Here is a 72,089-nt window from a genome sequence, read left to right on the forward strand (position 1 = left end):
CCTGATAGGCAAGTGGAGTTTCGTATAGACTTGTTACCAGGAACAACACCGATAGCAAAGGCACCTTACCGATTAGCACCGACGGAGATGAAGGAGCTCATGACACAACTTCAGGAGTTGTTGGACAGCGGATTCATTCGACCTAGTTCATCACCCTGGGGAGCTCCGGTGTTATTCGTGAAGAAGAAGGACGGAAGCATGAGGATGTGCATAGACTACCGAGAGCTGAATAAGGCAACGGTGAAGAACAAGTATCCATTGCCGAGGATTGATGACCTATTCGATCAGCTGCAAGGTTCGAGCTACTTCTCAAAGATCGATCTTAGGTCAGGATATCATCAGCTAAAGGTGAGAAAGCAGGATATTGAGAAGACTGCATTCAGAACGAGATATGGACACTACGAGTTCTTGGTTATGTCATTCGGGCTAACCAATGCTCCCGCAGCATTCATGGATTTGATGAATAGGGTTTGTAAACCATTCCTCGATAAATCCGTGATAGTGTTCATCGACGACATTTTCATCTACTCGAAAAGCCAAGAGGAGCATGGCAAGCATCTACGGGAAGTATTAGAAGTGTTGAAGAAGGAGAAGCTTTTTGCAAAGTTCTCCAAATGCGACTTTTGGATACGGGAAGTCCAATTCTTGGGTCATGTTGTTAACCAGGAGGGAATAATGGTTGACCCCGCAAAGATCGAGGCTGTAATGAAGTGGGAACGTCCAAAGAGTCCCATGGAGATTCGAAGCTTTCTAGGATTAGCCGGATATTATCGACGATTTATCCAAGGCTTTTCTTCGATAGCTGCTCCATTAACAGCTTTGACTCATAAAGGAGCTACGTATACGTGGAGTGAGAAACACGATGAGGCATTCGAGAAGCTAAAGAAGAAGTTATGTGAAGCACCGATACTTTCTCTACCCGATGGAGTCGAAGATTTCGCGGTTTATAGTGACGCTTCTGGAGTCGGGTTGGGTTGTGTTCTGACCCAAAGAGAAAAGGTGATAGCATACGCATCTCGACAATTGAAAGAGCACGAAAAGAACTACCCCACTCATGATCTAGAGTTGGCAGCGGTAGTTTTTGCCTTAAAGATATGGAGGCATTACCTCTACGGCACGAAGTGCAAGCTCTTCACTGATCATAAGAGTCTCCAGTATCTCTTTAATCAGAAGGAGTTGAACATGAGGCAACGACGCTGGCTAGAACTTCTCAAGGACTACGACTGTGAGATACTTTACCACCCAGGTAAAGCAAATATTGTTGCTGATGCTCTCAGTCGGAAAGTCAATCTGGAAAGGAAAAGGCCAAGAGCGTTAAGAATTGAAGTCGTCTCGATGATTGTTGAAAGTATCAGGAAAGCTCAAGAAGAAGCTTTAGAGAAAAATGACCGAAAGGAAGAACGTTTGGGAAGAACGTTAGTGTTTGGTACAAACAGTCAAGGACTGAAGGTATTCCAAGATCGAATTTGGGTACCTAAGACGGGAGGAATAAGAGATCTTCTGATGGAAGAAGCACACAAGACCATGTACTCGATTCATCCCGGTAGCACTAAAATGTATAGGGACCTAAAACCCTACTACTGGTGGCCGACGATGAAGCTCGATGTTGCGAAGTATGTGGCCGAGTGCGTAACATGTGCGAGGGTTAAGGCACAACATCAGAAACCGTATGGGAGTTTGGAACCTTTACCTGTACCCATGGGTAAATGGGAAGACATCACCATGGATTTTGTGACTAAACTGCCCAGGACGAAGAACGGTCACGACATGATTTGGGTAGTCGTGGATCGTTTCACCAAGAGTGCACACTTCATAGCAGCCAACGAGAAGTGGTCTATGGATAAGCTCGCAAATGCTTACGTGAAGGAAATTGTAAGACTTCACGGTGTCCCTCTTACGATTGTATCAGATCGTGATAGTCGTTTTACGTCAAGGTTTTGGAGGAGTCTACAAGAGGAGTTAGGTACAAAGTTGTGTTTGAGTACTGCTTATCATCCGCAAACTGATGGTCAGAGCGAAAGAACGATTCAGACGCTGGAAGATATGCTGAGAGCATGTACCCTCGAATTCCAAGGGAATTGGGACGAGCACTTACCTCTAGTTGAATTTTCCTACAACAATAGTTTTCACTCGAGCATCAAGATGGCTCCTTATCAAGCCTTGTATGGGCAGAAGTGTCGTACGCCGTCTTGTTGGCTTGAAGCCGGAGAGAAGCAGTTTATGGGCCCCGAGATAGTCCATGAGACTGCTGAGAAGTTGAAGGTGATTAGGGAAAGGATGTTAGCAGCCCAGGATCGTCAGAAGAGCTATGCTGACAAGAAAAGACGACCGATAACTTTCGAAGTTGGGGATTCCGTTTTGCTTAAAGTCTCACCGTGGAAGGGACTTATACGATTTGGGAAACGAGGAAAGTTGAGTCCAAGGTTTATTGGACCGTTCAAAGTTCTTCAGAAGATAGGGAACCAAGCTTACAAGCTGGAATTGCCCGAAGAACTCAATGGTATTCATAACACCTTCCATGTGTGTTATTTGAGGAAATTCACGGGAGATGTTCCCGACATAATTCCAATCTCAAAGTTAAGGATGGATGAAAATAAAAGGTTGATCGAAGAGCCTGAGGCAATTGTTGACCGTAAGACTAAGAAGTTACGACGCAAGATGGTCGACTTGGTGCTAGTCCGATGGAAACATTCGAATGGGCCGAATCTCACTTGGGAAACAGAGGATGACATGATGAGTCGCTATCCACATCTGTTTGCTGATGCATGATTCCGGGACGGAATCATCCTAAGGGGGAGAGAATTGTAACGCCCGGGTTTCAGGGCTAAGCATTTTTGTCAATGTAATAGTCTAGGTCAACTCTTGTAACTCTTTTTGAAGTAATAAAGATGAAATATTTGAGTATTATGTGAATTATATGTGTTTATTATTTAATTATAAATGTATAATTAATAAAGAATAAAAATGAGCGTCAAAATTAAAGTGTGAGATAATCCCGATATCTCTACATAAAGTTGTAGAATATGTCTCAAGGTTTCCGTGCATATAAGGAACGCCGAAATCCGAGTTATAACGAAGAAGTTATGACCTGTCGAAGTTTCACGACAGAACCGGCACGATACCGGGAAGCGTGAATAGTGAATTTACGATAGAGCGAGATTTAGCCTTAGTGATCTAAACGAAAGTCGTAGAATATGTTAAAATAAGAACATCGATAAAAAGAACGCTCAAATCTGATTTCGTATGAAGAAGTTATGAGATTTTAAACAGACCAATCCTGTCCCGGCTTGTTAAAAATATAACTTTAAAAATAAAGTCAAAATTAGCCGACGGAGTCTAAACGAAAGTTGTAGAGTACGTCTTCACCTACGCGTGGATATAAAGAACGTCAAAAACGGAGTTCGTATGAACGAGTTACAAATTATAATAGCATATTTACGTATTAAAATAAAGTATAAATCATGTATACGTACACATATATATACATATGTATATATCATTAGAAAGGTATCGACGATGCGGTCATTATAAGACTAATGTTGAGTTCTTTCGACATTATTTTAGTACAAATATCATTAAATCCATTTATAATAGTATTATAGAGGGGTGTTTAGTTGTTTATATAACTAAAAGGTCATTAAGTAATTATGGAGGGTAGTTTTTGAAAATTCAATTAGTATAAATAAGAGCCTTGGGCTCTCATATTTCTTGCACCATTCTCTTGATTCAAGAGTCTTTCTCTCCTTATCCCCCGAGCATTTCGGTCCCTCGTGATTCGACTTCTCTTTCTGTAGTTTAGTATAGTAAGGTGAGCGCTGAAGCGCTGCACGAATCTTTCTTAGAAAGATTCAGCGACGAAGTTCTGCCCCTGCAGAGCCCGACTCCTAGCTAAAACCCCCTTGTAAGTAAGTTATGCTTACCTTATTTTAATATAGCTTTTATTTAATTATAGTAACGTTATTAGGAACTTATAATAAATACTTGGGCTATTATTATGGGTTATATAAGTATTTTTTTGACGCTTATATAATAATAATAATAATAATAGCTAGACTATTAATTAGTCTCGACGAATAATAAACTAAACTCTAGTGGTAATAATACTAGGTTTCGTCGAAGAAAATTCTTTTTAAGAAGCGAAGCGCTGTCTGAGTTCGGAATCACCACCTTTTCAGGTGAGTGCATATTTACTTTCAACTTACACATAGATATGAAGTATTTTATATAAATTACGTGCTATGTGTGCATATTATCTGAATACTTGCTATCTATGCTGGATGAACGTTTTATACATGTTTTCAAAGATTTAAACTGTATATGTATTTTATATCTACAAAATGTGTTGGGTAAAACATGGGTAGATGTAATAGTTGCTGTGTGACAAAATAAAATAATGAGAGGCCTCGTTATAGATGTTATTGATGATCCAGTCATCTAGCGGAGTATAGATGACGACCACGGACTATTCTAGACAGTCCAGTGGAACACTAGCAGGCTCGCAACCTGTAGGTGTTTATTTGAACTGTGTGTTTATTTGAACTGTGTGCTCACCAGATGTACTCCATCCCCCACATGGTTGCCTATTAGGACATTTATTGCTGAGGAATCCCCTTAGTAGTAGTGTCCGTCCCGATGATGATCCTTAGGCTAGGTCCCTTATGATAGGTGTTTAGGGACGTAAAGTGAGGATAACGGGAACGGGTAATCGGGTTATTGTTGATTGATGAAATTAATAAACTATTTATTGTGGGTTGAAAACCCTATGTGCTCACCAGGCTCCCAAGCCTGACCCACTCAGTTTTATGTATTACAGGTAGTGGCGCTTGAGCATATATATGATGTTTGGACGAGGGATTACGGATATAGGCCTGTAGATATGAAATAATGTAGTAAGGCTTGTATTGTACTGTTTATGCTTTTGATCTGTACGAACATGACATCCCGAGTCTTTTAATGAAATACATTTCTATGGAAATGCTTTTGATAAATCTTTATCATATTATTGTTTTGGGACAAATTCCGCAACACTTTTATTTAAAATGTTACTCTGATTTTTAAACAAAGCATAAACAAACCGGTCTTTTCTGGCCGTGATTTTGGGGATGTCACACACACTCACCTCTATATATAGGGGGAGACCCCTTCTTTCATTCTTTTCCCTTTTTGGTTGCACTCTACTTTCTCTCTCTAGAATCTTCATCCAAGAACACCCCAAAGGCTTTAAAAACGTGAGTATTCTATCGTCTAGCTTGTTATACTTGAATGACCACTTGATCTAAGCCCTAATTAATCATGTTCTTCATCACTTGAAGGTTTACGGCCGCACACCTTCATAAGGTGGTCATACACACCTTCAAAAAGCTTCTCCAAAGTGAGAGTTTGGCCCCTATCTACTAGTCAGACTTGGTATTAGCCATGAAACACCTGGAAATCGACATTTTGGGCATAGATGAAGAGTGTACGGTCGCACACCCCTATGTACGGTCGCACACCCCTCTGTACGGCCGCACACTCCTATGTACGGCCGCACACTCCTATGTATGGCCGCACACACACTCTTATGGCCTTACACCAACTTTAATGCTCATATTTGGCCTTAAACTTGCAAAAACCACTCAGTATGGGACCTAGAACACTCCTTGGATGCTTGTAGAACCTTGGAAACACCTCAAAAGCACTCCCCATCAAGAGTGTACGACCGTACACTCATGGGTCGTACACCCATGGCCGTACACACCCTTAGGGTGGTCGTACACCTCCCTCTTTCGATCATTTATGGTTCTGACACTTAGTTCAAGCATTTCCAGGTCCTTAGGGTAGTTTCCCATCATGGTTAGTCATGGAATACTTTAATCTAATACATATATGTGTTACTATATGTTAATAGGATCCACTTTCATACGAAACATCAGTTGACACTCAGCACTCATACCGATTGTACACTCAAATCCTACGTTAAACAGTGAGTTCATACCCCTACACTTTTATAAGTTTTATAACGTATTCAAGGGGAATACAAGCCAAATATAAATGTTTTCACAAGTTAAAAACTGATGCAATTACAACAAGTTTTACATTAAACATTTAGATAATTTATCCCTTTTGTATTATGTGGAGCATGAGGGACGTTTTCTAACCATGATTGCATAGTTTTCAGAACAGCACATGAACTCAACTTACCATTCAAACTATAATAGGTATAGTTTGGGGAATTCATTATCGGATTTACAGATTCAAACTACGCACAAAGGAAAACGCATAAACTATGACATATTTGGTTTATCCATTATTACATATAGACAACAAGAGTATATTACTAAATAATTATTTTGCGTTATACTCTAGACCGTATACAACGATTTCGAAAACGAAAACAACAGAACAACACGTAAACTAGTTAATACAGGATTGTGAGACTTCTCATCTTCATGCCCTTCGGGGTACCAGTAAATCCTCACCTTTAGTATAACCAGAGTCTCCTGGAGGGAGAGCGTGAAATTTGTGAATAGATCTATTCGGGACCGACTATCCCACACCTGAACTATTAGCTATAGTTAGGCAGGCATGCTTGGGGTGACAAATTTTGTAAACGTATGACGCGTGAAGAAACGTCAAGGAGGTTCCCGTTCATATTAGCATGGTTATACGACTCATAATAAGTATAAACTAAACTTTGTTTATGGGATTTTCATTCTTCATTAGTTTTATTTTAATTAATAAAACTACTACGCAATACACTGGAGGGCACTCCAGGGATACATCACTTGGTTTTATTTTAAGTAATAAAACTACTATACATACTGGTGGTAGCTAGGGTTTTCAAAAAGAACATTCACTACATACTAGTGGTAGCCAGGGTTTTCAAACGGAACAGGTTATGCATACAGTAATCAACAAACATGTTAGAAAATATTGGATTTTCATGGAAAGCATGCATACATTTTTCAGAACTTGATAACAATGGTTTTCACTACAAATCAACATTATGAACTCACCATTGTTATGCTGATATTCTTTCAAACCGCTTATATTCTCAGGGAAACAATAGATAGGTACCTTGCCAGCTTTTGGAGAAGACGGAGCATTTTAGAGTCACGTCTTTTTCTTTTGTTATAGTATTGATGTATACAAACTATGTTTTCAAACAGATGTAAATAATTATATTGTAATGTAATGGATGTGTTTACTTTGATTGCTATGATATGATTTTTGTGATTCTACGCATGACGTCACCCGCCCCCGGACGTTTCCACCGTTGTATCTGACGGTTCGGGGGTGTGACAAGTTTAATGGATGTTTTGTTATATATTGTTCCATCATACTTTAACTATTTTGGCATGTAATATTTAAACAAAATACTCGATGTAAACAATGTGTGTTGTTATATTACATGTGTGATGATGATAATGTTATGTTTCAATTATATACTATGTGATGATACTACAAGGATGAAGTCACGCACAAGCCCCCGGACGTTTCCGCCATCTACTTCGAGGGTGTGACATATGCTTGGTTCTTCAACCAAAATTCCTATGCTGATTCCTGAATTCTACGATCAATGGGTTGATCATATGGAAGACTAGATGAATGGTATAGATGAAGAACTCTGGAACTGTATTCTCGATGATGTTCGTCCTCCTGCTGTTGTTCCGAACATTGGAAATTCTTCAACAAATCACAATGTCAATGAAAAATCTGAGAGATTGTTGAAGAACGAGAAGAAATTTATGCGTGAATTAAGAGGTGCTCTTCCTCTAGTTGTGTACAATTATGTACGTAGCTGTAAAAGTGCCAAAGAAATTTGGGATACTTTAAAAGAAAAGTATCAAGGTAGTGAGAAGACCAAAATCAATTCAGTGAAACATTGTCTGGTGGAATTAAGAGAGTTCAAACAGAAAGAAAGTGAATCCATTGAATTGTATTATGATCGTCTGAACGAGCTCATATACAAGTGCAATCGATATGGAATCACCAGGTCGACTATGGAGTTTAATCTCATATTCATTATGGGGCTTCGCAAAGAATGGATGAATGTTAGTCTGATGGTGAAGACTTAACAAGGTTTTGATTATTTCACCTTGAATGATCTTTACAATTTGTTGAAAACTCAAGAAGCCGAAGTGAATGAAATATCTAAAGAGTCGAAAATCAGTATTGGTGGTCCACTGGCTCTTGTATCGAAGATTTCAGGGAGAGAAGCTAAGAAAGAAAGTGTTGAGAAAGAGAATTCTGAGGATGAAGGTCTTATTGTCAATTCAGATGACGAAGCCATAGCCTTTTACTCTAACAATCGAGTAAAGAGGTTCTTTAAGAAGTCATTTAATGCAAAGTCAAAAACAACTGATGGAAAAGGAAACTTTGCTACGAAGACAGTGAGTGAAGAGAAGAAGATGGAAAAGAAGGAAGTTCGTATTGATGAGGAGAAGAAGGAGAAAAGGCTAAAAGGAGACTCAGGATTCGACTACCATTATTGTAATGGATCAAATCACATGGAGAATGACTGCATGCTGAGCAAGAGAGACGAGAAGAAAAGTAAGATCAAAGATGAGGCTTACGATGTCGAAAAACTGGAAGAGGTGCATGCTAAAGCGAAAGGTTTATCATTGGTGGCCAAAGGTATGGATGAAGACGAAGGTACATACCAGATTTCGTCATCTGGCTCAGATGATGAAGAAGCGCAAAATCCTACCCATGGAGCAATGTTCGCTATGCATGAGGATGAAGAGGAAGAGAAAATAAATGGGAAATGCTTTGTTTCGACATCTTATCACCAATGACTTCTCAGGTACGCTCTCTTTTACAATCTTTTAATATTTCCTCTAGTGCATATGATTCAATACTTTCTGAGTTTGATGCAGCCATTACTTACGTTACCGGTCTACTTATTTCTGCTAGTAATGATGCTAAGAAGTCAAACACACAACTTTTAGAAACCCAAAAGACATTGGATTTGAAGAAAATAAAAATAAAATACTTAGATATGCAGATAACTAATTTGATGTGTGATAGGGATAGACTGAATGCAAAAGTTAAAATGTTGTTAAAACAGCGAAACATATACTGTAACTTTGCCAAAAGATTGTATGGAAAATTAACAACATTACATCATTCTTCGGATATTAGCAAGGACCAACATAGGAAATTTTTTCCCTTTTTGGTATTTGAAAGGGAGAAAATTTAATCTATATCCTATGATTGTGAACAAACTATTGTTGAATTCGATAAAGTACCAGATAATAGATTAGCCTATGGTGTTGTTAAAATTGAAGAATGTCTGAGTGTTGATGAATTAGTAGATATTGTAAATGATACTTTGACAAAAAATGAACAAATAAAGATTTTGAAAAGAACTGAGAATTTGAAATCTGACTCTTAATCTAATTATGTTGATATCGAAGATGATTCTGATGATATTAGTGAAATTGAGGAGGAGGAAGTTATCGATTGTTCTCAGTTGTTTGTCATTAATGTCACATCAATGACTAAAGGCAAAGAAAAATGTGATAGATTGCAGACCCGATTAGGGCGTACTAGTCAGGCCGAAGGCCTGACGAGCGGTCTGGATAGGCTGAAGGCCCTGAGAGGCGGTCCAGATAGACTGATGGCCCTGCGAGGCGGTCCAATCAGGCTGATGGCTCATTATGCATGTTGTTTGCTATGATATGGTTATATTTTTATGGCGTTGGTATTTTGGGGGGGAACTTACTAAGCTTCGGGCTTACAGTTGTTGATTATGTTTCAGGTACTTCTAATGATCGCTGGAAGGCGAAGACGTGATCGTGCACCTCCTTATGTTTTTATGATTTGATTCCGATATAGTCTGACATGAAACCATTTTGAAAACAAATTTGTAATAATTATTGGTTTTTGAACGATTTAAAAAGTTATAAATTGGCTTGAATTTTATGGGTGTTACACAAGGATAATATGTGAACAGGTTCAATAAGTTGAATGGTAAAAAAAAGACTAAATGTTAACAAATTACTTTTGTAAGTCATTTTCCCTTTATTTTATGGAGCTTAAAAATGACCAAATCAGCAATTCTCAACAAAGTTCAGGGACGAAAACATAATTAAACCTAAATTTTTTGTCATATAAAGTTAAAAAAAGAATCATTAAATAGCATTTGTAAATCTACAATTAAAAATTACCATGCCCATAAATCATTTAAAGAAAAAGAATATAAAAAGAATGGTAAATTAGTAATTTCACAAGCACTTGATCCTTATTCTTTAATAATGTTATGTCACAGGAGATTCTTCTTGAAGTTTATAGAGAATTTTGGAAATACTAGAGTGATCAAGAATGCTTGATGTTGACTCTTGACAAATTTAGGACGCACTAGAAGACTTTGGAAGATTGTAGAACGTTCTGGAAGACTCTAGAAGGTTTTGAAACACGCTAGAAGAACGTCCCTGGAAGAGTATGAAACACTCTAGAATAAGTTGAAATACCGGAGAACGTCCTAAATTGTTTAGGATATTGACAAATAGTTTAGAATATTACGGAACTTTGTACATAGATATGGAGAAGATAAGAATACTGTAAAATAGTCATGTATATTGTGGATATCTAGAAACTTTCGACATGGGGAGTAAACCATCTATAAATAGGTGTGGAGCTCATTTGCTCCAAAAAATCAAAAAAGAAAAAAGTATCATGCAAAATAGTTTTGTAAAGATATCAAACTATCTTCTAGTAATAGAAGACTTCTTTGTTCCGATCTCTTGTTTTTGAAGTCTTTAGTATTATCCAAGGACCTTAGTTAGCTTGGCTTAGCAAGATATCAACTAAGTGGCATACAATATCGATAGGACAATAAAGTCTTCCCATGACAACTATAAAAACCCAATGTGCAAGTTTTTAAAACCGTAAGGATCGTTCATGTATAAAAAAAAAGTATGACTTGTAGTGGTATTTTTAGGGGTGAGCAGTGGAACTGTATGATTTTAGTTTCAGTTCATAAAATGGGGAACTAGGTTATCAGTTGGGTACTTGTTAGTTTCGGTGCCATATATATATATATATATATATATATATATATATATATATATATATATATATATATATATATATATATATAGTACCTGGAACCGAATTGTATATGGAACCAAAACCGATGGGTAACTGTTGCTTGTTAGTAAAATATATCTATCAGTTTTTGAGGTTCAAGAGCAATACATTAAACAGTAGGGGTGAGCATTATAACCGGGTATCCGCTTTCGGAACCAAACCGTCTCGGAACTGTCGATTTAAGAATCGGAACCGCCTTATGCGGTTCCGGTTCTTGAAGTTTAGGAACCACCTTAAGTGGTTCTGGTTCCTATTCCAACATTGAAGGAACCACAAGTTCCGGTTCCGATTCTTGCAAATTTAGTTAGCTACCCACCTATGCTCACTCCTATTAAACAGGTATTAGTTTGGTTTGTGTTTCTTATTTTGTTATTTAAAAAAATGATTTGTTGATTTACAAAACTATAAAACAGAACCACAGGAATGGTTATCCACATCATATAAGAACCATCAAGTGCATTTTCAAGTTTCACTTATTTTATTATTAATATTATCTTTTAAATAATACATTGGTTTGGATAAACGCATAAAAAACGCACGAACAATTAATGATCCATATTCTGATAGATACGAACATAAAGTGCACAACAAAATAATGCTCATGCATAATTTATCGATTGTATTTTTTTAAATGAAATGATTATTTTAAAATAAATAACAAAATAGGCTACCAGGTCCAGAGGTTACAGGATTGATTCTAAACAATTAAGAACCAATGTGACCAGTTCCGTTTCCACCATTGCAAGCACCATCGGCTCCGGTCAAATTAATCGGGTACCCGCGTATGTTCACTCCTAGTATTTTTTTCCCAACCACTAGAACCATTTATGTAATCTTGTCTATCTAGTATGAAAGCTCTTTTAATATAGTCTTAAAAAAACCCATGGAAGTCATATATAAAAACAAAAAAGAAAGTCATAGTTTTCATTAGCCCACCAATCAAAAATCAATAATAACCGTGTCTGGTCTATATCAAGAACAAGTCATTCAACTTTGGTAACTTTGATAATAGCTTTATCGTTCGACGCATAGGCCATTTTTTACAAGAAATTTGAGGATTTGAAGCAGCAATAACGGAGAAACTCTAGACTTTAAGGTATAAACAACAACAGAGCTTTCAGTAGCATCAAGCCGCAATCCTATGGTCTCAAATTCACCATAGCAACTAACAAACCACCATAACAGGATAGTATATCACCGTTACCTAAGTGGAGGAACATATAAGGTTGTGCTAATAGCCAACATTAATGTCCCTTGGCCTTTTTGGTCAACACTGATTGTTGAATAGACGATCAAACCGGTTTTGAAAACGATTGTGTTCTAAGAAATATTGGGCCTTCTTCATGAATTTTTTTAGCAGGATCTAACTTTGTTACCGTGCAACATAACATCCTCTAACAATTCTAATGAAAACGCGAAAACGACCGGTGATATGGAGTATTTGTATATTTACAACTCACATCCTGAAAAGAAAACAATATAAAAATGTCCAACAATAAGGGAAAACATCTCTATGAAGAAAATGCATTAATACCATTATAAAAATGTAACTTTTCTATCACCGAATAATTTACCACTCGTCTCCGTATCACAGGTCGTTTCTCATTTTCTTTAAAACCGTAAAGCAATGGCTAAAACATATCCTACTAAAGAAGTCATGAAGAGGGCCAATATTTCTTAGAACACTGTTTTAGGTTATAGGCTTGTTCATCAATAAATGTGGGAATATCTAAGTTGTTAAAACAATCAATGTTAGCCAAAAAGGCCAAGGGACATTAATGTTGGCAATTAACGGAACCTTATATGTGCCTCCACTTACGTATATGTAGATGTTGGTTGTTATGGTTGATCTGAGCAAAATCTTATATGTGCCTCCACTTACGTATATGTAGATGTTGGTTGTTATGGTCGATCTGAGCAAAATCATTGCAGACATTAGGTTGTAGCTTGATGCTACTTAAAGTTATGGTGTTTCTATCTCAAAGCCTAGAGTTTCTTCACTATTGCTGCTTCAAAGCTTTGATTTTTTTTTTTTTAAAAATGGCCTAGGCGTCTAATAATGAAGCTATTACTACAGCTGCCAAAGTTGAGTTACTTGGACTTGAAGCAAATTAGACACCGTTATTGCTATTACTAATTTTGATTGTTGCGCTAATAAAAACTAGAGTTATCTTTTTTGTTTTAAATATGGTGTTCATGGATTTTTAAAACTATATCAGAAGAGCTTTCATATTATATAGACAAAATTATATAAATTGTTATTGTGGTTGGTATAAATACTAGGGGTGAACATACGCAGTACCCGACTAATTTAATTGGAAACGATTGTACTTCGAGTGGTGGAATTGGAACTGTAACCGATCACGTTGGTTCTTATTTTTTTCAAAATTGATCCTGGAACCTCTAGGAGAGGTGTTGGTATTGGTACATGGTTTTGTTATTTATTTTAAAATAATTATTGCATAAAAAATACAATTTATTTTAAAATAATCATTTCATAAAAAAATTATAATCCATAAATTATGTATGAGCATTATTTACTTGTCCAGATTTATGTTTGTATCGATTTGATGGATCGCTAATTGTTTGAAAGATATATTAAGATATCAAACAGAATCAGTTTTATTTTTCACCAAGCACAAAAATTCAATTTAATTAATATTCTTCGAATATCTCACTCCGAAATTCAACATTCTACCATATCCAAATGCTAAACACATCTTAGTTGATAATCAACAAATCTCTCGTTTCCACCAATTACAACCACAACGAGAAATATTTACTAGAAAGCATATTATTTTAGTTCAAATATAGTTAAAAATACATTGAAAAAAACATTGATATTGATATTGTGGGTAATAGTTTTTATTCTTTACATTTACATTTATATAAAGACTAATGAAAAATATACTAAATCATAGTCAACAAGTCATAAATCGTAGTCAAAATGTATAAAATTGTAATAAAAGTACATAATTGTAGTCAAAATGACATGTTTTACTAGGACAGTTGAAGCACAAGAAAACTGTACGTGGCTCTTAGCCATTTGCAATTTCGTAGAAAAAATATCTGAAAATTGATGATTTTTTATACCTACTTATTATTGGGCCGATTTCATAGCCCACTAAAAGCTAAAATCACAGGTAACTTATACAAAATTGTTGACAACTTTAATCAGCTGCAATTTTAACAATTTTAATGACTATATTTTGAAAAAAAAAATTATTTTTTAGTTAAAAATAAGTAAAGATTTTTGGCTAGTTTAATAACTTAGAAAAGAAAAATCATTAAATATTATTTGTAGATCTATAATTAAAATTTACCATGCCCATAGATTTAGCATGATGTAGAAGAAACAGATCCACGGACATGTTTGTGTATATATAAATTCAACCCCAGAAGAAGTTGCAGGCTCTTGATTTCCATTACAACGCATCTCCGATTCCCCAAATCTGTCTGAAACCGACAAGGAAGGCGATCCTATAGGAGAGAGAAAGGAAGGAGAAAGGTAGAATGGAGGATGATGAACAGAAGAATAAGGTCCATAAAAAGACTATTTGGATGCTCGATCCTCCCACAGACAGACCCGTTCGTGTCTACGCTGATGGCATATACGATCTCTTCCACTTCGGTCATGCTCGTTCCCTTGAACAAGCCAAGAAATCGTAAGATTATCAGTTACCCTTTCATAATTGTCGATGAATTTGATTGCATGTTTTGTTTCTTAACGGAATCGTGTGATGGTTTTGATTTCATGCGATCCGGTGTTAGTTTTTCTTCAGGGGATTTCAATTGTTATTTTACTTCGATTATGGCCTTTCATTGGCGTTGTGTGGATATAGTGGCCCTAAATTGGGATAAATCGGGAAGTTTTCATCCATGGCTGATTCCGAACAAGTTAACACGAAACATGGGGATAGATAATCGTGAACTCAATTGAGTTGTTCAAAACACTGCTTGAGTCAAGTAGAACTAAATATAGGAGATCTCCATGTACATCACTAATGCATTCATAGGGTTAATGATCGATTGTTTAACTTCAATGTTTCTGTGATGTTCAAATCAGGTTTCCAAATACTTATCTGTTGGTTGGATGCTGTAATGATGAGGTCACCCACAGCCTAAAGGGCAAAACAGTCATGACTGACAAAGAGCGATATGAATCCCTTCGCCATTGCAAGTATGTTTGATCTAATCCTAATCTACTCACTAAAAATCTTGATTGTTTCTTAATTAACTTGGTTTGAACTTTGAATTTTGAACTTTGAAAGATGAAAGATCCTTTTTTTTATTGTATGCAGGTGGGTTGATGAAGTTATCCCAGATGCCCCTTGGGTTATGAATCAGGAATTTATAGATAAACATAAGATTGACTATGTGGCTCATGACTCTCTTCCGTAAGGTCAACTTACCCTAAACTTTTTATTCAGTTTGTTCTTCAAATCCCCATTGATGTTCTTTATCTTGAAGGGGTACATCATACATGATGAAAAAGTTCACAAAAATCTCTATTTCTCTATATACTAGTCATAAAATTGTGTTTGTAAATTAGATGTGATTCCTTAATCTCGAAACATTAGCATGTTATGCATGTGAAGAGAATTTTAAAGTACAATATAGGACATGTGATTCTTTAAACTTAAAACCTTAAAAATAGACATGTTATTCATGTGAATATGTTATGTCCACCTGTCAATTGCTTCTATGAAAGTACAATTGACCTTATGTTGTAAAACATATACTCAGGAAATTTGTTCCCTTTTATTGTTATGGGTGATTTTCAGTGACTTAGAAGTTAAAGGCAAGTTTATAGGAAGGAAATTGAAGTGGAAAAATATGAAAAACATGTGCCAATAATATTGAATCTTGTAATTGTTTTAAGAAAAATACCACAAAATGAGTTTAATTTGTTTTTATTTTTTTTATGTTTATGTGATGTGTTAATTGTTTTTGCTTTCATAAATTTTCAGTTACGCTGATGCAAGTGGAGCAGGAAACGATGTTTATGAATTTGTAAGTTCAAATTTTTAGATAAAATGACACAAAACAAGTGGAAAGGCTTAATCTTTATTTATAAACTGTTGGTTACATGTGGAATTTATTGATTATAAGTAAAAATAAAAATTGTTTTGTTTAGGTCAAATCAATTGGAAGATTTAAGGAAACAAAAAGAACAGAAGGAATTTCCACATCAGATATAATCATGAGAATTGTGAAAGATTATAATAATTATGTGATGAGAAATTTGGATAGAGGTTACTCAAGAAAAGACCTTGGTGTTAGTTATGTGAAGGTATTTTTTTTAATTCACACTTGAATATTTTATATATGTATTTTTTTTTATTGTTTTATGTTGATATATAAGTTTTAATGTGTAACAGGAAAAGAGGTTGAGAGTTAACATGAGTTTAAGGAAACTCCATGAAAAAGTAAAGAAGCAACAAGAAAAGGTGGAAGAGAAGGTGTGTTTTTGTTCTCTTGTTTTGAAATTTTTTAGATTTATTTATTTATTTATTATATCATTCTACTTTCATTTTTTTTCCTGTTACAACATTGTATTTTGAAAAATTGAAATACAACTTTCCATTTCTATAATTGAGTAGTTTTTTCCAAAGTATCATTAATAAGAAAATATTAAAAGTAGAATGCTGTAAATAAATTAAACAATTAAATGAAATTTAGATTGCTATTTATTTTTTTATGGATTAAACCTCAAACTTTATTTTTTTTCATAAAAAAGGCCTTGCATTTTTCTATTTATTCCGATTTGGCCCTTTTAGCAGATTACCTGTAATTTCCAGTTTTGGACAATTCCTTCGGGAAAAACCCTCAACTTTTTTTTTCCAAAAGAACCCCTCAGATTTTTACTTCTTTTACGAAAAAGCCCTCAACTTTTTTTAAAATGTCCTAAGATTTCTTTTTTTTTTTTTAACATACAGTGCTACAATTTCATAGATTTTTCAAAAGTACAATGTGGAAAATCATCGGAAGCACAATATTATAAATAGAAAAAAAAATTAAATATAATATAGAAATAAATGAAAGTAGGTTGCTATTTATTGCAGATCCACATAGTAGCAAAAACTGCAGGGATGAATCATAATCTGTGGGTGGAGAATGCTGATCGTTTGGTTGCTGGTTTTCTTGAAATGTTTGAAGAAGGTTGCCATAAAATGGTGAGATTTTTGTAAAAAAAAAAATCAAATCTTTTTTATTTATTTCTAATATAATTAAATAATAATAAAATATAGGGGACAGCAATAAGAGATCGGATTCAAGAACAGTTGAAAAACAAGGGAAATGCAGGGGAACTGACATATGAGAAAGATGAGGAAGATGAAGAAGATGAAGAGGAGTATTATTACGATTATAGCACTGAAGAAGAAGTCTATTCAGATGGAGGTGAAGTTGAAGTTGAAGGGGCAAAACAGTCAAGTTGATTTCTTATATGTAAAGTAGCTCATATCACATGGTGTTATTCACTATTCATGATGTAGGTTTTTTCTTTTTCTTTTTCTTAAAAAAAATATATATAAGTTTATGTAATAATGAAAAATATGAATATGAAGATTCTGTGTGGGACAGGTTTTGAATGTGTGTGAAACTGTTTTAAGGCCATCAACTATTGGCTTGTTTGTTTAGTTATATGTATACATGGTGAAATTGTATATATTTTGCTTTATTATTGTTTTACTAATACCTTATATTGTTAAAACTAGGGTGATATTGTGGTATAATCTATAATTTTCTATTAGATAGGGATTATTTTGTTTTTTTTTTTAAATATATGGACTGTTTCTATAAAAAAAAATGGCACATGTACCTTTTTTATAAATTATGTAAACTTTTTCTACATAGATATCCAACGTGCCAACATACGGAAGTTGTAAACACATGTATTATTTTTATAAAAAAAAATTATGCACGCGAACCTTTTCTATAAACTACAATAACAGTTTTTATAATTTATTTTCTACATATGAATAAAACCTACCAACATATAAAACTATTATGGTCAAAATCATAAACCTAAAAATATACTATTTGTTTCTCAATTGTAATTATAAACAAAATTAACAGTGCATAATAGTCTTTTTTGGTCAAACAAGGACCAAACGTATAACAAAAACAAATAGTAGGGATCTTCCGAGTTAAAAGAAAAATAGGGGCCAAAAGCATAAATTATCCCAAATCACAGGGACCATTAGTGTAAATTACTCTAGTATATATAATAATAAGGTTATTTGGCAAATTTGGGGTTTAGGGTTTTGTTGAATATTCTAATTTCATGTTTTTGAATCCAATAAACTTCCTAATTCCATGGCCGTTAATATTCTGATTCCGATTCCGATTGAGCCGGAATTGGTGATTCCGGAGGTGGTCCAGAAGTTTTCGGGTAGCCAAGCTGTCTGCCCTTCATAGGTTTCGCCAATTCCACCAATATTACTCTACCATCAAGATGCTGCAAAAACAAGTCAATTCATGAATGTTTTCATTATAATTTCACTCAAGAAAAAGGATTTTAAATTTAATTATCTTAAAAATTATGTTAAAGATAAATAATAATAATAATTCAAGATATGAGAAACTAGAAGTAAAGAAAAACCTTATCATCCATGGTTTCTAGGGCACTCATGGCATCTTCTTGATTCGTATATTGAACAAACGCATACCCTTTTGATTTCTTTGTATTTCCATCCTTAATAAGCTTAACTACACACAATTCAAGATCATACAAAAAAGAGTTTACTTTTGATTTTTAAAGATTCAAAACGAATTGCTTCAATCAGATACTACCATAAGCATATACCTTCAGCTATTTCCCCAAAATTTGAAAATTGTTCCTTTAAACAGCTTTCACTTGTAGAGTACGATAAATCTATGATTCAAATCGGAAAGTTAGAATATACATATATCTATCTGATTCACTTGCATAGAATGAATCCAAAATCTAATCTTAGATACGGTCATAGAATGAATTTCATGTTAACCTAATTTTTATTAATTTCTGGAACGATGGAGCTCTGAATTTGCAAATTTTCTGATGTAACAGTAGTTATTTTGAATAGCATCATTGTAAATTAAGAAGTTTATCGACGAATTGATCGTTAACATGTGAATTGTGAACATAGATTCAAATATCGATACACAATTGTACATATACTTGTAGAGATTGAGCAGATGCGACTTACTTCTTACAATGATTTTGCTAGCTAGTGGGTATTCGATGAAACAAGCACGTAGTTTGAAGGATTTGAGATTGAGCGAACGATTTGAAAATGGGGAAGATGATGTTGTTCCGATTGTGGGTCTGATGAAGCATCCGCTTGTTGACATAGTCACACCGAATTCAAGAATAGCCGGATTTTATCAAGAGACTGATGTCAACAGGATGAAAAAAAGGGTTTACAGACGAGCAGGATATGGTACAGTTCATTGAGTTCAAAGCAAAACTATTTGGAAGAATTGAAATCAAAAGACAAAATTGCAAAAATGGTCCGCTGTGGTTGAAAAAATTGTGGAGTTTTGGTCCAAAACGAAATATTGATGCACCGTTGGTTCACTTTTAGACACTTTGTGTGGTTTTGGTCACTATGGTTGTATTTTCTTGTGTTTTTGATCTACATCCCACCTAAAATGACTAATATGCCCTTAAATAATTATATTTTAATTTCTTTTATTTATTTTCTTATTCTTATAATAAAATGAAAAACAAAAACAAAATAAACCCACCACTCACACACACACACTCTCTCTCTCTCTCTCTCTCTCTCTCTCTCTCTCTCTCTCTCTCTCTCCACCATCACCGGACCACCCATTCCAATTAAGTCACACCCCACCACACCCTAAAATAAGACCACCATCACCACCACCCCGGCGACAACTCCGTTACCCTAGCTCCGGTGACTGCTTCCATTGCGAGATCCACAACAAAATACATGTATGACAACTCCGCTACCTTAGATCCGGCAGCGAGAAGAGGCCCAATGGTTTCATATCGTGGCATAAGGAGGTCGTTGATGGCGGATATCCGGTGTCAAAATGCAAATCTGGTGGTTCATGTGGAGGTAGAAACGACGTCGGAACCTTCCCCCTTCGTCACCACTTGAGTCTCCTGCCACCATCGGACGAACCTTCGCTTGTTTTGGTTCCTAGATTGACGGTCCAACATCGTCGCCGCCTTCCTTTTCATTTCCACTTGCATCGTTTGCCTCTGTCTGCGTTCTCCAGTGCCACCTCTGTTTGCTTTCTTCGTTGCCACATGCATCTGTATCCCCTCCGTTCCTAGATCGACGATACAATTCATCAAAGAAAGAGAGAGATGAGGTAGGTGGAATTCGCTTTTAATAGATCTGATTTCCGATGAAACTAGTTTTGTAGTGGTGGATTCGTAATGTGGTAGAGTTTATCAGAGCATCCATGTGAGGGAGATGAAGGGTTTATGTTTTTCGGTGAGAATTGTGGTCATCGGTGGTGGTTCCCGTCACCGGTGATGGAGGGTTGAAGTACTGATAAAGGGGCTTCTCTCCTCTATAAAGCTGAGAGGGGGGGGGGGGTTGGGTTATTTTTTTGTTTTAAGTTAATAAAAATAAATTAAATAAAATTATGTATTTCATCAATTAAATAAAATGGAAAAAATAAATTATAAGGGTATATTTGTCTTTTTAAGTGTAGAGGGAACAAAATCACTAAAAAGATCCAAAATTGGACTACTCATGTACCACCAAACATTTTTTTGACCAAAACCACAGATTTTTGACAACCACAGGGACCATTTTTGCAATTTTGTCAAATGAAAATTAAATAACTTTTATTAATGAATTATTTAAATTTTGTGTCCGAATATTTGGTTATTTTTTTTGCTAGTTATAAAAATTTCGGATTCTATTACTTATGTTTTTGTTAGGTCATAATTATGTGGTTTGGGCTAGGCATCTATCTTGTTTAGGTCTTGGTGGGATGTTAGAGTGTGTTGTGGTGGTTGTGGTTTGTTAGTGTACGTGTGTGTAGCTATGCTCGTGTGTGCGGCTGCACACGTGTGTGCGGCTGCACACTGGTGTGCTGCTGTGGGTAGTATAAAAGGGTTGTGTCAGTGTGTCAGTGATACGTACGTGAACAGTGACGTGTATGTGCGTGCTTTTCAAGGTGTACCTGACATTTATGAGTAATAGATTTGTGCATGCTTGATGTTATTCTTATTCTACTCCTTCTAACACTCTATTTGATTGCTGTTATCTCATTGATTACTAATTTGGATCCATAGTTTGGGACTTACAATTGGTATCCAAGCGAATTCGGTATCAATTTGAAGCATTTTAGAGTGTGTGGTTGAGAAATTTTGCTGTTTTTAAAAGTGCATTCATACTCTTTGATCAAGGAACTATTGCTAATCACTGTTTTTTTGATAGTTTGAAATCAAAATTCATTCAAAAATCTAGGATTTTTGGGTGTGCAGTTGGAACTTTGAAGGTGTGCGGCTGAGACTTTGAAGGTGTGCGGTTGGAACTTTGAAGGTGTGCGGTTGGAGTGTGCGGTTGGAGTGTGTGGTTGGTGTGTGCGGTTGAGAGTGCGGTTGGAGTGTGCGGTTGAGTATGTGGTTGTGATCTGGTACACGGCCGTACACCCGTGTACAACCGTAATCAAGTGTACGGCCATAATCCCTTGTGCGGTCGTAAACCCTCTCAGTTGTTGGTCAACCCAGGCTTGTAATGACCTGGGTTCCCAAACCTAAATAATCCCACTCATTGTGCAGGAACAGCTGCGGAGGAATGTCATTAGACCTTGGTACGTCAACAACGGTTGTTCCAGTCACATTGACAGGAGACATCTCCCAACTGCATGCCATTCAGACTTTTAATGGGGGCTATGTTTCCTTCACGGGAGGAGATGGAGGGAAGATCACTAAAAAGGAATAGTTATAAATGGAGTACTGAGTTTTGAGAACATCATCTACGCTCCTGAGTTAAAGTGTAGCTTGTTGAGTGTCTCACAAATCAGTTTTGGACTACGGATAATGAGATAAGGTTAAGCAGTGAAGACCTCGATGCTTTCTTTGACATTGTCCATGATGTTGTGCAACCTAGACAGAAGGAGTTAGTGGTGTTCTCAAAGTGACGTCTCCAACTTTTGATCAGATGGCCGACACCTTTCAACCGATATGGATACAACTTCAAGGATTCCTCCCCTTGATTCTGCTATGCCTACATCTGTGCCATCCACAAGTGATTTGACATCGACACAAATCTCCCTGCCTTCTGTAAAAAGAAGTCGACTCGATATGAGGCATGGAGTGTTTATTCAAGATCAAGAACCACCAGTCCAACAACCCTCCACAACTGCTACACCAACTCAATCGACCCTAAAAGGACCAAGTAATGTTAGATCTTCATTTGAAGTTGGGAGTTCTTCTGCTCCTAGGGTTTTTTTCTCCTCCACAACCTGCGCATGATGCTGCCTCTGTGAGGCTTGCCAGGTTTCTTGCTCAACATGATTTGGATCCTTTACCTCGTGGCAAATGAATATCAATAGGTGAAGGAAGTTCAGGGGGAGCAGACCCATCTATGTCAGAGCTCAAGGAGGAGATTACTACTCTTAAACAGAAGATCATCGAGAAAGACGTTCTGATCGGAAACCTCGATATTCGAGTTTCCGAGCTTGAAGAAGAAAACTTTCAGAAGTCGAAACAGATCTCCGATCTCCAGCTTAATCTTGGTGCCCTATCAGCAGGCTACTTTGACTTGAAGAACAAACTTATTGCAGAATTTGGTGGCAAGTTCAAGACCAAAGTCGAAGAGCCTTGCGCAACTGTAGTGATCAAGTTTCAAGATAGCGATTACGCTATTCGTCTTGATTGATGCTAAGGATCTTCTGCAGTTCAGGAAGCCAGACATACACACCTTTGTGACGCTGATCAAGAATACATGAGTTCATGCTAGCCACAAACCAAGGGGGAGATTGTTAGGTCATAATTATGTGGTTTGGGCTAGGCATCTATCCTGTATAGGTCTTGGTGGGATGTTAGAGTGTGTTGTGGTGGTTGTGGTTTGTTAGTGTGTGTGTGCAGCTATGCTCGTGTGTGCGGTCGCACACGCCGTGTGCGGCCGCACATACGTGTGCAGCTGCACACTGGTGTGCTGATGTGGGTAGTATAAAAGGGTTGTGTCAGTGTGTCAGTGATACGTACGTGAATAGTGACGTGTATGTGTGTGCTTTTCAAGGTGTACCTGACATTTATGAGTAATAGATGTGTGCATGCTTGATGTTATTCTTATTCTACTCCTTCTAACACTCTATTTGATTGCTGTTATCTCATTGATTACTGATTTGGATCCATAGTTTGGGACTTACAGTTTTTATTATAATGACAAAACTGTTATTTCACCTATTTTTTATTTTGAGTAAATTATATGAATCGTTTTCTCTGCAGCTATTAAAAAACATGTTCAGTTCCTATTTTTAAAATTAACTCGGACCATTCCTTGTTTGTTTAAAACTTACATACTTACATACTTCATCCATTTGAACATAAAAATACTATTATGTCAATAATTTTTTTTAATTTTCCTTTATTTTTTTTATTTTTTTTAAATAAAAAATTAATAATAATAAATATAATATATCATATTTGTTTATGAATTTTACACAATCAAATTGTTGAAATCAGATCCACTAATTCAAAACCCTCTTCAAGACGACGTTAATAAAAAAATCAATACATCTCTCCTTAGTCTTCGGCTACAATGGCTTCTCGCCTACGATCCTTCCATCTCAAATCGACAAGCAATTTCCATCAATGAATCTCAGGCACCTGTTCAGCACTCCCCCTTTCTTTCTTCTTTCATTTGTATAGAACCCACCGAAAAGGAGATCAACAGTTCTTAATTTCATCAATGTCTGATAGCTTCATTTTATTTAATTCTTTTCCAAATTTATTTTAGCATGAATCATCTTATTTTAGTTAGTATTTATGCATATTTCATCTTTTTATTATTTTTTATTAATCGGGTTCTTTCTAGTCTTTGAGTATGATTGCAGATTTTTAGAAGACTAACATGAAACGGAGATGTTCGGGATTGCGGGGTTCAAACAAGCATTGAGGACAATGAAGAATCAAAAGCAAAAAGATGATGTTTTGATGTTCTTCAAGTGCTCCAAAAGCTCCCAAAACTCCAGAGAATTGACCAATTTTCGAATATGTAGAAGTGTGAAAAGAGTCCCACCAAACTTCCTCAAATAGAAGCCAAAAGCAAAATCACGAAAATACCCCTGCAGGAACTCACACGGCCGCGTGACTTTCTAGTGCGGGCCGTGTGAACTGGCTGAATTAGAAATTTAATAACTACGAAAATATGATCTTCTCTAACTATTTTAATAACTAAGAAAATTCTAGATAATCTCAAGCTTCTTAGATTACTATAGCTAAATTAAATATTTAAAACAAATATTACATCTTGGATTCTAATGATATGTTCATCAAATGTTCAAGTGAGAAACCTTAAGTCAACCATCTTTCTCTCATTAATTTTACATTCAACTCTTGGTTTTGTTAAATTGTCTCTTTAAATCTTAGCTTAATTCTAGTTTTCTTTTAAATAGTTCAAAAGATCAAAAATCCCCCATTTTCATTTTAATTTAGTTTTCAAAGTGTTTGTACAACAAGATTTTCTATAGAAGTAACAAAATGAACCAATCTTCATGGATACGATCCCTTTACCACTATACACTATTTTAGTGTACAAGATTTAGGGTTATTTATTTTGTTGGCCTCGACAACCATCAAATTTTGGCGCCATTGTCAGGGATTGGTTTATTTTTAATCAATTTGTTTCTCTATACTCAAATCTCAACGTTTAGGTGCTTTGATCTATGATCCGGAAATTGAAAAAAGAAGCAAGACGTTTGCCAAAGGAAAAGAGAATAGCCCTGTTAAAGATCTGTTTGGGTGTTTTGAGCCTAGTGCCTTAAAGGATAAAGTGTTAGGAAGTATCGTATAGAGTTCAGTGTGCAGCATACAAGCCGGAAACCCCAACACATGGAGTTTACGCCCGTAAACTAGAGTTTACGGCCATAAACACTTCCTTGGCCATGAACTCTTCCCTTCATATGAGTTATACCTTCATTTTTCACCTTTTTCACACACTCCCATCTCAAGAACTCGATTTTCTCTCAAGTATCATCAAGAACTTCCTTCTTGATCTTCAATCTTGTAAGTAATCTTTCCATTTTCAAGTTGATATTCTTCTATATTTAGTGAAGATTCATGTATTCATCCATGGAATCATTCTTTTTGGATAGATCTTCAAGTATTCACACTTTCACCAAGAACACCCACTTGTTCTTGGGCCGTGAACTCATTAAAAGCCTTCAATAACGTGAGTATATCTTCTATCTCCTAGTTAGACTTGTTAAACTCTTGATTCTAGCCTTAGATCATCATGAAATACATAAGCATCAAGAGTTTACGGCCGTAAACCCTTGCATGGCCGTAAACTCTTGTGTTGTTGGATGTTTTGGCCCTTTAACTCCCTTATATTCGAGCAAAGCACTTGTGGAATGCTAGATAGGAACATAAAACACCTCGTTTGCAAGTCCTCCCATGAGTGTACGGTCGTAAACTCCTTGACCGTACACTCTAGGGCCGTAAACCCCTTAGGCCGTAAACACAATAGCCGTAAACTCCATTGTGTGGCCATAAACCCCTTAGATGCAATCCTTTGTGCTTAAAACACTTCAATCCAAGTGTTTCCTAGTCCCTAAGGTGGTTTCCTTGAATGATTAGTTGTATATACACTAATTTTATCCATATATGTATCATTATATGCTTATTAGGATTCGTTTGTGCTCGAGGCTTCACTTGACACTTAGCATCCTAAATCGATCTTTAATCCGTATCACTCACTACAGGTGAGTTCATACCCCTTAACTTACCTTTTAAATGATTTTAAATGCTTTTAGGGGGGATACAAGTTGATAACATTATAGTTGTTATATCAATCACATGTGATTAATAACTATCAAACAAGTGGATTTTATTATACTTCAAACTGTTTTATCAAACACGCTCTTCAAAACATTTTATAAACTGAAATCAAGTCATTTGTTACCATTCAAATGGTTAAAATTATTTTATATGTTATACTTTTTATTAAACTCTTTTAAACTTATATATATTGTCAAAATCATGTTTATATAGATATAGTTATATAAGTGAAGTTGAAAGGACTTAGAACTGATAAATCACTTTATTTCTTGTTCCTTGTTTGGTTTTGGACTTAGGGTATCCGGTTATTTCTCCGAGTGTCGTTTGAATCTTAGTTATATATTATGTATATACGGCCGTAAACTCCTTGACCGTACACTCTAGGGTCGTAAACACAATGGCCGTAAACTCCATTGTGTGGCCGTAAACCCCTTAGATGCAATATTTTGTGATTAAAACACTTCAATCCAAGTGTTTCCTAGTCCCTAAGGTGGTTTCCTTGAATGATTAGTTGTATATACACTAATTTTATCCATATACGTATCATTATATGCTTATTAGGATTCGTTTGTGCTCGAGGATTCACTTGACACTTAGCATCCTAAATCGATCTTTCATTCGTATCACTCACTATAGGTGATGGGGGGATATAAGTTGATAACATTATAGTTGTTATATCAATCACATGTGATTAATAACTATCAAACAAGTGGATTTTATTATACTTCAAACTGTTTTATCAAACAAGCTCTTCAAAACATTTTATAAACTGACATCAAGTCATTTGTTACCATTCAAATTGTTAAAATTCGTTTATATATTAAACTCTTTTAAAATTATATATATTTTCAAAATCATGTCTATATAGATATAGTTATATAAGTAAGGTTGAAAAGATTTAGAACTGATAACTCACTTTATTTCAAGTTCCTTGTTTGGTTGTGGACTTAGGGTATCCGGTTATTTTTCCGAGTGTTGTTTGAATCTTAGTTATATATTATGTATATATGTATAGATATAAAGGTTCTTACATCGATCAGTTCAACACCTTTGGGTAGCAAAGGTGTACAAACATACTCAGTCACTCAAACAACATTACTAGTTAACTATAATAGGTATAGTTTAGAGGATCACTACTCTTTATTTCTAGTACAATGAAACATATAAGAGTCAGTTCATTCATGAGTCACTACTAACTTACTATTATGAGAAACAGAAAGAACATATTATGATGAGAAACAAAGAGAACATACACTACACTATATAAAGAGAACATACAGTACACTAGAACAGAGAGAACACTATACAAATACAAGAACACTATAAACTTAATGTGAGCCACTACTTCATGGCATGGAAATATACTGTTGTGACATGTTTTTTAACCAAAGTCTCCTGAAGGGAGAGCGTGAATTTGTGTATAGATCTATACGGGATTGACTATCCTACACCTTGCTGCTAGCTACAGTGGGACCTGCAGGTCTACGGGTGACTAATTTCATACCATTCTGATGTCTTAGAGCGTCGTGTTTTAACTAGTCGATCAAGCATGGTTACAACTATATCACATTTTACCTTAATTAAAACAACCGTTTTAAGGTAGTTAGTACAACGGTAGTTGCTATATACAAAATACTACAAGTACATCATTATTATTTTCCCATTACATTCAAATTGTGATATTCTCACATAAACGGTAATGTAAACTATACTTTTGGTAATGATAGTCTGTCTTTGGGAAAATTACACGCTTTTACAAACAAACAACATACAGAACATTCAGGCCTTGGTAGAAGGCTACTTTTTAGTAGAAAATATAGGATTTTCTAGGAGATACAAACATTTACATCAAACATTTACAAACACTTTCATACAAACAATGACACTAAAATACTTATGAACTCACCAGCTTTAATGCTGATCTATGCTTTCAAAATAACTTGTATTCTCAGGTCACCAGTAGACAGGTACTGATGACCAGGTTTTTGAGAAGACGGAGCTTTCAAGACTCGCCCTTATTTTGATTATTCATTTTTGGTGTCTTATAAACTATACATAGAACACACTTGTATTAAATTATATTATTAATGCAATGGATGATGTTGTTGCTTGTTTACTATTATGCATTGTTGTGATACTGTACATGACGAACGTTTCTGCCGTTCCGGTTTTGGGGTGTGACAGATTGGTATCAAAGCTTTGTTTATAGTGAATTAAGTATATCAACCCATAAAAGATATACAAACTATAAACACAACGGGATTAAAATACTCTGACCAAGAGTTTATACTTTTAAATAATAAAATATTTAACTAAGTATACATACTTGCATTCATACTAAAATCAGTGTCACTAGGACAGAATAAAAGTATTGCGATTGTTGAACAACACAAGTAGGCTTAGAGACATATAATCAGATCTGGGAATGATATAGCCTGATCAACTATATTGTTTCGAGAAGTGATTAGAATGTGCCTACGAATGTTTGTGGTGTTGCAACAAGTCTAAAAACTTACCAACACTACTACAATAAAATCAGTAGAACAGAACATAAACTTAAAATACTATAGGAGTATTTTGTGTTATTATAATTACTTATGTGCAAACTAAAAAGGTCTTTATTAGTATGTTAATAGTTTCTGAGTGGATACACTACGATTATATGTGACTAAGGTGTCATAGACTTAGAATCTGTGATCTTTGCTTTACTTCCTGTTCCTTGTTTGGTTGTGGACTTAGAGTTAGGATCACTTATTCAAAGGTCTATCCTGTTTTGGTTACATATGAATGGTATGCACTACGCAAATGTTGGAGTAAATGGTAAGGATCATCTTATAATTATCTGATTTAGTGCGTCTATTAACTATTTATTTTACCCCTATTCTCGCGTAGATAACATGGTTGGATTCCATCCTCCTGGCGACTCGTACTTTCCTAACCAAGGCAATGTTGGATGGCTCAAGGCAGAGCCAGAAGAGAATCAGGCTATCCCATTGGATGATGACTTCGCAGAGAACTTTTCGGAGAATTCTGACTCAGAACCCGAAGTCAATAATCTACCCCCATTGGCTCCAATCCCAAATCCTAACCCTCGTCCAACATTTCAAGGCCCCACACCTCTGTGGGCAACAAACTTGAACAGATGGAGTCACGAACAGGGTCAACCCTTACCCTACAACGGAGATCGAAGCTTTTATAACCTGATCGAGGGAGGCTTAGTGGACAGAGTCCTGCCTATTCTAGTCCACAGGGTTGCTCGTACTGATGAGCAGGGTAGGGCGGCCATCAACCGAATCATGGAGGTTGATGCTGATGCGGGAGTCAATACCGTACGCATTCGCCATCTAGAGTCCGTTCATGCAGGAACTCAGAACCAGAATGCGGCCCTGCAGAGATAACTTACTACAACCCAAGCTGAAGTCATGGAACTTTGATCTCGGCAGGCAAAGTTTGAAAGACGCATGAGGGACATGGAGCGCCATCTGGCAGAATCAAGGACTCATTCTAGTAGATCTCGTCGCAGATAGAGCCTACTCAACTTTCTCTTTTGGATATAACTTAGGTCTATATAAAAGATCTAGTTTTAGTTTTCTGTCTATGATAAGACTTTGAACTTGTTAGTCTTTTAAGGTCTTGCTACTGTAAAAAATTTCTCATTTTGGTTTGATGTAAGACCTATTTCTAGGTCATTTTTTCCAAACTTGTTACATCATTAATGCCAATATTATTGACAGTCATCTAATCTTGTGGGAAATCCATATCCAAGTGTTTTTAGACTTCTACTGCTAGATCTCTATGTATCAATCATACTCTCATTTGTGTTGTTGGACTATGGAGAGTTAGTCCATGGACCACTCTCATTATACTTACAATTGATTCTTACTATCATCTTCATCTTGGTAAACTTTTAGTTGAACAATGTCTCCACGAAGAGGGACGAGACGTAACATTCCGATAACTCCAACACCACCATCACCTCCTCCACAATACAACCCAACAGCAATCCAAGATGCGGTGAATGCGGCTGTTACGGCAGCCCTAACTTAGTTCAGTGTTAGTGGAACTAGCGGGAGTGGAACAACTATTCATTCCAGTCAAGGTGATGCTCCAATTCACTCTAGAGAGTGCTCGTATAAGGACTTCAGCAACTGCAAGCCCAGGTCCTTCAATGGGACTGACGGAATCATTGCCCTCTTGCAATGGTTCGAGAAGATGGAATCGATCTTCGAGATCTGTTCCTGTCCAGAGGGAAGCAAGGTTAAATTTGTCGCTTGCACCTTCGCTGACCGAGCCCTGACGTGGTGGAATAGTCATGTCAAGTCACTAACTCTGATAGTGGCAAACGCTATGGGCTGGGAAGCTCTGAAGGAGCTCATGATCGAAGAATACTGCCCGAGGGGTGAAGTTCAGAAACTTGAACAAGAATTCTTGAGCCTGACCATGAAGGGCTCCGACATAGTGGCCTATACTGCCAGATTCAGCGATCTGGTGGAACTATGTCCGGGAATGGTCCCTACTGAGGGAAAGAAGATAGAGGTATATTTGGGGGCTGGTGCCTCCATTTGAGGGGAATTTATTAGTTTCAAACCCCACTACCTTCGATAGTGCCAAACGTCTGGCACATCAGCTCATCGACCATTGAGTCTGCACCCCAACTACAACAACAACCCTAGCCATCTTAGAACCAGCCAAAGTCGCTGACAACATGCGGAAGTTCTGGGATAACAATAAGAAGAACGCGGCGCAGAGCGTTGCCAAAAAGCAGCAGGTCGTGGTTGTTCATGCTGCGGTAACACCTACTGCTACTACGCCATTTAAGCAGTATGCTGGGAGCTTGCCCAAGTGCAACTTCCACCACACTAGACCCTGCCGGTAAATGTAGTGCGCTAACTGCAACAAGAAAGGGCACACTGCCCGTTTCTTCAAATCTCCGGCAAGACCAATCAACCAAGTCCCCAACGTTGGTGTGGGCCAGGCTTGCTACGGATGTGGCGAGGTGGCCCACTACAAAAGGAACTGCCCGAAGGCAGGGAATGCCGGCGGAGTGGCAAGAGTTTTGGCTATAGGCCACGAGGAAGCGGTTGCCAACCCTACAGTGGTCACTGGTACGTTTCTCCTCGATAACTCATATGCATGCATACTGTTTGATAATGGAGCATTGGAGCTGAGAGGAGCTTCGTAAATAAGAAATTTGCTCACTTAATTAAACAACAATCACGTGCACTAAAGGAACCATGCACTGTAGAAATGGCTAATGGAATGACAAAGAGCACTAGCAGTATATACATAGGATGTACCCTAACTCTAGATAGTCATTCATTTCCTATCAACCTCATACCGATCTCAATAAAAAGTTTCGACGTTATAATCGGCATGGATTGGTTGAGTCTACATCGTGCTGACATCATGTGTTACGAGAAGGCCGTTCACCTTAATCTATCGTCTAGCGAAACCCTAATTATCTTGTAACACCCAAATTTTCAAATAATTTTTCACATTTTAAAAACACACACTTTCATTCATAATTGTTATAAAAATATCATTGTATCACATAATCAATTTATAACATCACATCCCAAGATCATAATACGTAAAAGCTCCTCAAGTGTGTACTGATCAAGCCGGTGCCTTCCCGCGATCCTCACTAGTACCTGAAACACATAACACAACACTGTAAGCATAAATGCTTAGTGAGTTCCCCAAAATACCACACACACACATATTAGCCACTCGAGGCTATAACTCTGTTTGACCCTCTGGTCAATGTGTCTCAATGGGACCCTCCAGTTCCATAACTCTGTGGGCCCTCTGGCCCTAACTCTGTGGACCTTCCGGTCCTAACTCTTTAAACTCTGTAACATACATAGCATAAATCACATAGAAATCACATCATGCAAAAGCATACAAAATACTCTGTCACATAACTCTAATTACCACTTTAGGTAAAGTATAGTGAGAAGACTCACCTCAGGTAACTCGGTAATCTCGAACTCTGTAAAATCAGGTCTAGCCTCCGCCTAATCATATGAAATAAACACTCTAAATCAATACATCTCTCAAGGCTAGACTATTCCCTCTCTTAGTACTCTCAGAAGGGTAAAAGACCATTTTACCCCTCTCATGGCTCAAAGACCCTAAAGTTGACCAAACCCTAAAAGTCAACGAAAGTCAACTCTCCGGGTTACGTTGCGCGTACCAAACATGTACGTTGGGCGCACCCGACGTCCTCACAGAAACGGGGTGCGCGACCCCTTACGCCGCGCGTACTGGGATTACACCCCGCATAACTCCCAGTTTCAGACTCTAAGTTCTTGATGTCTTAAACAGTTAAGACCACGTCCAACTTCTAGATCTGACCATTTCTAAGCCTCTTAATCCATAAAGTTGGTGACTTTAAGCCTTTGCATGGCTGGACAAGTCACTAACACCCATAACATTCCATTTCCCAACTCTAGAAAGCTCATAACTCAAGCATGACCTCATAACAACGACCAAGATGGAAACTTTATGGATCTATAACACAAATATCACTGAAATGGGACAGATATAGGTCCATGGAGTACATTACACTCATAAAGTCTCCACCTTTGGGACTTTTAACCCTAGAAATGGTCCATGTAACATCAAACCAAATAAAGAGGAAAGTTTTGAACTTTATACCTCTAGATGAAGCTCCTTTCTCTATAGATCTCAGATCCAAACTTGCACTTCAAGCCCTAGCCTCCACAAGCTCTTCTCCTTCTTCTTCACTAACACACCAAGACACTTTTAGCTCCAAAACATACACACAGAAGCTAAGGACAATGGAAGGCTCTCTCTTAGGGTTTCACTCTCTGATATGGAGGCTGAGAAATGAGACTTAGCATCCTTTAAATAGTGCACAAGCCAAACATTTAGGGTTTGCATCTGGACCCGTTACGCCCAGCGTACCCAGGCGAGTCTGCGTCCAAATTAAGAGCATGAGTACGCCCAGCGTACTCATTTGCTACAAGAACTCTCTCAAGGGACCAATCTTGACAACTTGACAAAATGGAAGGGTTAAATAGCTTTACCTGAATTTCAGGATGTTACATATCTATGGCTACAAACCCGACACGAACCTTCGTATCATCTTGAGTATTCAAGCCCAGAAGTACTTGCGAAAGGAATGTCGTGCATTCGTTGCTCATGTTGTCGATGTGAGCCAAGAGACGAAGGACATAAAAAACATCCCAGAAGTACACGATTTTCCTGAAATCTTTCTAGAAGAACTTCCAGGATTACCTCCACAGTGTCAAGTCAAGTTCAGAATCGACTTAGTTCCAGGAGCTACCCCAGTAGCCAAATCGCCCTATCGTCTAGCACCAGCTGAGATGCAGGAACTATCCGGTCAACTTAACGAACTACTCAGCAAGGGCTTTATGAGACCAAGCTGCTCACCCTGGGGAGCACTAGTCTTGTTCGTCAAGAAGAAAGACGGATCGTTCCGTATGTGCATCGACTACAGAGAACTGAACAAACTTACCGTCAAGAATCGTTACCCCCTACCTCGCATAGACGATTTGTTTGACCAACTACAAGGGGTGAATTACTTTTCAAAGATAGATCTGAGATCCGGGTATCACCAGTTACAAGTGCTAGGGGAGGATGTTCCGAAGATAGCCTTCCGAACTCATTGTGGACACTACGAGTTTGTAGTGATGCCATTCGGATTGACTAATGCACCCGTTGTATTCATGGACTTAATGAATAGGGTATGTCATCCTTACTTGGATCAGTTCGTCATTGTGTTCATTGATGACATTCTTATCTACTCACGCAGTAAGGAAGAGCATAGCAAGCATCTATGTCAGATATTGGAAACATTACGATCAGAGAAGCTCTACGCGAAGTTCTCTAAATGCGAGTTTTGGATTTGAAGAGTCGAGTTCTTGGGTCACGCTGTTAGTGAAGAGGGAATTCACATGGACCCTTCCAAAATAAAGCCATTGAGAACTAGTCAGCTCCGAAGACGCCTACAGAAATTCGTCAATTTCTAGGCATCGCTGGCTACTATCGCAGGTTCATTCAGAACTTCTCTCGGATTGCGAAACCTCTTACAACATTGACCCAGAAGGGCGTGGCCTTTGAATAGGAAGAGAAACAAGAGAAAGCGTTTCAAAGCTAAAACGAGCCTTATGCACCGCACCGATACTATCCCTCCCAGAAGGGATAGAAGACTTCATGGTTTATTGTGATGCATCCAACCAAGGACTCAGTTGTGTTCTGATGCAACGAGGTAAGGTCATTGCCTATGCCTCAAGACAGCTAAAGACACACGAGGTCAACTATACCATACATGATCTTGAGTTAGGAGCAGTGGTATTTGCTCTGAAGATCTGGAGACACTACCTGTATGGTACAAAAAACACTATCTTTACAGACCACAAGAGCCTACAACATATATTCGACCAGAAGGAGCTCAATATGAGGCAACGATGGTGGGTTGAGCTACTCAATGACTATGAATGTGAAATTCAATATCATCCTGGTAAAGCCAATGTAGTAGCTGACGCCCTAAGTCGGAAAGAATACTTTGGGCGTAGAGTCAAATCATTGACTATGACTATCCATTCACATCTATCCACACAAATTAAGGAGGCTCAGCTACAAGCCTTGAAAGCTGAAATGTGGTAGGTGAATCCCTGAGAGGGATGGATAAGAACTTGGTAGTCAAGGGTGGCGGAGCCTTATATCTCATGGATCGGAATTGGACACCGAGACACGGTGGTCTCAGAGACTTGGTCATGACCGAAGCGCACAACACTCGATATTTTGTCCACCCAGGTTCAGATAAGATGTATCTGGATCTTAAAAAGCTATACTGGTGGCCTAATATCAAAGTAGATATTGCTACCTTCGTGAGCAAGTGCCTTACTTGCGCCAAGGTTAAGGTCGAATACCAGAAACCATCAGGTTTACTTCAACAACCGGAGATAGCTGAACAGAAGTAGGATCGGATCACAATGGACTTCATAACCAAATTGCCCAAGACAACGGGTGGTCTCGATACCATATGGGTGATCGTAGAAAGGTTAACCAAGTCCGCACACTTCCTGCCTGTTAAAGAGACTGACAAGATGGAAAAACTTACAAGAACATACATTAGAGAGATCGTACGACTGCATGGTGTTCCCATATCCATTATCTCTGATAGAGATAGTAGATTCACTTCGAGGTTCTGGCAGTCACTACAAAGTTCCCTTGGGACTAGGCTGGACATGAGTACATCCTACCATCCGCAAACCGACGGAAAAAGTGAGAGAACTATTCAAACTTTGGAAGATATGTTGCGAGCCTGTGTGATAGACTTTGGGAAGGCATGGGATATTCATCTACCCCTTGTCGAGTTCTCCTACAATAACAGTTATCACACGAGCATAAAGGTTGCTCCATTTAAATCCCTCTATGGTCGTAAGTGCAGATCCCCTATATGCTGGGCTGAGGTGGGCGACACTCAGTTAGCTAAAAGACGAGTTCCTGACAGCATTCTCACAGGTCCGGAAATCATTCGGGAAATGACAGAGAATATTGTTCAAATTCATGAACGGTTGAAAGCCTCTAGAGACCGACAGAAAAGCTACGCAGACAAGAGAAGGAAACCTTTGGAATTCCAGGTAGGAGACCGTGTTCTATTGAAAGTCTCACCCTAGAAGGGCTTGATACGCTTCGGAAAGCATGGAAAGCTAAATCCAAGATACGTAGGGCCTTTCGAGATTATTTCTAGAATCGGCCATGTAGCTAACAAACTCAAACTACCTCGCGAACTCAGTAACGTACATTCTACTTTCCACGTCTCGAACTTGAAAAAGTGTCTGTCCGACGAGACTCTTGTAATCCCACTCGACGAGATCGAGATCAACGAGAGCCTCAACTTCGTGGAAGAACCAGTAGAGACCATAGACCGAGAGGTCAAGCAAACGAAGCAAATCCGTATCCCGATAGTGAAGGTTCGCTGGAAAGCCAAGCGAGGACCTGAATTCATTTGGGAGCGTGAGGAATAAAATGAAACTGAAATATCCTTATCTTTCGTTTAGTTATTTGTAATATCTTAATTGTTTAAACTCTAATTTCGGGATGAAATTCTCTCTAACGGGGAGATGATGTGACAACCCGAAATTTCTATCCTGTACATCCATTCGATTCAATCAAAGTTAGACTTGTTTTTGGCTATCTTTTAGCCCTATTAAAGGTCTGTTTGGGAGTTTTAAGCCTAGTGCCTTAAAGGATAAAGTGTTAGGAAGTATCGTATAGAGCATAGTGTGCAGCATACAAGTCGGAAACTCCAACACATGGAGTTTACGGCCATAAACACTTCCTTGGCTGTGAACTCTTCCCTTCATATGAGTTATACCTTCATTTTTCACCTTTTTCACACACTTCCATCTCAAGAACTCGATTTTCTCTCAAGTATCATCAAGAACTTCCTTCTTGATCTTTAATCTTGTAAGTAATCTTTCCATTTTCAAGTTGATATTCTTCTATATCTAGTGAATATTCATGTATTCATCCATGGAATCATTCTTTTTGGATAGATCTTCAAGTATTCACACTTTCACCAAGAACACCCACTTGTTCTTGGGTCGTGAACTCATTAAAAGCCTTCCAAAACGTGAGTATATCTTCTATCTCCTAGTTAGACTTGTTAAACTCTTGATTCTAGCCTTAGATCATCATAAAATACATGAGCATCAAGAGTTTACGGCCGTAAACCCTTGCATGGCCGTAAACTCTTGTGTTGTTGGATGTTTTGGCCCTTTAACTCCCTTATATTCGAGCCTAAGATCGAAAGCACTTGTGGAATGCTAGATAGGACCATAAAACACCTCGTTTGCAAGTCCTCCCATGAATGTACGACCGTACACTCCTTGACCGTACACTCTAGGGTTGTAAACCCCTTAGGTCGTAAACACAATAGCCGTAAACTCCATTGTGTGGCCGTAAACCCCTTAGATGCAATCCTTTGTGATTAAAACACTTCAATCCAACTGTTTCCTAGTCCCTAAGGTGATTTCCTTGAATGATTAGTTGTATATACACTAATTTTATCCATATATGTATCATTATATGCTTATTAGGATCCGTTTGTGCTCGAGGCTTCACTTGACACTTAACATCCTAAATCAATCTTTCATCCGTATCACTCACTATAGGTGAGTTCATACCCCTTAACTTACCTTTTAAATTATTTTAAATGCTTTTATGGGGGGGGGAGAATACAAGTTGATAACATTATAGTTGTTATATCAATCACATGTGATTAATAACTATCAAACAAGTGGATTTTATTATACTTCAAACTGTTTTATCAAACAAGCTCTTCAAAACATTTTATAAACCGAAATCAAGTCATTTGTTACCATTCAAATGGTTAAAATTATTTTATATGTTAAACTTTTTATTAAACTCTTTTAAACTTATATATATTGTCAAAATCATGTCTATATAGATATAGTTATATAAGTAAAGTTGAAAGGACTTAGAATTGGTAACTCACTTTATTTCTTGTTCCTTGTTTGGTTGTGGACTTTGGGTATCCGGTTATTTGTCTGACTGTCGTTTGAATCTTAGTTATATATATATATATATATATATATATATATATATATTATGTATATATGTATAGGTATAAAAGTTCTTACATCGATCAGTTCAACACCTTTGGGTAGCAAAGGTGTACAAACATACTCAGTCACTCAAACAACATTTCTAGTTAACTATAATAGGTATAGTTTAGAGGATCACTACTCTTTATTTCTAGTACAATGAAACATACAAGAGTCAGTTCATTCATGAGTCACTACTAACTTACTATTATGAGAAACAGAAAGAACATATTATGATGAGAAACAAAGAGAACATACACTACACTATATAAAGAGAACATACAATACAATAGAACAGAGAGAACACTATACAAATACAAGAACACTATAAACTTAATGTGTAACGCCCCGATTCTTGAATACCAACTTATGGTTATGAAATCTCATGACTTCAAGGTCTACTCGACGAGCCGGTTGTCTGACTCGTCGAGTAGCAGCGGGTTTGGACCACGTGTTAAGTGACCAAGTCGCCGAGTTGGAAGAGTGACTCGACGAGTTGGAGCTGGAAGGTAAAACCCTAATTTCTGGGGTTTGGCACCCTATTTAAAGAATCATAAGCCTCCTTCAGCCTCTTTACAGTCCCTTGAGAGCTTAGCAAAACCCTAATACGTGTGTGTGCCCCATTGTGTGTTTTAAGCTTTGAAAGAGGATTCTTGGTGAGAAGAGCTTGGGGGAAACAAGTGGATTGAAACAAGGAACTCGAGGGAATCAAGATCTACTTCAGTTGGCATCTTTTGGGAAGGTATTAAGCTTTTATCTTAACCCCATTTCATTCTAGATCTCTTTGGATGAATTTTAGGGCTTCTTGGCTTGATTAGGAAGGTATTCTTGGGTATGAGCTCAGATATGAAGTTGTAACTTCAGATCTGAACTTACTTTGAATTGTAAGTCCATAAAGCTATCAGCTTTGGCAAGTATGAACCCCTCCTTAAGTGTAAAACCCCATTTCAAGCTTGGATTTGGCATTTTGAGTCATTAGAGCCTTGCATGCACGTAAAGTTTGCAACTTTATGTGATAAGCATGCCTTGGGAAGTTGGATCTGCAGTATGGAGTCTTGGCATGGCTTAAAAAGCATCTGTATGGATGAAGGACCTAAAGGACTCGGCGAGTTGCATGGTAGACTCGGCGAGTCATATGATGATGGTCTTGAACTCGACGGGTTGGATAAACAACTTGGCGAGTCTGATGAAGATTGCATTGGGCTCGGCGAGTGGCATGGTGACTCGGCGAGTTGGCAAGTTATGCAAGGAACTCGACGAGTAGCTGAGGGTACTCGACGAGTTGAGGTCAACATGGACTGTTGACCTTGATAGTTGACTTTGACTTTGACCAAGGTTTGACCGTTTTAACTTTTGAGAATAATTGGTAAGTGGATAATTATGAATTGGATCATTGATGGTTATAGGTGTTGGAGCTTGGGGCAGTGTTTTGGGAGCGTGATTTCATGGTTCAGTCCGACATTGCAAGGTGTGTTATCCTCACTGTACTCAAGGGTCTAAGGCACCAAGGCCATCCCTTTGTTTTGTTATTGGGATTATTGCTGTTATGATATGTTAATTCGATATCCTGGTAGATAGGATGGTTAAATGCTAGTATGATCTGTTGGATCGGTATCCTGGTAGATCGGATGTGGTTATGCTTAGTGACTGTTGGGATTAAAACCCTAATTGAGATTTGATGAACAAGATGCGGAAAATAAGAACAAACACAAATATGAAGATTATGTCGAATGATCACTCGATTTATTCAAATATGAGGAATAAATTACACTTTCAACATAGACTAAAGAATCTAACACTACATAAGAAACCTCACGTGGCGGATACATTTTGTCTCACTCTTAACCCTAATTGTGAATAATACATGACTATTTATAGGGAAAAGACAAGTCTTGGGCTTTTAACCTAGAAATCATCAAAGGGCCCATTGCCATCATCCGTGGAGTGCTTTGAAACCCTACAATCTCTCCCTCAAAGTATGAAATGGATGACACTGCTTTAACTTCCAAAACAAGCATCTAGCAAATAAAAAGATCTGCAACGAAGAATATATGAAGCAATCCACGAATCTTGATTCTTCAATAGTCTTCAAACACGGGCTCTAGGATACATAAACCAAGCACTGAAGTAATGTCTTTAAACTTCATTTCCGAATGTAATCCCAAAAAATCTTCATGAAAACCAAACCCGCCATAAAAACCCATTTCAGAACAAAGAAACCGAATCACTTCTTGTCTTTGAAGAGCTCCCCCTCCAAGTCACAATGATCTTCAAATAAGCTAATGATATAAGCCATCAAAAAATATCATGTAACAACCCAAAACTTAAAGTTTCGTAACGCCGCTTGATCGAGAAAATACTAGAAGTCGGAGATATAACAAGTCCTTAGCCGAGCTCGATGAAGAACTTCTACTATAAAGGATACTTCTCTGTAAAAGCTTTAGCATAGCTCGATGAAGAACTTCCACTGTAAAAGCTACCTTCATAATTCTACCACAAGTTTTATCAAAAATCTTCAAATTTGAAAAGTTACAAATCCAATTTCGAATGACCATACCAAATTCTCCCCCGATTTATAATAAAAAACATGATTATAAAGCCTTCAAATGGTCATGAGAATGATCTTGAATGGATAACAATTTACTAAGCTCCCCCGCGACAAAATGATATACACAAAGAAGTATAAAATCTGAAAAAGTCGTGAAAAATTTGACGTTATCACGAAAAATGACTTTCCGAACCGCCAAGACTTGATGGAATCATTATTTTGCTGTTCACGAAAAAATATGAGCATTGAAAAATCCAAAACTGTTCACCGGCCCTCAATGTAGTAAACTTTTCTTAATATTGGGCCGAAACTGTCACGTGCTAAAAGACAGGGGCTGGAATGGTAATTCAACATCAATATACCCCTTTATTTGAAGCAAAAACTGGAAATGATCCAAAAATACCAATCTGTGAAAACAACAGGGACCAAAAGTGCCAATGTGCTGAAATTGCAGGGACCAAAAAATCAAACTTTACTATCTTCTTCCCCATTTAGACGTAGATGAAAGAGCACAACATCATACTCCAGTTGATCTTTCAACGATGACTCAAACCAGACGCGCAACCTTGAAATTGGCACATATAAATATCGACTGCAATAGGTTCGCTCCGAGTACAAGCAACCGAAACCAAGTTCGGTTCAGGTTCATTGAACCGAAACCATGTTCGGTCCGAGCATAGGTTCGCTTTCGGTTCATCCTCCGTTCGCTCCAACCATTAACAAGCGAACCCAAGGTCGTTGTTCCAGGTTTGGTCCAAGTGCATCAGCTTTATCCCAAGGCGAATCCACTCACATGTTCGCTTATTGTTCTCACTCTACATTCGCTTCAAGCCCTTTCGTTCCAAGAGCTACCAACCGAACTCAAGTTCGTTCCAGGTCCGTTCCAAGGCCATTGATACAAAAGCGAAATCAAGCATGACGATGCGAACAAAGAGCGAAACATTGGCCAAGCCGAACCACAGGTTCGCTTTTTGTCTTCCCTTCTTTCGTTCCAAGGCAACAGACGAACCCAATCATAGTTTCGCTTAAATTTCGTCGATTATACCCCAAAGAGAAGAACAGTAAACGAGCGTTCATAGGTAAGGCTTTCATAGCGATTTTGACTTTTCAGTATTTGACCACAAACAAACCCAGTTCTGTTCATCCGATCCTCATCTGTTCCAACACAATCGATTTTGACATAAGCCCCAACCAAACACATGCTCGATTCCGAGACCCATTTCACCGTGATTGATAAGAACAGCGGACCATCAAATTGCGAACAGATGAGAACACCACAATTTCATTTTGACTTTTTAATTGGCCATTCCGATTCCAAGTCAGTTGACAATATACTCCATAAATTCAGATCAGTGACCAAGGATCAATTCAATTCCAAGATTGATTTTGACTTTGAATGCGTTTCAGGTTTGACCATCTGTTCGTCAACTGTACATCACATGACTGAAAAATTCCACTCAACAATCATACAATTGAGATGAGGAACAGATTAAGCAAATCAAATCAAACGACATAATCAGATAACAAAATCAAAATCGATTTTGTGAATGATGCGATTCACACATCTCGACTCAAGAACAGAAAACGGGTGATAAATCAAATTGGAACAAATGATTAGAAAAGTCAAATAAATCGTTTAGATTGACCAGAGGATTTCAATATGCAATGTTCCCAATCTAGAGATATGTCGACTGCGTGATTTATGATTTCAAACGCCATAAAGAAACGATCAGCGAACAAAGATTTTGACTTACGGATCTAGAACTTACAATTTCAACAATTAAGTGGGCTAAACGATGAATAGTAAACAAACACAATGAGCCCAAAGGATGGAACGAATGAACAGTAAAAAAAATGGGCTCAAGAACAAATAAACAGTATTGGATCGGTTGAATGAATAATAATCAGATCCAAAAAAAAAAAGAGTAACAGTGGAACTCGTGATTAACGTGGATCTATAGAAAAATAATTGAATCAAAATATTTTGATCTCAAAATAAATCAGATCCAAAGAACAGAAAAATACCATGATGAACAGTAGAATACACCATAAATCTTCATGAACAGTAACTTGAACAGAATTTTGATTCCATGCCGCCAAAACACCAAAAATCTTCAAAATCTTGTGTAGAAAATCATCAAATCAAGAACCGATACTTCAAAAATCAATAGATCTTCAAAGACCCGCTCTGATACCACTTGTTGGGATTAAAACCCTAATTGAGATTTGATGAACAAGATGCGGAAAATAAGAACAAACACAAATATGAAGATTATGTCGAATGATCACTCGATTTATTCAAATATGAGGAATAAATTACACTTTCAGCATAGACTAAAGAATGTAACACTACATAAGAAACCTCACGTGGCGGCTACATTTTGTCTCACTCTTAACCTTAATTGTGAATAATACATGACTATTTATAGGGAAAAGACAAGTCTTGGGGTTTTAACCTAGAATTCATCAAAGGGGCCCATTGCCATCATCCATGGAGTGCTTTGAAACCCTACAGTGACCTATAGTTGGTCTGACTGTCTGCATGCTCAGTGGTTATGCCAATTAGGTAGATCTGTAGGACTACCTGTGTTGTTATATGATTATCTGCATGCTCAGTGGTTATGTTATATGTCGACATATTATGTGGGATGGGTTGAGGAGAAACTGCTCGGTGTGGTAACCAACAAACCCGGGAGCATTCCAGATACGAGCTGAGGGAGACTCGGACTGTGGGCTCGGTGGCAATCCAAATGTGAGCTGTGGGCTCAGAAGGCAATACAGACTCACACTGTGGGCCCTGGTGTAATCCAGTCTGTAAAGTTGTGGACCTAGTACATGCTGTTAATTGTATATTGTTATGTGAAGTGTATCAGTATGTTGGCATTCCAACCCAATGGTTGAGGGCCTGGGGTATTCCATCCCGATGGATGAATTGACCCATAGTATGTTGTTTTTATTATATGTGTATTATTGTGTGTATGGGTATTTTGAGGGTAACTCACTAAGCTTTCGGGCTTATAGTTTCAGTTTAATTTTTCAGGTTCAGTGGATGGCCGCGGGTAGTTGAAAGCGTGACCGTACACTTACTCGATTGACGATTATGATTTCTGGGAACTCTGATGTATAAACTATTTTGAAAACAGATTGTAATAATTGAATGGTTTCAACGATTTAAAAAGTTTTAAATTGGATCGAATTTTATGGGTGTTACATAATGTGAGCCACTACTTCATGGCATGGCAATATACTGCTGTGTCACGTTTTGTAACCAGAGTCTCCTGGAGAGAAAGCGTGAATTGGTGTATAGATCAATACGGGATTGACTATCCTACAACTTGCTGCTAGCTACAGTGGGACCTGCAGGTCTACGGGTGACTAATGTCATACCATTCCGATGTCTTAGAGCGTCGTGTTTTAACTAGTCGATCAAGCATGGTTACAACTATATCACATTTTACCTTAATTAAAACAATTGTTTTAAGGTAGTTAGTACAACGGTAGTTGCTATATATAAAATACTACAAGTACATCATTATTATTTTCCCATTACATTCAAATTGTGATCTTCTCACATAAACGGTAATGTAAACTATACTTTTGGTAATGATAGTCTGTCTTTGGGAAAATTACACACTTTTACAAACAAACAACATACAAAACATTCGGGCCTTGGTAGAATGCTACTTTTTAGTAGAAAATATAGGATTTTCTAGGAGATACAAAAATTTACTACAAACATTTACATCAAGCATTTACAAACACTTTCATACAAACAATGACACTAAAATACTTATGAACTCACCAGCTTTAATGCTGATCTATGCTTTCAAAATAACTTGTATTCTCAGGCCACCAGTAGACAGGTACCGATGACCAGGTTTTTGAGAAGACGGAGCTTTCAAGACTCGCCCTTATTTTGATTATTCATTTTTGGTGTCTTATAAACTATACACAGAACACACTTGTATTAAATTATATTATTAATGAAATGGATGATGTTGTTGCTTGTTTACTATTATGCATTGTTGTGATTTTGTACATGACGTCCTCCGCCCCAGAACATTTCCGCCATTCCAGTTTTGGGGTGTGACAAATGGGGACCCAGAGGTTGAAACCGCTTCCTCTAGTGAAACCGAAACCGAAGTAGAACCCGATTCTAGCCCTGACCCTTGCCAAGAAATTCCCGAAACACCACCCTTATAACAAAATCCACCCAACATAATATAAATTCCAATGGTGGAAGGACAAGAAGCTCCCGAAAGAACCTTAAGACAAATGATGGAAATCGGTGTCACACAAACTCCATCCGGTATCAAGTACCCCGTTTTGGAAGGAGGTTGGGAATTAAAATCAAGCCTAGTTCATCACCTTCCAACTTTTTGTGGATTGGAGAATGAAGACCCACACGAACACCTGAAGATGTTACACATTATTTGCACTAGCATGAATCCACAAGGGTCAACCGATAACCAATTCAAATTAAGGGCATTCCCCTTTTCATTGGCTGATAAAACAAAACACTGATTATTTTATCTTCCATCGGGGTCAATCGACTCATGGACCGATATGGAAAGAGCTTTCCTTGTTAAGCTCTATCCCGCCTCAAGAGTCTCAAGTCGTAGAAATGAGATTTGTGGAATCTGCCTAGGTCAAAACGAAACTTTCCATGACTTTTGGGGGAGATTTATTAACTTGTGTTATAGTTGTCCACAACACCAAATTCCAGAACAACTCCTCATTCAACATTTTTATGAGGGATTATTACCAATGGAGAGAAGACTAGTTGATGCCTCAAGTGGTGGAGATGGCTTTAGTAAAACTCATCAACAAACAAGACAACTCTTCAACACCATAGCCGCAAATTCTCAACACTTTTCCCCCCGCCAAGACATGAAAAGGGACACACATCAAAAAGTCAATGAAGTGGTGACATCAAGCCTCGAATCTCAACTTAAAGATCTAACATTCGTTGTCCAAAAGCTAGCCACGGGACAAACTCAACGAGTGATGGTTTGTGGAATATGTGCAACAATAGGACATCACACGGATATGTGCCCCGTTCTTCAAGAAGATGTGGAGCATGTAAATGCCACAGGAGAATTCCAAAACTACCACAACAAACCATCCGGTTACCAAAATGCCCACAATTCAAGTTGGAATCCAAATCCCAATATGAGCTACAACACAAGACCATTGCCTCAAAATGTATTGGTTAGACCTTCTTACCCACCACAACAACCCCATTACCAATATCCACAACCCCATTATCAATCCAAACCACACCCTCCACATGATCACCAACAACCTCCTCAACCCCAACCAAATAACTCTGGAATGTCTCTTGAAGACGTTGTCAAGTCTCTTGCCACTAGCACCTAACAATTCCAAAAGGATACAAGGACTAATATCTCCAACCTTGAGATATAGTTACATCCTTAAGAAAATTGGAGTCCTATGGAAAACTACCTTCTCAAACCGAAAAGGATCCAAATGTCAATGTTGTAACCTTGAGAAGTAGTAAACAAACCAGATAGAGTAGCTCAAGGAAGAAGTCAAGGGAATATGAGGAAGAAATAGAGATCACTCTCATTGAGGATCCTGTTGTCAAGAATGATGAACAAACCGGAGTTCAAAAGAAGATTACCCTTCTAGTCACTCCAATAGCAACTCAACCACCATTTCCCTCCCGACTTGCAACTTCAAAGAAGAATGCAGAGGAGAAAAAGATCTTAGACACCTTCCAAAAGGTGGACGTAAACATTCCTTTGCTCGATGCAATCAAACAAATCCCTAGATATGCAAAAAATTTGAAAGAACTTTGCACAAACAAAAGAAAATTGAAAGGGAATGAAAAGATTTCAATGAACGAAAATGCATCCACGGTTTTACAAAGAAAACTTCCACCTAAATGCAAAGACCCCAGAATGTTTACGATTCCTTGCAAAATAGGGGATGTTACTTTTAGTAGTGTCATGATTGATCTTGGTGCTTCTATTAATGTCATGCCCTATTTGGTATATGAATCGTGAAATGTTGGTCCTTTAAATGAAACAGGTGTCATAATTTCGCTTGCGGATAAATCAAGTAGTTTTCCTAGAGGTGTTTTAGAAGATGCTTTGGTGTAAGTGAACCAATTGGTATTCCCGACGGATTTCTATGTGATTGATTTAGAGGAACAAGTTTCCTCCAAATCGGCTCTAATCTTGCTTGGAAGGCTGTTTTTGAAAATGGCTAGGACAAAGATCGATGTGTATGCAGGTAGTTTAACAATGGAATTTGATGGTGAAACAATAAGTTTTAATATTTATGATGCTATGAGATATCCTAGTGATGTTTCATCTTTATATTTTGTTGATGTAGTCGAACCAATAACCCAAAAATTGTTTGAGTTGACTAATTTTGACATGTTGGAGATGATTCTAAGCAAAGGGTTCGATTGTGGGAAGTTAGCTGAGAAATTGAAGCTCTATTCTTTAGATCTGAAAGTTGAAAAGTTGGTCAACAATTTGGAAGTGAAGAAATCCACAATATTCGATGTCAAGCAAGTTGAGTTTCCCTCAACTCATACAAAGTTATCACCTTCCCTTGTTCAACCACCAGAATTGGAATTGAAAGTCCTACCTTAACACTTGAAGTATGCCTATTTGGGAAAGAACAAGACTCTTCTAGTTATCATTTCCACTCACTTAACTGAATTAGAAGAAGAGCAACTCCTCAAGGTGTTTAAGGAGCACAAAGAAGCCATGGGTTGGATGATTGTGGATATCAAGGGATTGAGCCCCTCCACTTGTATGCATAAGATTTTGATGGAGAATGAATGCAAGCCAAGCCGGGATGCACAAAGAAGATTGAATCCGCCTATAATGGAAGTTGTGAAGAAAGAAATATTGAAGCTTCTTGATGTGGGGATGATCGATCCAATCTCGGATAGCAAGTGGGTGAGCTCGGTGCAAGTGCTACCAAAGAAGACGGGAATCACGATGGTTGAGAACAACAAAGGTATTATGGTCTCCACCTGTGTGCAAAACGGGTAGAGAGTATGTATTGACTACCGAAAGCTCAATGAAAGCACGAGAAAAGACCATTTCCCATTGCCTTTCATTGATCAAATTTTAGAAAGGTTGGCCGAGAAATCTCATTATTGTTGTCTAGATGGGTATTCCGGTTTTCACCAAATTCCGGTGGCACCGGAAGACCAAGAAAAAACAACCTTTACATGCCCATTTGACACTTTTGCATACATGAGAATGTCATTTGGATTGTGTAATGCCCCCGTCACTTGCCAACGTTGTATGATTAGTATTTTCTCAGAATATGTCGTAAACATAATTAAGGTTTTTATAGATGACTTTACGATATATGGAAACTCCTTTCAAGAGTGTTTGACCAGCCTCACAAAGATTTTGAAAAGATGCATTGAAACAAATTTGGTTTTGAATTTTGAAAAATGTCATTTTATGGTGAGTCAATGTCTTATTTTGGACCACATTGTGTCAAAGAAAGGAAACGAGATAGATAAAGCTAAAATTGATGTTATTCAAAGCTTACCTTACCCAACTTGTGTTCGGGAAGTTCATTCTTTTTCAGGACATGCAGGTTTCTACCAAAGATTCATCAAAGACTTTTCAAAGATAACAAGATCAATGTGCCAACTCTTGCAAAAGGAAGTTGATTTCGAGTTCAATGAGGCATGCAAATAGGCTTTTAACAAGCTCAAGGAGTTGCTTACATCCGCTCCTATCATACAAGCACTAGGATCTCCCCTTTGAGATCATGTGTGATGCAAACAACTAGGCTATAGATGTTGTTTTGGGTCAAAAGAATGGAAGAGTCTCTCATGTGATCTACTATGCATCACGAACACTAGAAAATGCTCAAAGCAACTACTCTACCACGGAGAATGAGCTATCATCCATAGTGTTCGCTTTGGAGAAGTTTAGGCAATATCTACTTGGTACCAAAGTCATTGTATATTCGGATCATACGGTTCTCAAGTACTTGATGACAAACAAAGATGCAAAGCCAAGAATCATCTGGTGGATCTTACTATTACAAGAATTTGATTTGGAAATTCAGGACAAGAGTAGATGCGAAAATATTGTTGCCGATCATCTAAGCCTTATCATTTCAAATGAAACTCCTCTCCTGTTGCGGGACGAGTTTCCGTACGAGCATCTATTTTCCGTTACTCAATCTATTCCTTGGTATGCTGACATCGTTAACTATTTGGTCACAAAAAGGTATCCCAACACATTCATACGTGCTCAAAAAGATAAATTGAAAAGTGATGCAAAATACTATGTGTGGGATGAACCTTATTTGTGGAAACATTGTCCCGATAAAATCATTAAGAGATGTGTACCCCAACAAGACATTAATCCATTTTGAAATTTTGTCATGAACTTGCTTGTGGGGGACACTTCGGACCTAATCGAACTTTAAGAAAAAATCTTGAATGTGGATTATTTTGGTCAACCATGACACGCGATTGTTATTTATTTTGTAAAATTTGTGAACGGTGCCAAAGAACAGGGAATATTTCTCAAAAGAATCAAATGCCACAAAATCCAATCCTTGTTTGTGAAGTTTTTGACGTATGGGGGATTGATTTTATGGGCCTATTTCCCTTGTCATTTGGCAACATTTACATCTTAATCGCGGTTAATTGTGTTTCTAAATGGGTTAAGGCCAAAGCCACAAGATTGGATGATGCCAAAACGGTTATCGATTTTTTTAAAGTCAACTATTTTTTTTTTGAGATTTGGTGTGCCTAGGGCCTTGATTAGTGATAGAGTGACACATTTTTGCAACAAGATAATGGAGGTATTATTGAAGAAGTACAATGTAAACCATCGTGTTTCTATCGTATATCACCCCAAACGATGATCAAGTGGAGGTTTCGAATCGGGAAGTCAAATCCATCCTTGAGAAAACGGTGAATCCAACGAGAAAGGATTGGAGTTTAAGGCTTGACGATGCCTTATGGGCCCACCAAACCGCTTACAAGACCCTGATAGACATGTCTCAATTTAGACTGGTTTTTGGAAAGCCATGTCATCTTCCTGTGAACTAGAACACCGTGCATTTTAGGCGGTCAAACAATGCAACTTCAACATTGATGAACCGGGTAGACATATGAAGCTTCAACTTCAAGAGTTAGAAGAATTAAGAAATGACTCTTATGAAAACTCAAGGATTTACAAGGAGAAAACAAAGCTTTTCCATGAAAAGTCCATCACTCGGAAGCATTTTGAACCAGGACATAGGGTCTTGCTTTACCATTCACAATTGAAGTTATTTTCGGGAAAGTTAAGATCAAGATGGATAGGGCCTTTTGTTGTGATTAAGACCTTTGATCATGGAGTGGTGGAGATTCAAAGCGAAGAAACGGGACAAATTTTCAAGATCAATTGGCACCGTTTAAAACCATTCTATGAAGGTTTTAATGCAAATGCGCTAGACATCATCCATCTGGATGTCCTGAGGTGTTAAAGAAAAGATTGGAGGACGTCTCGCCAACAACATTAAAGAATGACATTTTTGTAAAGCAGTGTGCTTTCATCTTTTCCAAATCCAATAAATGATTTAAAAAATGTTTTCGAGATTTTGAAAATAACATTTTTGAAAAATTTCAACCTTCATTCCTGCCTTTGTTCCAAACTTTTGTCAATTTTTCGAAACCAAGACTTTGCGGGAATCATTTTGGCCAAAAATCAAGTTTATAGAAAAAAATTCAAATTTTGAAGTGCAGAAGGTTGTGCGGCCCGCACAGGATTTTGGCCTAGTGTCCATGCAACCCGCGTGAGATGTCTGTGCGGCCATTGTGCAGAACATTTCTTGCCCACGTAGAAGGTAGCCTCCAACCCTGTTCAGCTCGTACGACCAGCATGCGGACACCATGCGACTTGCGTAGATGTTTTCGACACTTAACCATTTTTAAGCTTTAGTACGAGCGATCTTCGTGCAACCATTGTGCAGCCCGAACAGGTTGAGAAAATTTCTTCTGCTCTTTTCTGTGAACTTGAAAAAAAAAAGCATGCTAGACGCGACTTTCATGCGGCCCGCACGCCACCCGTGTTAGTTGTTTGACCAGCCACTTAAATTTTTTGACTTGCATTGACTTTGGTTGACCACTTGACTTTTTTTGGGCCGGTTGAGTTAAATGAGTTGCTAACATTTCCTCCCTTATATAAGAGTTCTTCCCTCTTCTCTCTCAAGAAAACACCCAACCACACTCAAGTTCGCCGAAAAAATTAAGATTGTTAAAGTTCCCTGGGTCGGAATCCCGTGAAACCACCGTTATTTTTCTCCTTTCCTACCCCTCGTCCTTACCCTTACCCTTACCCACCAACACTCCTAATCGTTTTGAAAATAAGAATTGATACGTATACAACAACTTTTTGTGATTTTGTCATACACAACATGTTTTAAAGGGTTATACAGTATATAAACTGTGCAATTATCTAAAAAGTATAAATTGTTGTGTGTGTCAAAAAATATTATATACAGATTATTTCTCTTTCGAAATTGTTCGATGCTCTGAACTTTATATTTTCCTTTTCTATAATTATGGACTAATATTTTCATCCACAAATTTATTTATTTTTTCTTTATTACGGTCGTATGATTGACAAATAATGTACGCACATAAGATAAGATAAGATGATGCATACAATAACATTGTATAAGTTTTATGCGTTAAAAGTGTATTATATGATCTATTCATTTTTTTCCTTTTCACAAAAGATATTCGACAGATTATAGACGAATTAAATAGAATCTTATTAAAGAGTATAACAATCAATATAATATATCTTTTGAAATGAAAATAGTATGACAATACTTTGTTTTGAAGCGGAAATAATGAAAGTCCAAACATGCAATTATTTAGATGGTAACATCAAATGAGTGTCTTTTCTTGAAAGAGTCTTAAGTTGTAGGTGACGGTAGGGTTGGTTTTGTTTGCCTCGTTAGATCCAACATTCGTTTTTCAATGCTTTGTTGATTGTTGTTAAATAACTATACATAGTTTGATCGCACTCTTCCAAATATTTGATATGTTAGTAAATAGTAACTAAAAAGAAAATTTGTGAACTCAAAACAGTATTTCCCAATATTTTTAATTAGAAAAAAATGGGTAGAGAAAATGACACAAAAAGCTTTATGTTTGTCATTTATTTTGGATTTATCCCAATATCTATAATTTTTTTTAAAAGCTTTGAATTTCCAAAGGTTTTTTCATAGTTGATATTTATCATGTTACCCTTCTCTTAGCCGGTTACCTTTGATGGTGTGGCTTGAAACTACCCGTTAGACCCTTAACCATGTTATACCTTTTCCCTTTAGAATCATTACTTCTTGAGAAGCCAGAAACGTCAACACACATCACCCACATCACTTCTATTGTTCTACATACTTAATGGAGCTGGAAATTTTGGATAATTGCAAGTAATGGTCACACAAAAAAAAGCTATTGTGCCATTTTTCCGAAACAACGTTGACAAAATATTCAAAACAGTATAGAACATCGTACATTTTGTTGGAATTTTAATGGTTTAAATACAAATTGACAAGTTTCCCATTATCCAACATATGTGGTAGGAAGAACTATTAGTGGGTATATATTGATTTCAACGCCTTTAGTGAAGGTTGAAGAATGGACCAAGCCCATAAGCATGCTTCACTTGTTGATGTTGATGATGCGAGACATGAGGTTCGTGAAAATGGCGTTATTTATGTGCACTTTATACATTGTTTGCTCGTTAAGAGTTGAGGATATTTTATTTTTAGCAGGATTTGATTTAGATCGGGTTAGGCTGACCCGGTCAACATTGACCATATGTTGACTTCATCGATCTGTCGCCGCAACTAGGGTTTGACCTAGTCGATATGTGTTACACGTGGCAAGCCTTGATAGAGTTGTCCCTGTCATCGGCCCATATTTTTGGGAACTTCCTTAGGTTTTTTGCAAATATAAGTTTGGTTATCCTGGAGCTGCATTCCTCACCCCTAAAGTCAAGACCTCTTGTGCTTTTTTTTTTTTTTTTCTCTTTTTACAAAATTAACAAATAGACTGTTTTATAAATTTTTTGTTTTTCCACTATGTTAGTATGGGCTTTGTTTTTATCAGTTCTTTCGGATGTTAGACCTAACAATAATCTACATTAAATCTTGGAGATATATTGATCTTTACAACATTACAAACATGTAAATTCCTTTAAGGACATGAGTTATTCCGTGCAGTTACAAATAAACAAATATGCGGGTGTTTTTCAAGTTCGTTTTAACTATCTCGTATTTTTAATCCAAGTAACAACGAGACAAATTTTTTACATTTTTTTATCAGATCTAGTCGTGAATGATCAATATGATTTATAGATCAAACTTGGTAAATACATAATAATAATTTCATTTATTATTTATGATAATTTGACATATAATTCTTAAAATATTATTTGTCCATTCGTTTGAATCTAATATTATTAATGATTCGATATTATTATTTTTCTATCAATACAAAATACAACACTTCAAATTTTGAAGAGCAAAAAACGAAAATAATTTAGAATTTAGATCTTTATCATACAAAAGGACAAACTCCAAGGTCCAAAACACTAACCCATATCTCCAACCACTAATAATTTAACAACCCTTATTTGAAAAACATATCCCCACATCTCATAAACCTAGTTGTTACCCCTCTCCTCAACTTTACCCAACAAGCCAACAACTTCCCTTTCATATTGTAATATCTGCCGAAAAATAACTTCAAGAAACAAATAATTAAAAAATTAATATTTTTTTGAAATTTATGGTATAGTTTCGTAGAAGAGATTAAATCTAGGAAAATTGTGAAGGGAAAATCAATAATTGTCAATGAGAAAGAACAGGGTCGGCCCCAAGATTATGAACGTCTGTGCAATTCAACAAAATAATGGTCCTAAAACATGAAAAACCCTAAAATTTAAGCAAAAAGAGTAGAATTTTTCATTTTCTATTAAAAAATACATAAACTAAAATCTTATTCAACTTAATATACAAAAAAAAAATTGCTTCTACATAAAAACAATCATCGTTCTAATATTCATTATAACTCAAGTAGCAAAGTATAACACATTGTCCTCTGAAAAAACAGTAAAAAAATCAGAAATGAAATTAGAGAATTATATTACACTATTAGAAAAGAAAACATTGATTTTTTTTTCTAATAAAAAAATTAGAAACCAAAAAGTTACCTTCTAATTTTTTACACTTAAAAAAAATCTGAAATTAGAAAATTTTAAGCCTCAAAGAAGGATTCAAAATCAACAAATTGTTGCATCAATGCCTATGAATTCCAGAAAATATGAATAAGAAAGAATGAAAAAAAAACTGATTTACTTCTACATAATATAAGAAATGTATCAGATTGATAAATAAAATTGTATAATACCTTTGTTTATATACACGTCAAGACAATCTCAAAATCAAAAACTTCCAAAATCAAAGTTGGATTGAAAGTGAGGAGATTGTTGCTTCAATCTTCTGGATACAAGAAAACAGAAATCAGAAAGAATAAAAAAAATACTCCTAAACAACATCAGAAATATACCAAATAGATATAAAAAATGTGTAACACCTTCTGATTTTCGTCCCTAGACACGATCCCAGATTTTGGTTTTAGAAACCTCACTCCCGATTTTAATTTTCTTCGGATTTTCGAAGCTTGTCTCCCTATTCTGATTCACTAAACAATTAAGAAGAAAAAGTATGAACTAAAAGCTTCTGATTTTGTGTTTTCTTTCTGATTATCGAGGATTGTGGATTTTTTGACTGATTTCCTCCCGAGTTAAGCAAATAAGAAATAAGAAGAGTAGAATATTGCTATCCATCATCGACTAGTTCTTGTCTTCCCGATGCTTAAATTGTAATCATCGTCATCGAGAACCAAAACATCGTTTCCTTTTCCCAAAAAGTTAATGATTCTGGCTAATCTGATTTCTAATTCCCATTGCTTGCGTCGTTTGCTTTCTCATATGATACATCCAAAAATCTGAAAATACCCTAATATAAAATCTAAAAAAATGGGCCCTATATTTTAGTGGGCCCTGTTCATAAGCACTCCTTAAACACCCTTGGGCCGACCCTGAGAAAGAAGGTAGTGATTTGTAGCTCTACATAAAATCTCGCACTTGGAAATTTTTAAGAACAACGAAACTTAAAATTTAGACAAAATTTCAAAAATGGTCCCCATGGTTTCCGAAAATCTGAAGTTTAGTCCCTATGTAACGACCCAATTTTCACGTCCAAAAATTTCATTTTTAAATCAATACTTTGGGAAACATTTGTGAATAAACATCGTTTGATCCTATCATTTCATAAACATATTTCGTGTTCGAAAACCAAAACATAAAAACAACCATAATGTCAGAGTGCAAATCCCAGAATAACTCATGGTGCAGAAAACAATGTGTGTGTATGATGTGCCGCTACCGCGCCAGCTCCTTCCCCTTCGAAGAAGAGGTACCTGAAAACAAAACTGTAAACTGTAAGCACGAAGTTTAGTGAGATCCCCCATCGTACCACATACCATACAATCACATAACATATAAATACTGTCAGGCATATATGGGTGCCCGACCTACCCCTTCGGTCCTTTCGACCGGACACTACCTAGCATATCTGGGTGCTAGCCTCCCCTTCGGTCCTTTCGATCGGACACTGCCTAGCATATCTGGGTGCCGGCCTCCCCTTCGGTCCTTTCGACCAGGTACTGGGGACTATTTCACCCCTACTACTACCACTATCACATAACATCATAACATGCTAGCACATAAACATATCAAGTAGTAGCAAACCTAGATGAATATCACAAAGACAATCATCTAACATACAACCCTACTGGTGGGCCGGAATTGTGGCCGTGGACCCACCGCTACTGGAAGGTAACTCACCTCAAAAGGCTGGCTGCTGAAAAGCTGATCCGCAAATGTCTGACAACTGCTCCGGTGATCCCCCGGCTATATTTCCATAAAACACTTAATCAGACATTGATACTATTCCTAGGGTAAAATGACTATTTTACCCCTGACCGATTCCAAACCAAAGTCAAGTCAAAGTCAAAGTCAACTTCCAGTTGACCCGACTCGCCGAGTTGGCTTGCCAACTCGTCGAGTCCATATCCAGTCGATTGTCTTTACTCCCGTCTCTACTTGTCGAGTTAGGCATTGACTCAACGAGTTCACTTCCTAACTGATACTCAATGGTCCTTCATCCAACTCGCCGAGTTGTATGAAAAACTCGTCGAGTTAATCTTCATCCGATGAACACATTCTGTCCTCGACTCGCCGAGTTGATGAACAACTCGTCGAGTTCTATGAAGATTGCCTTGGACTCGCCGAGTCCGTTCATGCACTCGCCGAGTACCATGAATTTCACAACAAATTTTCTTACTCCAGAACGTTAGGTCACTCCTCGGGACTCCCTAAAACCTTTCCACACTCATCTGGTCCTTTTGACCCTCACTGATATGGGACAGAACCCTTGGACTCGCCGAGTCCAGGAATGGACTCGCCGAGTCGGTCACATCCCCTCCTTAAAACTTTGATTTCTGATGTACAACACTTGTCCAAAAGATATATCCAAGCCCCTAAACTCGATCTAGCATGTAAAGTTACAAACTTTACGTGCATGCATGAGACTTTTGAGCTTAAAAGGCTCTAAAATGGTACTTTTGTTGCATGGGGCCTTCCTTGGGTGCAAAAGCAACCCAAATCTGTCTTGTGACTCCAATAATGACATGATCCAGAAGCTCAAACCCCCAACCATGTTTTCAAACATGGTTGGCCACCAAAAATGGCTTATAAAAGCCCTAAATCAACTCAAAGAGGGATCTAACAAATGAATGAGCAAGGTTCAGACTTTATACCTTCTATAGACTGCAAATGATGAACCAAACTCGAATCCTTCAGTCTCCTCTTGATCCTTCTATGCTCTTCCTTCTTCCTTGAGGTCAAAACTCACAAGAATCACTCAAAAGCCTTAGATTTCTCAAGAACGGCTAGGGTTTGCTATGAGAAGTGTTTGGGAGCATAAAGGGGGGAATGGAGGCTGCATAAGGTCATTTAAATAAGGTGCAAACCCCTGGATTAGGGTTTTTGTCCAGACAGCGGCTACTCGCCGAGTCCGCAACTTAAACTCCGTGTCTCATCTCGCTTCTACTCGACGAGTCAGTCCTTCAACTTGCCGAGTCCAAGGCCAAAAATGCAAATTAATTGAAGATTTAATAACAGAATACGTACCAAGAACCAGGTGCTACACCCTAATCTTTAAAAACCTCACAGATGGTCCCTATGGTTTCAAAACTTTTAACAAATGGTCATTTTCGCTAACTCCGTTAACTTTTGGCCGTTAAGTGAAGGACATTTCTGTCATTTCACTAGCACAGGGACCATTTATGAAGTTTTGCCTTATTTAATATATATATATATATATATATATATATATATATATATATATATATTATTTGATATAAAAGGGTCCTCTCTCTCTCTCTCTCTCTCTCTCTCTCTCTCGATCTCTCAATAAAAAAGAAAGCCAAACCCACATCTCCCTTCTCAATTCTCTCTGTTTTACCTGATTAGCAGAGCATTCTTTTTCTGCTTTCATGATTTGTTTCACTTTCAAAGGACAAAGCAACCGAGATAACAACCTCGAATTCTTCCACAAAGTAAGACGTTCTGACTCATCAATTGCTTCACCAATAAAAGTAACACACTTTCTACCCTCGGGCATCGATCCCATTGCTCTAAGAACACAATTACTACAATATTTTGCATCACAAACCAAACAAGATTCTTTCATTTCCCACTTCCCTTTCCCACACCTATAACAAACTCATCTTTTTGTTGTCTTCTTCTTTATTTCTTTAGAAACTGCAACGTATTCGGAGTATCTGGGCCCCACGTCTTTCCTCTCAGATCTATCGATTGTGTTGAAAGTGACTACAGGAGCTCGACCTCGTCTCACTTCGTTTCCATTAGCATCAACTTGTAGGTTTTGAGAAGAACTGGGAGACCCTGAAGGGGAAGCTGAAAATGAATCACCATTATGCAAAATGGAAACTACAGATTCAGAACTCCTTGATAATCTTAGACTTTGACTTGGGGAATCTATCATATATGCAATATAAGATACTGACAAAGGTATGGGTTCAATTACAGGGGGGGCTCACGAGTGATGGATCTTCTTGAATCTGAAAATGATTCGGCTACAGATGTAGTGGGGATAGAACAGGAATTTACTTTTAATGGTCCAACCCTTGGAACCTGATAAAAAACATTAGGATCCATGTATTCCATAAAACGTTCAACCCCGATTCTTCCTAGAAGATTCCCACATAAATATAGAGTGAGAAAGAGAGAGAGTACTCTTTGCTTTTGTTTTAAGTTCACAGACCCAAAATTCACAGAAGGGAAAGTTTGTTGAATTCGTCGGTTTTCGGCGACTCGAATTCGCCAGAGTTGGAGATCTTCTTAGTGGGTCTTGGAATTTTTTGGATTTTAAATCTAGAAATGAAACACCTATAATAATCGGAAAACAGAACTCGGTGGAGTTGGAGAAGCAGAACTCAGTGGATATGGAGAAAAGAGAAAGAGAAAGGCAAATCTAGGTTTATATATATATATATATATATATATATATATATATATATATATATAGAGAGAGAGAGAGAGAGAGGGTGGGACCCCTTGCATATTAAATTTTATTTATTTATTTATTTTAAAAAGAAGTAATAGAAAACCTCATAAATGGTCCCTGGGTAGTGAAATGACAAAATGCCCCTTACTTAACGACTAAATGGTAACAAAGTGAGCCGGAAGGACCAAATGTTAAAAGTTTTGAAACCACAGGGACGATCCGTGAGGTTTTTATAAATTACGGACCAAACTTTAGATTTTGTGAAACCACAAGGACCATATTTTGAATTTTTGTCTAAAATTTATGAGGCTATACCAATTTTTAACAAAAAAAAGTTATCTAAGTATCATAACAACAATTAAACTCCAAAGAACTTATGTTTATTCCACATATAAATGAAATGAATTTTCATTTCATATATTTAGCCCAATAAATTAAACACCAAATGTGTTTAATCGTCTATTTTTTATTTTAAAGTTGCCTATTAAGTATCAAAACAACCATTAAACTCTAAAGAGCTTATGCATCTTCTGTATATAAATAAGGAAAATTCCATTCATATCCATGTATATAAATAAGGGAAAATTTCATTCATATCCTTTCATACATTGCCAATTTACCAATATACATATTTGGCCAAATAAGTTAAAACACAAGATGCGTTTTAACCTACTCTTTTTACAAAGAAAATTTATATATTAAGTATCAAAAAACTTTAAAACTCAATAATCTCTGACATCTTCCACATATAAATGAAAGTATGTTGTCATTTTCTGTATTAGGATTGTAAACATCTCCCAACTTAAGCTAAATATAAAATATGATGAATGTTTTAATTGGACAATATTGACTTAAAAATGCACTTCATTGAAAAGGAAAAAGACGATAAAATTAGAGTGCATTGTTATAATTGGATATATTTTTTCAAAGTCCAATGCCTTAATAAAAAAAATCATCATTATTCCCCACACCACCCATTAATATCATATTAACACAAGATATAGTAACATACTTCTGTTGATTTTCTTATTATAACATTTAACTTTTATTTCTTCCCATTACAACATTATACTTTTAAAAATCTACTGAATTATAGTAATGTTATCCAAATGCAAAACATTTTTCAATGCCATAATTAGACTGATTTTCAAAGTATAATGTCCTAATACAAAAAAAGTTTATAGTACATATAGTTGGTATACTCATCTAAAATTATAATGTTGTAAAGGATGTGTTGCCAAATATGACACAAGAAAAACAAAACAAGTTTCTTTATCGACTTTGTTGTATGGTCGAATTATAAAGAAGATATTATGAAAATGGAAATAATAAAAAATAACAATAAGGTTCCCTGATGTTGGATCTCCTCCAATTATATAAACGCTTGAACAAACAAAAAGAAGACCACAAATACCTTAAAAAATCATATTAAAACAAAGAATAAGGCTGCTTCACATGTACAGGGAAATAACATCACTTAACAACCTTATAAATCATAAAAGTTAAATAAAAATGAAAATGAACAATTTAAATAAATCTCTTATTAAAAAAACTTGTCATACTTGTTTCTCATTTTATTTCATTTTTACAGGCCCTTTTATAATGCTTATACTCAAAAAACTTCTCACATCTAACTGTTCTTGGAGTGTTCGCTCTTGATGTGAGATATTAGCCATCATTGTCACTTATATGCCTTATTCATGTGGATAATTTTCTATCATTTTCACTTTCACTTTTCCTCCATTTTGTAGCAAGCCTGCCTAACATTCTCATGGCTATTATTGGCAATGGTTTTTTGTATTCTTTTTTCAAGCTACATGTAGTTTCCAATTGACCGGATTAATGTTTGTCAAGTCACATTCTAACAAAAATCGTTGGTGAAGTAGTGACTATTATATTATTCTAGTGTTTGATGGATATAGTTGATGGAAGCAATGGAATGAAGACATGGAATCCCTTTATATTCCAAAAAGCATGTATGTATAATACATGCAGTCTAAGTCAACCATATAGCTATCACACATTCCTTTAGTTTCAAAAATGGTGCCTTAATTATTTACCACTAACTGTTACTTACTTTCATTTAGGAAGTTTATAACATCAGTACCCTCATAAACAATAATCAAAGAATATAAAACAAATTAAACTATTTATCACTAACCACTATAATCTCCCTTAGTTTAATCTTACAGTTTTTTTTTGCAATTCCAGTCACATAGTATTTGCCAATCCAATCAGAACAATAGACCCAAATTTAAACTATCATGAACATTTATAGGTATCAATCATCCTTTGATTTGTAATGATATTTCTTAATACATCCAAGTTGCATACAATCTAAATTGGCATATGTTGTCTTCCTTCCTTTTTTCCACATGTTGCTATAATTCTTATAGTGTCACATTTCTCAAGGTAAAGTTGATAAGCATTTGACATTGCATAGTTTGTAACATAAATTTTGAACTATATAAGAGACGTAAACATGTCACCATCCTTTGGTTCCATCGTGTTCTATGCAACATCATGTTTCGAGAAGTTTCTTATTTTGGGATTATGGACACTAAATGGATTCAAGTAATACAGTGTAGACCCTATTGGGTGTTTATAATATTGGTTATGTGATATAAGCCCCTGGTTTGTGTTTTGGAGTCAAAGGGTAAAATGGGAAAAGTAATGTTTCAGACTTCTTTCATGAATTAAGGATTTTAGTTCGGTATGTTTTAAGTCAAAATTAATTAGATAGAATTATGTGGCTATTCAATACCATTTTGTGCATATAAAGAACGAAAAAACGGAGTTGAAATGAAGAAGTTACGATTGTTTGAAGTTGAAGTGGAAATTAGGGTTTTTTGTCCTACGTAGGGCGTAGGAAAGTTATGCAGGGTGTAACTGCTATGCAGGGTCTAGGAAATTTACGTAGGGTATAGATGCTAAAGTAATGGATGTGGGTTTAATAACCTACGCATGGCGTTGGTTATGCTACTCGGTTCGTAATCGCGGCAAATCAAAACCCTAATTCTTCGGTTTTGAACCCTATTTAAGGGCTCTAACTTATGGGAAACCATCTCATGACTAGCCTCCATCACCTGAGCTCGTTCCTTGAGAAACCCTAGCCTCCTCTAACATGTTTTTTGAGCCTTTAAATCTTTTATGAGCTTATTTCTCAATTGGAATATTGAATCTTGAAAAGCAAGGTGGTGGCAAAGTGTATAGAAGAAGGGTTCAAGTAAAGATCCAACAAGGTTACTTCATCCTTGGACCATTGTGAGTAAAAAGCTTCTAACTTGCTCATTGGTTTCATAGATCTAGTTATTTGTCATATTTGCCCATTTTTGGTTTCTTGAGCTTGTGTTTTGGGAGTTGCAAGAACTCCATCACCTTTTGAGCTATATGGAACACTCTTAGGACTTATTAGACTTGGAAAGTTGTGCTTTGATGCTTGTTCATTAATCCATGCAAGTTGTGTTAGCATTTTTGGTCATTTTAGTGCATAAATTTTAGATCTTGAAAGTTTGTGACCTTGTTATGGATAAAGTTGGAAACTTTATCCATATAAACATCATATTAAGTTAAGAAAGATGCATTTTTGGTTCATTTGAGACTTAAAGACTAGATCTTATTTGTTTGGACCATCCAAATGGATAAATTTCAAAACTTTATCCATTATGAAGCTATTAGGAACCAGATATGATGTTATGAGTTCTGGTCTTTATGGATTAAGCTCTTAAAGAAGGGAAAAGCTTTTTTGACCGGAAGCCATGACGTGGCCAAGGAGGCCGACAGTGTGGTGGCAGGATTTATTGTGTCTATTTTGTTTGGACGTGACGACGACGTGGCACAGGAATTGCTACGACGTGGGGGTCATCTGACTTGACTTGACCGTTGACTTTTGTGACCAGTTTGACTTTTGGTCGAACTTGGGTAGAGTTGAGTATTTGAATAGGGGCTGGTTTCAGCATGGATTTATAAATCTTGGGTTGGCTATTACGTTGTTGAGGTAGCTGTTGAACTTTTTTCGAGTGGTTCAGGTGAGTCTCTTCACTGTATTTGTGGGTCGAAGGCACCGATGTCGGCCCATTAGATTATGTTTGTAGGATGCTAGTTGTCTTTGTGAATCTTCCATATGTATGTATATTTTATATATTCAGGGCCCGATTATGTATGTTTTATATGGGTAGGGCCCGATTATATCGGTGGGGCCTGTTATGCAGTGGGTGGGGCCCATTGTGCAGTTTTTACTCGGTATTTTCGGACATTACAAGTTAGTATCATAGCCCTGGTTTGAGATATTGGGCACACTCTTGGGTGTCTCTTAACTCAAACCATGGATTTTGTAATCTTTTCGAAAAATAGATAAATTTTCTAAGAAGATTTCAATAAAGAAAAAGGGGTGTGATGCATGCAATCAGTCGAGCTCAAGTAAGTTTTCCCAAAATACCCATACATGTGATATGCTTATTGTTTTGGTATGAGTATGTGATAATTTTATGCTAGATTAGGGCTAAGGATCTGCTCCTGATTGCATGATAGCGTGGTAGGAGATATGCCTTTTGTAACGCCCGTAGATCAGGGCTAGTCAATTTAGAGACGATAGGCGTCAAAAATGACTTTTTGATGGAAGATCATTTAGAAGGATTAATCTTAACCAAGTTTTAGTATATGTCACAAGGTTTCCGTGCATATAAAGAACGTCGAAATCCGAGTTATAACGAAGAAGTTATGACCTGTCGAAGTTTCGCGACAGAACCGGTACGATCTAGCGCGACCCAGCTCAACGTAAATAGTGAATTTAAGGTAGATAGATATCTATCCTTAGTGATCTAAATGAGAATTGAAGATCTCATCAATAGTAGTCCAACGATAAAAAGACAGACGAAAACAGAGTTCAGATGAAGGAGTTATGAGTTTATAACGGAGTTTTCCTGTCCCGGCCTACTAAAGATAATATATAAGTAATATACTTATAATATATTAAAAATAAAGTCAAAATCAGCCAATGGAGTCTAAACGAGAGTTGTAGAGAATAATCTCACCTTCGCGTCGATATAAAGAACGTCGAAAACGGAGTTCGTATGCGAAAGTTATGAATTTCTGAAGTTCGGGGCGCGAAACCCCAAAACTGTCAGAGACCACGACGTGGCAAGCAGAGCCACGAGGTGGCAAGTCTCCTGAAAGCTCCGGGAGTCCCCCAAATGCAACTTGGGATGACGCATGCAGTGACGATCAAGCCCACGACATGGAAAAAGGATCCCACGACATGGCAAGGGCCAAATTTGCCCTATAAATAGATTTGAAGGGCCAGTCGACTATGGTTGCTCCATCCCTTCTCTCCCACTCCCGATACACCCTCTAAGCCCTACTTTAACCCCCCGAAGCCCCGGTATCAACCCCGAGACCCGAAGAAAGTCCCGAAGCACCGAAGATCCCGAGAAGAAAAGAGTTTCCAAGCCGAAGCTCTGCCTGCGAGAAACCCGGTGTGTGAAGTGATCCCGGTTTCACCGAAGAATACTATTTCTACAAGCCGTAGTGCTGTCCGATCATCTTCTGATCAAGTGAGTGTATACTACCTTTCATAAACACGATTATAATACAAGTATTGTTTGAATGTATTAAGTATATGTTTGGTGTGAGTGTATAGTCACTTTCGTCTTACACATAGATATGAAGTATTTTATAAAATACGTGCTATGTGTATATATATAGTTGTTTATATGTGTGAGTGTGTGGTCACTTTCTTCTAACACATAAATATTAAGTATTTGTTATGAAATACGTGCTATGTGTTTATATATTGTTTGTTTATTTGAGATGAGTATGGAATGGATGAACTATATAGGTTTTAATGAGTTAAACTGTATATATATTTTGTATCTACGAATATGTTGGGTAGGACATGGGTAGATGAGATCCGTGAGTATGGATCAGATCAAGAGGTTAGTTTTAGATCCGTGAGTATGGATTAGATCAAGAGATTGAATTTAGATCCGAGAATATAGAATAGGAAAAGAGATAAACTTGTTATTAATCCGGGAGTATGGATTAAGACATAGTAAATTGTCCCTAGTCCGGGAGTATGGATTGGGCACAGTTTAGATCCGGGAGTATGGATCAGAACAGGATTTAGGTATAGTAAATTGTCCCTAGTCCGGGAGTATGGATTGGGCATACTTTTAGATCCGGGAGTATGGATCAGACCAATAGGTAAACTTGTTATTAATCCGGGAGTATGGATTAAGACATAGTTAATTGTCCCTAGTCCAGGAGTATGGATTGGGCACAATTTTAGATCTGGGAGTATGGATTAGACCAAGAGATTAGTTTAGATCCGGGAGTATGGATTAGACCAAGAGGTTAGTTTTAGATCCGTGAGTATGGATCAGGTGAAGAGGATAGTCTTAGATCCATGAGTAGGGATCAGGTAAAGAGGAAAATTTTAGATACGAGAGTTTAGATCGTGTCATTGTGAGGATCGATGGGGTGGGTTAAGAGTTGCCTTTATATGGTGAAATTGTGCAAGTTTGAATGTTCTATATTTATAAATATATGATATAACATTGTGGGATGAAAACCCTATATGCTCACCAGGCTCCCAAGCCTGACCCACTCAATTTCCTTTGTATCACAGGTATCAATGCGAAGACATATTTCACAGAGAGATTTAAAGGAGATATAAATCATTAGTGTAATTGAATGTAAGTTCTGTTTATGCTTATATGTCTGTATCGGAACATGACATCCCGAGGTTTTATTAATAAATGAAAATACATTCTCTTTGAGAAATGTTTTGATAAGTTATTATCATATCTTGTATTGGGAACAAATTCCGCCACTGTTTTCTTTAAACGATTACTCTGATTTTATAAAACAAAGCATAAACAAATCGGTCTTTTCTGGCCGTGAAAATGGGGATGTCACACCTTTATATACTTTTTGATTGAGCTTGTGGAGCTGCATGCTAGTAGGGATTTCAGATGTTGGATAGAATGACATATTAAGGTGATGCACTAGTTTAGATTACTCAATGCTTGAATGTTGCTTGCTTTATGATTTTAGGGACCTCTAATAATATCGGCTAACTATTAGGAGAATACGTTAGGTTACATGTTGTGGGGATTAGATAATTTTAGAAGGTTAGGTTTAACTCTATCGCGCAACTCTTGTTTGAGTCCAACCGTTGTAGTTGGAGACCTTGCAGTTGAAGAATTATCTGGTGCCCATGGCATGTAATTGTATTCGTGAGGTAGTTAGAAGGTATTAGAGGGATTCTCTTATGAAAATGATCGCGGAGAGTGGTGTGAAGGGAACCCTAGGAAACCCTAGGAAGAATGCCAAAATGTGCTTGTGTGAGCATTTTCGACAAAGAGATTCAAGAAGGAGAATCTATGAAGATCAGCAGAGTTTGTAGATGCTCCTAGCATCATAGAAGCAAGGTAGTTGGAGGATGCAGGTTTATGTTTTGTGTCCTATAGAATGTTACTGCCCAAATATTGCTTGCTTTGTGCTTTGTGGGACCTATATTGATGTAAGCTAATTATTAAATGAATATGTTAAGTTACATGTTGCAAATGTTAAATAATTCTAGAATGATTGATTTAGGCCCTATTGCGCATCTCTCGTTTGAGTCTAACCGTTGTAGGTTTGGGTATTTTATTCAAAATATTATTTAAGTTTTGTTGCACGTAATGGTATTCATGAAGTAGTTAGCTGATATTAGTAGGGGTTCTTCAACAACTGATGACAGGGTGAGGTGGGAATCCTAAGAGAGCGTAGGAAGTGCCTTAGAGGAATTGGTGCACTGTTTAGCAGTGTATATTCGTTTGAGAGCGGGTATATGTGATTGGATCAGGCGGTAGTAGACATGAGTAGTTACTTAGAGGATTCGAAACGATTCTTGAGGAAAGTATGGATAGGTGTGGAAAGTAGTATTGGGCCCATACTACTGAAAGCATTAGATCTGTACTCGAATCGAGAAGGTTTTGGGGGATTCTAAGAAGCTGATTGGAGGGGGGGGTGGTAGATTGTATGTTTTGGCACCATGATTCATTGCAATGTGTTTCCGTCATTATTAGGTTATCGGTTATGGTTGTTCAGGTTGAGGAAGGGTCTGGTGAATTGTTTGAACTTAGTGGCCATATCAGTTTGGGTTTGAATGGTGCAGACCTAGGTGAGTTAGTTGGTTTTGAGGTCTTAAGGTCCTTACTCGAGGTAGCGCTAGTCGAGTCACGGGACTCAATAAGGAAGTGGTTGTGATGATCGCTTGAAGATTGAAGTCGGAGGCTGAGTGATCGGTAGATGGATTGGGATGTCACTATCTTCGACATGGGTTATATACTTCTAGCTTTCCACGTCCGGGGGAATGAGAGAGCAGACATGTGATTTTAAGAGTTGGGTTGTAGACCCATCATGAGACTAGATAATTGCGGTTTTTTTGGTGACAAGTATGGTAGTGTGCGAATGCACAAGAGGATACTTATAGTATGGTTTCCTGGAGATGAGGTCAAGGGTTTGAATTCTTCGAATATAGTTAGGTCAGGTGCTAGTTGATTGTTTTAGGGATCAGTGAAGTGAATCAGAAACGAAAAACTTTTATTGTCTTTGATGTATCCCGACTATGGGAATGATGCCTCTTGTATTTATGAACAATTCTCACGATGAATTGATGGTTGGGAATTTATAGGCAAGGTGTGTCACACCCCTGCCCAAACTTTGGCGGAAACATCGAGTAATGTGACGGTATAAAGAGCGTCAATCCTATTAACCTGAGAATACATGCATTTTGAAAGTCAACATAATGTTGGTGAGTGCACGAGCTTTTATATCGAAATTTTGAAATTTTGAATTCCTTTTAAGAATACTTTTCTTTAGTGAAAACCTTTCTTATTTATTTGTATATTCTTCTATCTTTTAAGATATCTTTTATTGATCTTAAATGACTATCTGTAACGCCTAGAATATTACAACCAAGTTTAACTTTTCAAAACAACCATTTTATTATTAGACATATTACAAAAACCATTATTTTCAAAACGTTATTTAAAATTAGAGTCTCCCAAGATCCAATCAGTAGTAAAACCAAGGATGTGTACGGTCACGCCTTCGCCTCGCCACGATCCGTTGAAGAACCTAAAACCATAAACTTAAAACTGTAAGCACGAAGCTTAGTGAGTTTCCCCTAAAGTACCAACACAACACATAGTTATAATAACAATAGCAAACAACATGCATACAAAGCCTTCGGTCTGACTAGAACTCCCCACCGGCCTACAGTCTATCTGGTACGCTCATAAAACCTTCAACATGACTGGTACGCCTTACTGGGACTTCATCCTATCTGGAACGTTCTTCGGGCCTTCGGCCTGACTGGTACGCCCCACCAGCCTATAATCTATCCAGGAGGCCCTGGGTCTCTTGGCCTTGAGCACATAGCAAGACCGCCTAAACCCAACCACACATAAAACATGTCAACATATACATAACAAATTAACATACATAAAACATATTGATATAAACTTTACCGGGTTTTTGACTGGCAGCACAAAGCTGTACAGTCTCAACCCAACCACACTACACAACTAACATATAACCAGTCAATAGCCAATCGGGCAAACCTTACATATCACTAAGCATAACATCATCCTATATACCAGGATACCGATCTAACAAATCACTATAGTACAATAACATGCATAACAAGATATCAATCCAATGGGCCGACCTTGGTGCTTTCAACCCATAAGTACAGTGAGGAAGACTCACCTCAATCCGCTGATAATCAAATCACTGCTTAGACCGTTGAACCGGATAACCTCGCGCCAACTATCAATAAATACAATCTTAACCAATGAATAACCTGATAGCCCAAAATCTGAGGCCTACTCCATAACCAACTCCCTAAAGGGTAAAAGACCATTTACCCTTTTCTTACTTGGCCCAAAACCAATTCCCAACCCAAATGCACAAAAAGCCCAAGATGGCACCCAAGCCCAATATGGCCCAACTTCCTAATTGGGCATAAAATTCTCAAGGGACCCATACCAAGAAAGTTCTTCAGCCTAACCATGGCCCAAAAACAGAAGCCCATTGGCCCAACAAGGACCAAAGTCAAAAGGCCCAATAATGCTGAACTGGGGAGCACGCCCAGCTTCGCCCCGCGTACATGGCCTCGAAGCACAAAGTACAAGTCCTTTATGCAAAATTCAACATTACGCTGAGCGTACACTTACGTACACCCATCGTACTCCTCAGACCCCTTTTTCACTCCAATAAGCCCTTAATTGGTTAATACAAAGTGCCAAACTCTCAAATATGATTCTATAAGACTACTTATCACGTAAAGTTGGCAACTTTACATACTTGCATGGAAAAAAGGGACTCAAAGGCTCAATAAGGACTTAACAAAGGTCTTGATGCTTGCATGGACCAAAATACACTATAAAGCTTGCATTTTTATGAACCTAGGGACTGAATGGAGTTAAGATCTAGCACCCATTGCTTCTAGAGTAGACCAAAAATCTATCTTTAACACCAAGACTCCAAAATGAACAAAATACTCCTTAAACTAGATCTAACATATAAGATCAGCAAGGTAGAAACTTTATACCTTCAATATGTAGATTAAGATGCAACAAGCCTGGATCCAAAAGCCTCAAGCAATCCCACACTCCTCCAAGAAGCTCCTTCTTTTTCTATGAACACCAAAGGCATGAAATAACACCCAAAAACTCAAAAACCACTCAAATGGGGGCTATGGTTTCATTTATAGGGTTTAGAGGGATGAAGGCTGAAGATATTAGGGTTAGGTGATGAGATAAAGAGTTTAAATAGGGTCCAAGACCCTAAAATAGGGTTTGGGATTGACTGGAGTACGCCCAACATACTTCCTGTATGCCATGCATACTCCAAAGGATGATCGCGACCATTTGGCTTAGTACGCCCAACATACGCCCTACATACTGACCTTTCTACTAGTACGCCATGCGTACACTCGTGTATGCCTCGCGTACCTGATGAAACCCTAATTTCACTAATCTTACGAAGGCCATAACTTCTTCGTTATAAGTCTGTTTCCGACGATCCTTATATCCACAAAAATGTAAGAGGAAACTCTAAACTTCTATCAACTCATACCGGCCTTAAGACCTTCCGAACAAAAATCCAATTTCCATAAAAGCCCGAACTGACACTTTACCGAAATACCCCTAGGCTTCAAAACACAAACCGAACACCTGGATCACCTCAATTACATTACTCACACCCAAATGGGTCTAGATCTCACATTTCCAAAGGCCCTAAGCCTTATGATGATCGATCTTTAGGCCAAAACCTCTAATTAGGAATCGATTCGGAATAGGGCGTTACACTATCTTTCCAGGATATCTAACGATCCTAAAGTAATATAATTATGATTGTATTTTGTTAATCCTAATTTACCATCTTTTAAGGATTTCTAATTATCCTAATGTATTTTAATTACCATACCAGGCGTTCCTAATGGTAATCTAAGCTCTAAGACAATTTTTAATATATTAACGTGAGCCCTTATAATGGAGGCTATGACCGTAAATGTACCCCTGATCACGACGCTTCATCGGACGTCAAATAGTAACTTATATGAAAGGTATCTTTTTGGGATTGTAGCTAGCAATCGCAGGTGGGGTTGTCATGGCCCCGTATAGATCTATACATAACTTCCTAGCTCTCACAAGATTAACGATTATAGGTATTGGGGATATGTCGAATTTAATCAAGGCTTTTGGATGAATAACCAACTCACTAACGTATTAACCATAAGCTTTTATCTTTTATCTTTTAATCTTTATCATAACTACCCCTATATACACACACACATCACACTATCTTTGTATATACCTTTTCCAGGTATTATCTTATTTATATAAATTGTCATATATATACCATAATTATGGTTATTTTAACAGAATATTTGGGCAGCGTAACAACTAAGTATAGTGCATATCCTAAATCTTGTTGAGCATAACTCCTAGTTACTTTAAGTTTCCTAGAGATTTGGTCATTATAACATCTAGGTATTACCTATTCCTAGATTATCATGCATCATATCTTTTAGACACATATCATAGCTTAAATTTAGGCATAGTATCTACAATTATACTATCATAAGGTATCTTGTTTATAATAAGATGACTTGATATTTATAAGGTAAATATTTTTATAAAATCATTTGTTAAGCATGTATTCCCCCTGAAAAGATTTTAAAACAGTAAAAAAGGGGTTGTGAACTCACACTAATAGCGTATCGAGGAGGGCCCGAATTGTTGCAACCAGAGTTTCTTGCCATCGAGAGGGTATTGAAGTATATATATATATATATATATATATATATATATATATATATATATATAGAGAGAGAGAGAGAGAGAGAGAGGTTGGTTTGAGATGAAAAACCAGAAGCAAGCACCCATATTTATAATGATGGTGTGCGTCGGGCACTTTGCTGCGCGACATGTACACGCTTCGTGGCCCATCCAAAATTTGCCACGTGTCACCCTTCTGGTGGTCCAAGTTTCCAAATCTCAGACGAATCTGGGGGGTCAGATGTGCACGACCGGGGAGAGGGGGAGGGGGGGGGGGATTCCAAGCTAAACGGAAGTATCTTTTAATTCTTGATTAAATCTCGTTTTCTAGTTGTTTGCTTTAGTTTAAAGTGGTTTTAATAGATTGTTTTATTTAAATTTTTATGAACTTGCAAAATCAGATAACATCCCTATTTTAAGTTATTTTTCTTAGTTTAGTTATTAACATTTTTTTTTCTTAATTAAAATTTCATTCCATGTGTTCGACTCTTATTTACTCTACTCTATTAATGCACAACTAGATACACTGTCTATTGTGTTTTAGCCGACTTTAATAGATAATATATAAATTTTAAAGCTTTATTTTATAACACACCATGTTTTTTGGCGTCGTTGCCAGGAAACGACTTATTTTAATAAAATTTATTTTTTTAGTTAATCGATCATTTTGTGATATAAATCCATAAAAAAAAATTATTTTTCTGTTTTATTTCGTTTTCTATTTCACTGGGTTGCATGACGTGCCGATCTACTTGCCATGACGTGTATAGACCAACAAATTGGTTGTTGCACCCATCTTTGATGAAGCCATTACAATCACATACTCCATGTTACACCATATTGTGTTAAAGAGCATAACATTTTCATTTAAGAAACCAATTTTGGAGAAAAATAATTGAAATCACATCAATATGAAATCATACACCCTTACTCTATGTACACATTTCTTCACCCAAAACCTTCAATTACCAAAAAGATAAAAAAATTATGATTTTTGAAACTAAATCACAACTCTAACTCTATGTTTACTCATAAAATATTTTTTTGCATGATGATTACTTGCAAATACCAATTTCCAACTCGATCAAGTACATACAGTGATGTTGGTGATGAGTGCAAACATTTTTGGCTTCTCAAAACGTAACAATTCTAAATGGGAAGGGTGCAACAACGTTAAGGATATAACAACAACCGACACCCGAGACCAGGATCGGAACCGACATTGGTGGTCGCTTTATGTAATCTGTTAAATCTGGTTCCGGTTCCAAATCCGTTCAAAAGATCTTCCTATAGATAAAGATAGCAGATTAAGAGGGTGTTTGACTTAGCTTTTTAAACCCAAAAGTTCTTTTTGGAAAAGTTACAAAAAGTCAGAATTTCCTGACTTTTCCAAAAAGTTCCTTTTGTTTATGTAAAAACTTCAAAAGAAACCATTTTGCCAAACATCTTTTGTTTTTTTGTCTTTTTCAAAAAATACTTTTGGTTTTGAAAAGCCAAGCCAAACACCCCCTAAGAGAAAGAGAAAGGTAACCTAATAAATGCCAATTATGAAAAAACCTATTAAAGCTAAAAGCTCTTACACGAAGAAAAAAAGATTGTTATTAGGATAAATCTGTTAGAAAATGACAAACTTAAAAGGCGTTTGTGTTATCCTTCCCATGAAAAAATATAACATTTTTCGTAACCCTAATCCCCAATTTTTTTTACCAGTACTACCTTAAAGCCGTTTCGATTATGGACTTCATCACGGTCGTTCGTTAGACAGAAGAATTTCTCTCTGGTATGCGTAAGTACCTTCTGCACTTCATCCTCGATCAATTTTTATCTTATCGATTTAAGCATTAGTATAGTTC

At 37.1% G+C, this 72,089-nt stretch overlaps 4 protein-coding genes across 10 annotated transcripts in view; 3 read left to right on the top strand and 1 right to left on the bottom strand.

The window, feature by feature from the left end:
- The first annotated feature begins 14,407 nt into the window (after nucleotides 1–14,407).
- LOC145086930 (choline-phosphate cytidylyltransferase 2-like) lies at nucleotides 14,408–17,743 on the top strand. Its single transcript, XM_079024782.1, has 8 exons — nucleotides 14,408–14,738; nucleotides 15,140–15,253; nucleotides 15,375–15,470; nucleotides 16,044–16,086; nucleotides 16,211–16,366; nucleotides 16,455–16,535; nucleotides 17,139–17,249; nucleotides 17,325–17,743. The coding sequence occupies exons 1-8, from the start codon at nucleotides 14,587–14,589 to the stop codon at nucleotides 17,511–17,513; spliced, it is 942 nt and encodes a 313-aa protein (XP_078880908.1). The 5' UTR covers nucleotides 14,408–14,586; the 3' UTR covers nucleotides 17,514–17,743.
- Nucleotides 17,744–18,097: 354 nt separating this feature from the next.
- LOC145090483 (RNA-binding (RRM/RBD/RNP motifs) family protein) lies at nucleotides 18,098–19,560 on the bottom strand. Its single transcript, XM_079028668.1, has 4 exons — nucleotides 19,266–19,560; nucleotides 18,884–18,952; nucleotides 18,680–18,786; nucleotides 18,098–18,535 (listed from the first exon to the last, which is right to left on the bottom strand). Exons 1-4 carry the CDS (start codon nucleotides 19,408–19,410, stop codon nucleotides 18,401–18,403), a joined length of 456 nt encoding a protein of 151 aa, XP_078884794.1. The 5' UTR covers nucleotides 19,411–19,560; the 3' UTR covers nucleotides 18,098–18,400.
- A 25,432-nt stretch (nucleotides 19,561–44,992) lies between these two features.
- LOC145089631 (uncharacterized) lies at nucleotides 44,993–46,254 on the top strand. Its single transcript, XM_079028046.1, has 2 exons — nucleotides 44,993–45,582; nucleotides 45,765–46,254. Exons 1-2 carry the CDS (start codon nucleotides 44,993–44,995, stop codon nucleotides 46,252–46,254), a joined length of 1,080 nt encoding a protein of 359 aa, XP_078884172.1.
- A 25,625-nt stretch (nucleotides 46,255–71,879) lies between these two features.
- The window catches only part of LOC145086931 (F-box only protein), a 2,845-nt gene continuing 2,635 nt past the window's right edge, over nucleotides 71,880–72,089 (top strand). For 2 of the 7 annotated variants that reach the window (XM_079024786.1, XM_079024784.1), the window contains exon 1: nucleotides 71,885–72,022. The gene's annotated coding sequence lies outside the window, so the exon portion shown is untranslated. The other 5 variants (XM_079024783.1, XM_079024790.1, XM_079024788.1 and 2 more) reach the window with 5 other exon arrangements.

The sequence above is a fragment of the Lactuca serriola genome, chromosome 2 (assembly GCF_051521515.1).
Source record: "Lactuca serriola cultivar US96UC23 chromosome 2, Lser_US96UC23_V15, whole genome shotgun sequence".
In the NCBI taxonomy this organism is placed as follows: Eukaryota; Viridiplantae; Streptophyta; class Magnoliopsida; order Asterales; family Asteraceae; genus Lactuca; species Lactuca serriola.

What these genes read in the sequence shown, in the direction of transcription:
- LOC145086930 (XM_079024782.1), top strand. Translation starts at nt 14,587, where the DNA reads ATGGAGGATGATGAACAGAAGAATAAGGTCCATAAAAAGACTATTTGG. An exon ending in GAATCCCTTCGCCATTGCAA is followed by an intron (nt 15,254 to 15,374) that starts GTATGTTTGATC and finishes TATTGTATGCAG; the next exon opens with GTGGGTTGATGAAGTTATCC. An exon ending in AAGAAGGTTGCCATAAAATG is followed by an intron (nt 17,250 to 17,324) that starts GTGAGATTTTTG and finishes AATAAAATATAG; the next exon opens with GGGACAGCAATAAGAGATCG.
- LOC145090483 (XM_079028668.1), bottom strand. Translation starts at nt 19,410, where the DNA reads ATGTCAACAAGCGGATGCTTCATCAGACCCACAATCGGAACAACATCA. An exon ending in TTTTGGGGAAATAGCTGAAG is followed by an intron (nt 18,787 to 18,883) that starts GTATATGCTTAT and finishes AATTGTGTGTAG; the next exon opens with TTAAGCTTATTAAGGATGGA. An exon ending in TAGAAACCATGGATGATAAG is followed by an intron (nt 18,536 to 18,679) that starts GTTTTTCTTTAC and finishes TTGTTTTTGCAG; the next exon opens with CATCTTGATGGTAGAGTAAT.
- LOC145089631 (XM_079028046.1), top strand. Translation starts at nt 44,993, where the DNA reads ATGGAGAGAAGACTAGTTGATGCCTCAAGTGGTGGAGATGGCTTTAGT. An exon ending in TCTCTTGAAGACGTTGTCAA is followed by an intron (nt 45,583 to 45,764) that starts GTCTCTTGCCAC and finishes CAGATAGAGTAG; the next exon opens with CTCAAGGAAGAAGTCAAGGG.